Genomic DNA, 72,089 nt, shown 5'->3' on the forward strand with positions numbered 1-72,089 from the left:
ACGAATAGAAATCTATACTCATGTATGTTTAAAAATAAAAAAGCATTTCCAGTACGTCAAGTCACGTCTTATTGTTGCAGTTAGTTTGTTTGGCGAGTCTGCAAAGGAAAAATACAAAAGGCCAGCAGGTGTTGTTTACACGCTCGCTGGTATGCACGCGTGTCACTCCACATGTTCTTGTCAGCGTGCCAAGCCAGAACAAGACAGGTGAGAATTTATGAATGCGTCGGTTGTTATTACGAGCTCGCCACTGACTACTGTCAGTGTAACCGTCATTACCCGGAGGCTGTGTGCTAAAATAGAGAAGGTCGGAGTGATGCCGGTGAGTTGGGCAAACTAAGCAGGCGCCAGGTCACAAAGGGCTCGGATGGGAGCGGCGCGCAGAAGGGGGGTTAAAGCGAGGCCCACACGCACTTTGTTTTGGTCAAGAAGCCAAATGATGGACGCTGGATTGGAAGCACTTTGATAATTGCAAACTGGTTTAGAAGAGAAACCAGCACTCAATATGCTCCATAGCAGATGGCATTGATTTCATTTCTTAATAGGATGCTCAAATCAAGATGTTCATCTCTGGCTCTGGGCACTGAAATGTTTTTCTTTTAAGACTCCTGTTGTGTTGCCATTATTTCTTTATTTATTTACAATTTTCTGCTGAGCTACATTTTCTTCTGCCTGTAATGTTTTTGTATTTTTTTTATTATATTTTTGAATTTTCATTTTAGTTTTTTTTTCCAGTTTTTATGATTCCCGTACCGTCTTGCTGCGCTGTATTAGGAAAAAAAAAGTATTACAAAGCAAAAAGGGTGGGCGGGCTGTGCGACTCTGGGAATGTTTATGGCCGCCTTCATTCGCAGCCAATCAAAGCGGCTCCTCTCATTCCCTTTAAATGTGGCACACGTGTAGTCTCACATGGAGACATCTCTGCGGAAGAGGACAATGAGTAATCACAGCAATGTGAGGGTGTATACAGAATAAGCTAGTGTAAACCGCTGGTGATTGAAATATATCAGGGGGAGCTCGGCACAGTATCTGTCTGCCTTTGCCCCAATCAAATTCACCAAAATCGATTTAGACCAGCAGTCTAGCTCGGTTCAGTATTTAGATGTAGTCTGAGCAGGCGTACATTTATATCAAGTTTCTGTCACCACATTGTCAATCTGCCGGGCGCACGTCCAAGGAGACTCCCGTCTTCTGCACCGGAACGCCCAGCTCGGGGTGGACTGGTCTGCAAATTGGCACAGCGAGCCTTGTGCTGGCATGAAAATTAGGAGACGATGACATTTGCACCCCGCCACAGATTTTCAAATGTGTCAGGTTTAAATGTGAACTGGTGTACATTTAATCCGGGGAAAAAAAGACCTAACAATGCAACCTTTATTTAAAAGAAAAAATCTCCAGCGGAATACATTAACTCCTTATTTTGTAGATTTAAAAAAAAAAAAACTAGATTTTTCAAATGGGTCAAAAAAAACCAAACATTTTCTATATTATTAAACGGGTCCATGGAAAACTGACCTGCTGTAGGCCTTGTAATCATAAAATATAATTGCACAATACAAATTCAATTAAATCTTTTTAAAATAAATTGAATTAAAATGGATGTAAAAAAAATAAATGCAGGAAATTAAGTATATTCCTAATAAAAAAAAAAAAAAAAAAACAATTTCTCCCAGATTTTTTATCCAGTCACTTTAATGGAACCGGCTGTATGTTTAATCATTAAAAAAATGTATAATAACACAATGGAGATCTGTTCTTTTTAAATTACATTAAGTAAAAAAAATAAGTAATAAATAATAAAATAAATCCATTAAAATAAATGTAATCCTCATTTTTTACACAAATGTATTTTTCTACATTTTTTAACAGGTCTAACAGACTAATAAGGGTCAAAGATGACTGACTTTTGACGCACATTCATCATTGTTGCTTTAGGCATATTGTACTAAGTGGCTCGGGAAGAGACATTTCCTGTTCTATGGTTATCATCAAACTGTGTAGTGTTTGCCATCATTGCAATTATTCTGTGGTAACATCACACACACAAAATAAAATAAAAAAAATAACCTTATCGTACATGTGGGCTTGATTCATTACAGTAGATACTCACTGAACTGTAGTCTCACGAGATTGATCAGTTTCCAAATCCTATCACCTTCAATGGTATATGTACAGAGAGTGACATTTACTTTTTTAACCCTGTCATAGAAAAGAAGGCACATATCATATCATAACTTTGAAACTAATAACGCTGAACAAGACAGGGCCTTGGTCTGAACCCTGTGGAACTCCATAAACTCCAATCTGTGGACCCCGGGCGAAAAAACACAATAAAGTCTTGTTTTTAATTAAAACCCGAGGCAGCTTAGTGTGTCGCCGTGACATCGGCTGGACATGAAACAAACCAGAGAAGATAATAGAGAGCAGGCAATAAGTTGGAATATGTCTTGACACACTGTGGGGGAACAGCCGGAGAGGTTACACAGTACACGGGGGGGAGCAGGAATTGATGGACACTGAAGAAAGCTGGCCATGGATTCAACTCTATAAGAAGGACACGAACGAGCAGTATGTGCAGACGAGGCTCTCGCAAAGTGAATGGAGGGAGCGAGGTCAATGGAGAAACACTGAAACTATACGATCGACCAACCTGCTGTCGCCTTCAGTACGTAGCTTTCACCTACCTATCAACAAATTGCCGATCTACTTACATTTGGACTTACAACCTACCTACCACCTACCTGCAGTACCTACCTGTGTACATAACACCTACCTACCTACCTCCTTACTTATCACCAATCTACCCCCAAACAAAATGATATATTTTTTCATATCCAAGCCAGTGGCCTGATCCCAACCAAACAGAGTATTTTTTTTTTTTGTACTTCAAAGCACACCAGTACAAGACTCATAGGTTGCAGGTACTATTATCACTTACAAATACAGATACAGATTATCACAAACAGATTGAATATTTCAGATCAGGCCACTGTCTTGCACAGCAATGCTGAAGTCAGTGGCCTGATTTCAACCCAATAGAGTATGTTTTCCATCTCAAAACACAAGAGTACAAGACACGCAGGCTGCAGTGCTGCATGTGTGAGTCCCAACCATCAGAGGAAACAGCTGCACGGGTCCGCGTGCGTCGGAAGAGGCGGGACTGGCAAAATAACCCAAGTCCTCTCAGGCAGGAAGCTTGACGAGGAGCCTCAGGAAGCGGAGCTCGGGGCCCTGATGTGCAAATGTGTACGTATAAAAATAAACAGAGCTAAGGTGTACAAACACAACGTCATTGCTGCCTTCCTATTTTGTATTTTGTATTTTTTTTTACGAGCGAGTTGAGGTGTTTTGGCTTCAAGTCTGTGCAATAAGAACAGGATGATAGCATGATAGCGTGCAGCGTTTTAACGTGGCATTCATCAATCAGTCAGCAGTGGCTCTGCAATGCTCCGCAAAACTCGGGAGTGACTCGCTATAAAAACGCCACCCGAGGCTGGAGGAGGAAAAACTGGCAGCGTGCCTCCTTTTAGCCACAGACGAGTACGCAGCCCGAGTGTTTTTATGGTTACTCCATCCAGCTTGGCTTGAATATGAGTCCATTCGCACAAGTGCCAAGGCACAGACGACAAAAGCTGCAAAAAAAATGACTGTAATGCGCATGTCAGGCCAGTAGTTGGCGATGTAACTTTTTTAAAAAACACAATGGCACAATTTGCTTGTTCCCCCTGATCCAAAACCGTTGGTCCACCTACCGCCAACTTACCCACTTATCATTCACCTATTGTCAATCTAACTAACTAGCTACCATCTACAAACCTACCTATTTACCACATACCCACCTTCTTCCCTACCTCCTTATGGCCAATCTACATACCTACCACAATCAACCTACCTACCTACCAACAACTTAGGTACCCACTAGAGCTCATACTCGCCGTCTAAATCCACATTTGCTACTTGCATTGACATGAGCAAATGATGAGAGAATTACAATCGATTTGTTACTCCTTGTACTATACCGAAACAAAAACAGGACATTGTCCAACAAATGAAAAATCCAATTTGATGAATTGAAAACTATCTAAAGCCCCCCAGTTCCATCCTGGGCGCATTTTATTTTTTATTTTTTTTTTGGGGTTGCAGATTTTGTCACAACAAAAGAACAAGTACCTACCTAGCTACCTATCTACAACACAACTTTTCATCTGTTTTCAACAGAGTCCACTGGCATGGCGCACATGTCCAACCCAAATGTCGGCACGCCGACAAGAGTGTTTCCCAAATGTGGCGTGCGGCCGCCAAATACCGCCGCGACAGTCTATTGTCAAAACAGGTCAGCCTCCAGGGTAGCAGCGCATTCCTGACGCCTTTGCAACATCTCAATGTTGAGTCCATAAATTGTGATTTAGGGATGCGTGTCACTCGGCTTGTCGACGCAAGTATTTGTTGCAGCTACAAATCAATGGAAACAAGCAGCTCGCACAGACATGAAAGACCAAAAACCTAGACCAAACCGTCTCTGAAGCTTATGTGCTGGCGCTAAACCGCATACACACATCAGATAATGTCAAAACAAAAAAAGGAAATTCCCTTAAGAAAAAAAAAATGCATTATTATAAATACTGAACCACTACTCCTGAAAATGAAATAACTGCGCAGAGGCCTCCGCTGCCCCACCAAGCAGAGAAAGAGCAGGGAGAAATGCCCAGTACAGGAAAGAAAAAAACTAAGGACTAGTAAATAGCACTATAAGGATAAAAAAAAAAACTGTATTATATATATAATTTTCTTTTTTTCGTTGACAACATGGGGCTGAGGGCTCCACTGCCCCATGAAGCAAAAAAAGGACAAGGAGAAAATGCTCAGAAAGAGAAAAGAACTGAGGAAATGGCTAAGAAACAGTACAAGGAAAAGATCATATACCGTACATGAATTTGGGAATTGAATCACTACCTTGTATTCAATATAGGACACCAACGGGTAAAGTAGCAATCATTTCCTACCACAGCCCTGTAGTGCGCCTCATGCAAAATGGCCACAGGTACCACTAATAATAAATAAGCAGCCTTTTACTTGCAATATAATCAGTGCGAGGCCCGGGGTGAACGAGGCCCAGCTGTGTTATCGTTGGTGTCCGAAACCGGGCCGTCAAAAACTGGCAAAGTGACACACGTATATGCACAATGGCTAATTACTGCCAGTTAGCCCGCTCATTTATGGCTATTACTCCCAAAACGACTTCCTCCGCTGCCCGGTGGGATACGCGTCAAGCTGGAAATTCTCTTTTGAGTTTTCGAGCACAATTTAGCATTTAAAGTAAGCGTCCAAATAGCCGGGCATTATTGGCAACACCTGCGGCATCTGACAGTTGAGGCGTTCATTACTGACGCGAGCGGGCACGCCCCGTGTATAAAAGGCGGCAAGTAAATACGATGAATAATTTACAGCCGGGCTGTCGTTGGCCTAAAGGCAATTCCAATTAATAGCAAAATGTCAAAATGTCAAAATGTGTGCTAAAAAGCAAAAGAAAAAGCCCACTAGAACATCTGAACTTTATATGGGGTTCATCAGAGGGACTTTAAATAGTGGCACATGTGTGCTTACTCCAATTTTCCATGAGTTCAAATGTGACTGGTTAATTCTGAACACAGCCACATCCCAGTTAAAAGAGGGTGTGTACACCTCTGCAACCACATTATCTAAAAAAAAAAAAATCAATTGTTGTGCAGGTTATAGGTCAAATGAATGCTTTTGAAATGATTTATCTTGGTCTACTTTTTTATATGACAAAAACTTGGCATCACTGATGGTGTAGTGCTACACTCGCCTGACTTTGGTGCGGGCAGCGTGGGTTCAGTTCTCACTCAGGGAGTGCGGATGGTTGTCCGACTGACTGGCGACCAGTTCAGGGTGTTGTCCACCTTTTGCCCGAAGTCAGCTGGGATAGGCTCCAGCGCCCCGCAACCCTAACCAGGATAAGCGGTGTTGAAAATGGATGGATGGCTGGAAAAACTTGGCATTTGAATGGGGTGTGTATACTTTTTATAGCCATTGTATTATAGACGAGTGTATTATAGTATTACAAACTAGTGGTTAGCATGTCTGCCTCACAGTTCTGAGGATATTTTCAAATAATTTTGTTATTTTTATTTTTTTTACAATCATCAATATGCTCTATTGCAGTGATATATCATAATACATAATTTTTAAAATTATTATAAAACATTAAATATTTTTTTGCCAATTATTCACATCTATATTTTTGATTGTCTATTTTACATTTGTTAAAATTAGCATTTTTTCCCCCACATGTACCCCCTGCCTCACAATTTAGTACATTTTGAACATTCACTCAAGTACCCTGCCCAGTTACATTTATAAGCGTACACTTATATGGTAATACATATTCAGTGAAGTAAATAAAACATACGAAAGAAATATGTTTTCAGAAAAAAAATGTAGAACATCTCATTTGGAGTATATTTCATTTTTACTTAAGATTTTTTGTAATTAGAATTGCAAAGATATATAATATTTAATTTCTTTAATTATTATATACTATATTATTTATTAGCTTTTTCCATTTATGGGTTTTTTTCCATATGGTTTTACTGACAACTTACTCCAGTACCGAGTTAAAGTCCACAGTATATTTATACGGTAATATATTTTGGATGAAAATAACAATAATAAATAATAATAAAGTCATAAAACATGAAACAAAAATCTGTACCAATGTAAACCCCGGCAAACTACACAAAAACATTTACGGTGATACTTAATTTCCCTGAAAAATGAAGGAAGAATGAGGAAAAAATAGATTGTGTAATGAAAGTAAAACTAAATTATTGGAGTGGCTCCAAAATAGAATCAAGGTCGGTCCTTGTCAAATTCTCCACCCAAACGTTTATGAGCACCGCAAATTGATGGGTTCACCGTAATCATGTTAACAAACGACAATGAAAAACCTCCCCCACCTTGGAGGAGGTAACTGTGACTGTGCACAACTGGCTGACGCGACCTAGATTCAAAGAAGAAGAAACAAGAAGACAGAAAACAGAGACTTGCGTTCATTATTAAAGAGATGAAATGGAGAAGAAGAAAGAAAAGAAGCAGCATGTTAACCTTGAGTAACACTAACACTGGTATTGCCACATACGGTACACACAGCTATACACTAAATTGACAAAGTGTAATTTGTCAGTTTGGTGATGATGTGCTGCTTCCATGAGTGAAAATTCTGGGGAAAATCAGCCGGCCCGCTTTCGTCTTGGATTATATCCTACTGCGAGTCTCCAGAAGTCTCCAGTAACACAAGAAAAAGTTGCTACATTTGTCGCCAAATTGGCAACAAGGGTTGAACTACTTAAGATTTTCCAAAAAGGTCGATCATTGTTTTTCAAAGTAAAAGCAGATGTTTGCAAATGTCTTATTTTGATTATCAGTCTGCTTTCATGGAGGACTACAGACATCTCAGAATATTTACTCTTGAGAGTCTCAAATTCCAAATATTTTGACAATTTTAATTTAAACAATGGCTCAAAACGATTAATCGGTTAACAAAATAGTGGTCGATTAATTTGATAATCGATTGGTTGTCGATTAATCGATGAATTGTTGCGCCTCTGATACAGTGCTATTTTTCTTCATGGAAAAACACGTAACAAAAATGTGGGATTTTTTTGTAGGGCGCCGGAACAGATTAAAAGCCTTTCAGTTCATACCAATGGGGAATATTGTTTTGAAATGCAAGAAAATGGAGTTACATAAATCAGCGTGTAAGACTGTTGTTGTGTGGAGGTGTTATAATTTCACCAGCTTCGCCTCCAGCTGCTCGCGATCCGCTCAGACACAGGCGAGGCGTCAAGGACGCATCTCATATCCGGTCCGGATGTAATGCCGGCTACAGGGTGGGCCGCCTCGTCACGTTGTTTTGGTCTCGGCCGAGCGTCCCGCTGGGAAGTGCGCATACACACAGCACGCTTGCGTACAAACATGTCTGGACCTTCTATGGCCGAGCTGCCAAAACACACACGGCCATCTCACGAGCTGCTCTGGGTTTTGTCAAACACACACACACACACATACACACATATGCGCACGGGGGGGTTATCCAAATACACACACATGCACACAAGCAAGCAGCAAATGCATGTGCACACACGAGGCTGTGATAAGAGCCCTTAACCTTAACCAGCGCGCTCAATCACTCGCTGTGTGTTTGCATGCGAACCGTGCGTGTGCGTGCGTGTGTGTGTGAGTGTGAGTTTCGACTGAGAGTTTTTCTTTTTCCTCTCTGACAAACCAGTCCGACCGCACAAATATCGACAGACACGAGAAGTGAAGCGATTTGTGGGAATAACTTCTCAGGGCCGCAGCGCCCACAGCAAATTCTGATGAATGATTGGTCCAGATGGCGAAAGAAGCACATTCTACCAAGCGAGCTAGACTGTGACCCTGACTGGATGGATACCCTACTTTGGAACCCTAAACCTGACCTTGAAACCCCTACTTACTTACTTCCTTCAAATGCCTAACTTGAAACTCTAACCGTGACTTTGAAAACAAATTCTGACCCTGACTTGAAACCCTACTTTGAAACCCTTAATCTGACTTGAAACCCTAAACCTTCGACTTTAAGCGTGCCTAACTTGAAACCCTAACACTTATTTGAAAACAACATTTGAAACTTTGACTTTGACTTGAAACCCTACTTTTAAACCCCCGACCTAACTTTAAACTTTGAATTTGAAAACATAGTTTGAGACCCTGACTCTGACTTGAAACCAACGTGAGACCCTAAAAAATGACTTGAAAACTGCATTTGAAACCTTGACCCTGACTTGAAACACTACTTTGAAAAACTAAACCGGACTTAAAAACACAATTTGAAACTATGACTGTGACATGAAACAAAACTTTGAAACACTAAACCTAACTTGAAAGCATAACCCTGACTTGAAAACATCATTTGAAACCCTGACCCTGACTCCAAACCCTACTTTGAAACCCTAACCCTGATTTAAAACCTGACCTTTTAAAGCCAAACTTGAAACCTTAACCCTGATTGAAAACCATAATTTCAAGAGCTGACCCTGACTTGGAACTCTTCATCCGGACTTGAAAAATAACTTGAAACACGATTTAGAAGCCAAACCAGTCAATGAATATCGTTTGGTATATTGTCCTGAATGTATCCTCGTTTAAAGGCTGCGCGGTGGACAACTGTTCAGCACATCCTCCTCACAGTTCTGAGGTCGTGGGTTCAAATCGCTAAGCGCTACAGAGAATGGATGAATGAATGTTGTTGACAGTTTATTCTGCTCTTAATTGCCGTGTTCCCCCCCTGCCACCGTGGCTCAACAAATGAGTGCGGGGAGAAGGCCGTGATTTGGATTTAGTGCGGACACCAAGCAGAGATTGTTGTGGAGATTTGACAGATTAACGCCGCAAAGTGTCTGAGGTTAACTCTCTCGGTCGCGGCTGTGTGTGCACGCGGTGTTGTTAACATGAAGCTGCATCAGTCCACTGTGAGATGGGCCACAGTCCAAACATCTTTCGTAACAGTACAGCACAAGCCTACTTTGAAAATCCCAACTTGCAACCAAATCCATGACTTAAAACCGGCCTTTTAAACCCTAACTGGAAACACTAACCCTTACTAGTCTAACCCTACTTTGAAAAGCGTCCCGCCCCTACTTTATACCAGAGGCTCTAAAAAGAGTGTAGAGTAAACCCTGCATTGGATAGATACACTTCCGAGCGCAGATAAAAGTGTAAATAAAACAAACCGTGACACTTCAAGTTCATTTAATAGCAGAGGACAAAGAGCGCATTTGTCCCGAGGAGATGAGAGACACTGAAGGAGGGAGGAGAAAGAGATAGAGGGAGGGAGTGAGGGAGGAGGCGTGGATGAATGGAGGAGGACGAGGAGGAGGAGGATAGAAAAAAAAAAACTGACAGTGGAACTTTTCCAAAATAGCAGATGCTGGAATGTTGGCGTAAGGTGCCACATGAAGCTGGAAGCTATTTGTTAGTGGGTTGCCACGGCAACGGGACCATCTAAGCCTTTCTCGGGCTGGCCCAGAACAATACAAGCAGCTTTGGGATATGACAAGAATGTGGACCATTCAAAAAATACAAAAAATACAAAATAAAAACAAACAAAACGCATACATGTGCCCACGTGCACGGCCTAACTGGAAACCTTAGTCCTGACTTGAAATTCGACTTTAAAACACCTCATTGAAACCTTAACTTAAAACCCTTAAAACTTAAACTTAAAACAAAATTTGAAACTATAACCCTGACTTCAAACCCTAAACACTGACTTGAAACCCTACTTTGAATCTCTAAACCTCACGTGGAACACTACTTTGAAAGCGTGACTTGAAACCCTAACCCTGACTCAAAAACTACATTTGCAAATATAACCCTGACTTGACACCCTAACCCCATCTTGAATTACTTTGAAACCTTTCCACCTGATTGTTACTTTATCTTGAAACCCTAACCGTGACTTGAACCCCAAATATTAAACACTAACTCGAAACTCTAAACCTGATCGGAAACCCTACTTTGAAACACCTAATCCTGATCGAAAATTCTAATGTCAAACCCTAACCTTGACTTGAAACCCTACTTTGGAACCCGTAGCACTGACTTAGAACCCTAATTCCAATCCCTAACTTTGATTTAAAACCCTACTTAGAAACATTAAGTTGAAGATGCAGGATATCTTTGTCTGAAGTGTGTCCCTGGGAAAAGACAAGGTCAGGAGACGATGGCTAATGACGACCATCCAGACGCATCACAGCCTCTTGCCACACAAAAAAAAATACAAAATGAAAAAAAATAAAAAAATGGATTCGGGGTCACCTTCACCTGCTTTCACTTTGTCTGTCAATGTGACCGTCACAAGGACACAAAGACAGACGATAGCAGGAGCGCTTCGAAAGGACGCCGGCAAATTGTGAAATCCTGGAGAGAAAACACAATGATGGATGTCTGACATATTTTCCCGTCACTCACGGTGAAAAAAATACGGTAATTGTCAAGAATTTGTTTGATTATTTGCCGTGCAATTTCGCAACCCCGCCGAGCTCGCCTTCATTGTTGTGGTGACACGCAGGCGGCGGCGGTGTTAAGTAACCAAGTACAACCCCAATTCCAATGAAGGTGGGATGTTGTGTTAAACATCAATAAAAACAGAATACAATGATTTTCAAATCATGTTCAACCTAAATGTAATTGAATACACTACAAAGACGAGATATTTAATGTTCAAACTGATAAACTTGATTGTTTTTAGAAAATAACCATTAACTTAGAATTTATGGCTGCAACACGTTCCAAAAAAGCTGGGACAGGGTCACGTTTACCACTGTGTTACATCACCTTTTCTTTTAACAACATTCAATAAACATTTTGGAACTGAGGACACTCATTGTTGAAGCTTTGTAGGTGGAATTCTTTCCCATTCTTGCTTGATGTACAGCTTCAGCTACACAACAGTCCGGGGTCTCCGTTGTCATATTTTACGCTTCATAATGCGCCACACATTTTCAATGGGAGACAGGTCTGGACTGCAGGCAGGCCAGTCTAGTACCCGCACTCTTTTACTACGAAGCCACGCTGTTGTAACACGTGCAGAATGTGGTTTGGCATTGTCTTGCTGAAATAAGCATGAAAAAGACGTTGCTTGGATGGCAGCATATATTTCTCCAAAACCTGTATGTACATTTCAGCATTAATGGTGCCTTCACAGATGTGTAAGTTACCCATGCCATTGGCACTAACACAGCCCCATACCATCACAGATCCTGGCTTTTGAACTTTGCGTCCATAACAGTCCGGATGGTTCTTTCCCTCTTTGGCCCGGAGGACACGACCTCCACCATTTCCAAAAACTATTTGAAATGTGGACTTGTCGGACCACAGAACACTTTTCCACTTTGTATCAGTCCATCTTAGATGATTTTGGGCCCAGAGAAGCCGGCGGCATTTCTGGGTGTTGTTGATAAATGGCTTTTGCTTTGCATAGTAGAGTTTCAAGTTGCACTTATGGATGTAGCGCCGAACTGTATTTACTGACATTGGTTTTCTGAAGTGTTCCTGAGCCCATGTGGTGCTATCCTTTACACATTGATGTCGGTTTTTGATGCAGTGCCGCCTGAGGGATCAAAGGTCACGGGCATTCAATGTTGGTTTTCGGCCTTGCCGCTTACATGCAGTGATTTCTCCAGATTCTCTGAACCTTTTGATGATATTATGGACCGTAGAGGAGGAAATCCCTAAATTCCTTGCAATTGTACATTGAGGAACATTGTCCTTAAACTGTTCGACTATTTTCTCACGCACTCGTTCACAAAGAGGCGAACCTCGCCCCATCTTTGCTTGTGAATGAATGAGCAATTCAGGGAAGCTCCTTTTATACCCAATCATGGCACCCACCTGTTCCCAATTAGCCTGTTCACCTGTGGGATGTTCCAAGCAGGTGTTTGATGAGCATTCCTCCACTTTCTCAGTCTTTTTTTGCCACCTGTCCCAGCTTTTTTGCAACGTGTTGCAGCCATAAAATTCTACGTTAATGATTATTTGCTAAAAACAATCAAGTTTATCAGTTTGAACATTAAATATCTCGTCTTTGTAGCGTATTCAATTAAATATAGGTTGAACATGATTTGCAAATCATCGTATTCTGTTTTTATTTATGTTTAACACAATGTCCCAACTTCATTGCAATCGGGGTTGTACAAATAATTTGTTTCTGTACTTGTAATAATAATACTCATTTATTAAATTCCTTGCACATGCTAAAAACTCAAAACACTTGTATCTCAAATCACCCTTCCCCATTGAAATGAATGGAAATGCCATTCATTCGTTATAGCCTCCCCACCAAAAAAAAAACAAAACAACAATTTGTAGTTTTTTTAATGAGAAAAATATCCCTCTTTAATATTATACTTGATTAAAAGAAACATCGACAGTTAAATATCATTCTGGTGTGTGCGCCTTGGCCACATGGGTACAAGACTGACATACATACTGTACCGCCGTAATATTGGTCGTTCTTCCCAGAGGATAAAGAACATATGCCTGTGAGTATTGTTACGTATGTGGTATACGGTTGTGGGTCAGGGTTAACCTTGACACCCTAACTTAAAATCTTACTTTGAAACCTGAACCACAGAGCAAACTGTAACTCTAATTTGAAACTCCAACCCTGTCATGAAACCCTGCTTTGGAACCATAGCCGAGGCTTGATGACCTAATTTGAAACACTAACCCTAAGTGGAAACCCTCATTTCAAACCCCTACCCAGACTTGAAACCCTACTATAAAACCCTGACCCATTCTTAACCCTGATTTCAAACCTCAACCCTGACTTGACACCCTACTATGAAACCCTAACTCTTATTTGAAGCCACAACCATGTTTTAAAACCCTACTTTGGAACCCTAACTAAGGCTTGGAACCCTTACCCTAACATGAAAGGATACTTTGAAAGCCTAACTCAAAATAACAAGTCCCTATTACGTCTCACACATGGTTCCACTTGTAATATTATCCATTGTAGCAGTATCGTGATACTATCGGTATAGTTTTCAAATTATTATTATTTTTTTTTTCTTGGGTTGCAATATTATTTTATCAGGAGTTACTCTGTAATCCCTGCGTCTAGCAGAGACTCTCGGTGAGGTGAAATATAGTTATGGCAAATGAACGTATCCTGACACAGCTATCAACATATACAGTATCTGATTTTCTTGTGACTTATCAACTCTCACACCATTGCGGTATCAAGTGTTTGATAGTAAACACTATCCAAATATCATGTTGATACGGTATCAGCGATTACTCTGTCGTTCACACCCGCCTTGTGGAAGCTGTGGTGCACTCCGTCTTCGTTTAGTTACACGTCTGCTTTCATAGGCCGACCCCGCTAACCACTCAGTATTGATCCCGGATCAGCTTTCATGGACTTCTCAGAGGAGGACGGTAGGGTGCTGAGAATGATGGTGTGCTGTAAGAGAAAGCAGAGTCAGGAGCTGCTTGTCTTATGTTTCATTGGCCGCCATCCTATTTGTAATGCTCATAAATCCAATAAGGGCAGATCCTGATGTCATAAATTAAGCCTCGAAAAACTGATTCAAAATCATTTGGCTCCAGTAGCTGCTAAGACGCGTCGTAGTTCACCAGTCTTTTCTTTCAAACTTTAAGGAAGGGCTCCATTGTTTATTCCGTTTTATAAAAACATAAAACAGAATGTTAAGAAATAAACTGGGTTTATAAAGTGTAGTAATACATTGCGTACTGACCCGGAGGCAGGTCGGTCAGTTATTTCAGTGTGAGCGTCTGGGCGTGAGCTGCGGCCAGCAGCAGCTCATGGAGAGTGTTCTCATTTTGTATTTGTGTGTTTCACTGTTTGTCCCGTTCAATAAATGGCTGACAGTGCATCAGGGCTCTCCTTTCCCACATACGAGGGCATTACAGTACCTCAATTCCTTTTTTTATTATCATTTTTTTATCACTTCACTCAAGCATCGGCCTATCTAAAGCTTGCTCAAATTTTAGCTAGCAAAAAAAAAAAAAAAAAACATTTAAATAAAATAAATTTTTTAAAAATCAAACAAGAAATGGCTCGTAACTCGAAAACTTTTAAACAGTTTCATCTTTGTAATTTTGGACTTTTTTATGGAATATTCCCTTTTTCGGGTTGTCATATGAAATTGTATTGTCTCAGTTGTACACATTTGTCATTAGGTCAACATGGCATGGTATGGTGGCTTTCCACATGCTGTACACATACAGTACATACAACAAACTAATTTTTTTTGTATTCACAGTTCATCATGTTTTGTTATCAGTTTATTATTTTGTAAAGAACAAATACATGGTTAATTACAAATAATCTATGTTTAAATCAACAAATAATCTATGGTTTTAATCCACATTCTTCATCCACACTTGAAGGATTCCTTCACAATTAAGAAAAGTCATCAAAACTTAATTAAATGTAATTAGTTATATTACTTTGAGAAAGTAATTGAAATAGTTACACAACTGTTACAATTTCAAAAGGGTTTCTTGTAATTGCAACTACATTTCCAAAGTAGTCTTCCCAACACTGCGCATAAATCAAGATACCATAATAATTCTCACTGTGGCTTCAAGTCACACAAAAAATGAGCCTGAGTTACGCTTCGGCCTTTCTCGAAGAAAAATCTCTTACTCTTCCTCGCTTGGTTCTATGCTCCTCACCCTCCTCTTCCTCCTTCTCCACCCTGGCTTTGACTTCTTGATTGCCTCTGAAAGGCCCGGCTGGAATAACCAGCAAGTCCAAACACATGCTGACAAGCTGCCAGCTACACTTTTTTTTTTTTTTTTTTTTTTTGCACACACAAAACAACACAAACACACACCTATGCCCACCCTCTCCCACCCCGTGTGTGCTAAAAAAACAAAAAAAAACACACACACACACACACACACTGAGTGAGCGGAGTTGAGGGGGGGGGGGGGGGGGGGGGGGGGGTTCCCCCTAGTTTTGCAGAGGTAAATGGAGTGGAACAGGTTAGCACTGCTGCCATACAGTGTCCCACCTGTACAAACATGGAGCTTGCGCACACGCACACACACACACACACACACACAGAAAAAAGGCCTCCATCTGGAGTGAGGCACTGCTGGGTTTTAATAGCTATCGATCATTCTCCCTGGTGACACACTCACACTCACCGCCCTGTTACAGCCAGCTGAGGACTCACATGCACAATACTACACACACACACACGCGCGTGCGCGCTCACACGCGTGCGCGCTCACACACGTCTTATGTTCAGTGTAAAAAAAAAAAAAAAAAAAGCCATTTACTCTGACTATATGTGTGTGTTAGTGGTTGCGTGTGTGCGTGCGTGCGTGTGTGGCTCAGTGTCTTTGTTTTTTTGGTTTTTTTTATTTCATTTACATAATGAGGCCCAGACGCACTCTGACAGATTAAATGACAGTGGGACAACAAATAAATTAAAACCATCTTCTTCCATCCACGGTAAAAGCTGTCTTGCGTTACCTTCAACAAGCACGATAATAATCGTGAGCTGCGATGAATGGGAAATAGGGACGCACCGATACCACTTTTTTTTTCCAAGACGTAGTACAAGTACTTATATTAGAGAAGTCGCCGATACCGAGTACCAATATTTGATAATGCCATCATGTCTTGCAATTTTTGATAAAAATGTGTTTTATTTTAATCAAAACGTATCTCCACACAGCTGACGTGTCTTCTACTCCACCTGCCCGCAAGTTACCAATTATGTCAGGCTGGTAAAGTGGTATTAGTGTATAATTTGAAAGCAAAATTCTGTCTTGTAACCAAAACCCCAATTGAAACCCTAACGCTGACTTGAAACCCGAACCTCGAAACCCTACTTTGAATACCTGGGCAACTTTGAAACCTCAAATCATTCTTGTTTTAAAACCTTGCCCTGTCTTCAAACCCAAAACCTGTCCGTGAAACGCAAATTTGAAAGGAAAACTTCAAACCATAACCATACTCAATATCTAATTATTATTTTTTTTGCCTTAAGTATCAGTGGCTGGTATCGACACCCTTCCCAAGTACCCGATACCTTGAAATAAGGCCGGTATCTAAGGTTTTCGTTGAAAAACTAACCCAGGCTTGAAATCCTACTTTGAAGACTTTTTTTTTTAAACGGTACTGCTACTAAATTCGTATATTTGTGTCTTTCCATGCTGTGTGTAACAAAGTATATTTCATATTTGAATAGTTTTTTGTTTTTTTCCCCAGCTAAAAACAGAAGAAAAAAAGGCAGTCAAGCAGTGCCCACTGATGTCATGGCCCGAGTGAGTTATGGCGCACTGAGAGGCTCGGCGGCCAATCGATATTCCGACGTGATTTTCGCCAGTAAATCCCAGATTTTGATTAGTCTGGGTAGTTAGCGACGATTAATCGGCAATGCCAATAAAGTGGTCCTGGCTGCTGCTTTTTATGGAGCTAATTAATTAAAAAGAAGAAGGAAGGGACCTCGACGGGCACGGAATGCTTGTTGCTCTCTCACAGTGAAGGGCGGAACAATAAGACATCACTCCTCCTCATGTGCGTGTCTGTGTCTGTGTGCGTGTGTGTGCGTGAGACAATCAAACACAATGATTCCCGTCTTTCGGCATTCACAGTAAATCTGGGTGGCAACGTGTGACATTTGTCATGCAGCCCTGCCTTGGCTTTTTCATTATAAAATGGCTGACACCCTGTCTTATTAATGTTTGTGTCTGTGTGTGAGAGCGTGCGCGCGTGTGTGTTTGGTGTGTGTGTGTGTGTGTGTGTGTGTGTCTCATTTAAAATTCTTGTAAAGTCTGTAGGGCAGACACGATGTGATGAAAGATAGGGAACAAAGAGGATAAATGGCGAATGAAAGGCGTAAGTTGTAAGTGTCAAGGTAAGGTTTCAAAGTGGGGTTTTCAAGTCCGAGTCAGGGTTCCGAATGAATTAAGTGGTTTCGGATCACGTTTCTAGCCAAAGTATGGGTTTCCAAGTCATGGTTGGTTGGGGTCTCAAGGTAGAGTTTTCTAGTGAGGATTTTTAAGACAGTTTAAGGGTTTAAAAGTAGCGATTAAAGGTTGGGTTTCCAATTCGGCCCAGTCTGAGGTTCTGAGCACTCTGGAGAAGGTTTCCTTCCAGGATATCCCCACACATGCCACTTAGAATTAAAGCCAACAATTTCTATCTTGGTCTCATCTCTTATTTCTCACCATCTTGCAGTCCTTCAGGTGTTTTGTTTTCTTTAGCAAACTCCATGCGGCTTCCGTCGGGTCACTCTGTCCCGACCGGTGGATGGCTGCAGTGATGCTTGACTTTCTAGAACTTTCTCCCATCTCCATCTCTGAACTTAAATGATTTTAACAAATGGCTGCAATATAACAAAGAGTGAAAAATTGAAGGGGGTCTGAAAACTTTCCGTACCCACCGTACAATGCTACGCAAAGTGCTTTCCATGAATGAAAATCAACCCGCCACCACTTGCCCACAAGTGGTCTCATGTTAGGGTATCAAATTAAAAGTTTCAAGCCAGGGTTTGGGGATTTTTTTTTTCTTTCTAATAATACAGCGACTATTCCTTTGTTTTGTTTTATTACAGTTAGGCAAACATCATCACCTTTGTCATTCAAATTTAAATCTCTAAAGGAGACTGAAGATTTTCACCTTCTGCTTTTTCCCATTCATTTCTAAGATGGAGCTCCTTCCCACACACACATACTACACGACCACTTAGAGACGCACGCGCGCACACACACACACACACGTTTTCCAAATGCAGTGTTCCTGCTCAGCTGCATCCTGACCCGAGTTGATTCGCTTTGCAGCCTTTCCTCCCATCATGCCTCTCTCTCTGAACTCACTTTTTCATCTTGACCCTGCCTCGCTCGCTGGCCCCCCTTACCTGCACTCTGCTTGCCTCCCTCCATCCTGATGATGACTTTCCCCTCTGTATTGTCCTTCGCGTACACCACCCACTCTCCCAACACACACACACACACACCGACTCACACCCACACATGCACACACTTTGTCTTTCTCTTATCTCTCTCCTCCGTTTTTTTCTCTCTCGTTCCTCTCCCTCTCATCTTACTCCTATCAGTGGCTGTCAGGGCGGCCGGATTTCCCTCGTGATGGAAACAGGCTGTGGGCCGGCTCGTATTGTTTTTAAAAAGTTCTCGCTGCTGAAATCTCAGCCGCGCGTTGCTTTCTCTCACCGTGTGTGTATGTTTGTTGCTATGGTGACCGGGTGAACCGGTGGCCAAAGAAAGGAGTAGGGCTGGGTGATATGGCCTTCGAATAAAATCTCACAAAACGATTTCCGATGTTTTCCCCTTGTAGAAAAAGAAAATAACAATGACTTTCGGCGCTGCACTGTGGGAAACACTTTTATGTTAAAGCCAAAAGGTAAGCGGAGCTGCAATGAGTTTTGTTCAATGCAAACATTTGCATTGGCCAACATCTGCAGCTCCTGATAAGCAGCACTAGGTTTACAAAGGGGAGGAATATTTTGGGCAACATTTCCAGAAAGTTTCTTCTTCAGAAATGTTAATACAGAAAATACAGTGGTGCCTCGAGATGCGAGGACAATTCGTTCCGTGACAACGCTCATAACTCAAAACACACCCAATCAACTTTTCCCACTGAAATGAATGGAAATGCCATTAATCTGCACCGGCTTTCCCCGCAAAAAAAAAAACAACACAAATTGTTGCAATGTACATTTTAATGAGGAAAATAGCACGACATAATATTGTACTTTATAAAATATAGCTATAAATATATATAAATAGAATTAAAAAGGAACCGTTTTTGTCATATTGCATCCATTGAGACTAATATTAGTCATTATTCGCAGAGGATAAAGAATATGTGACAGTGAGTACTGTTATATTGATTAAAGCCCGACCGATTGCCAATTCATCGGGCAGATTGTAGCGTATCACCGATAAATCGACATCTGTTAACTTTTTTTGCTGTGCTGAGATTCTGTCGAGCTGCTTGTCTGTGCAGTACGCTGCCCGAGTTGCCTGGCCCCTGCCCCTCACACAAAAACACTCAGACAAGCAACATGCCATTTAAAGTTAGTTTCAAAGCAAAGTTAGCTACTGGTTAAAGTTCCTTATTCTTAATTGAGTAGCATTCTGCTTCTTTGTCTTGAATCATATTTTGGGTATTATAAGAATTTGTTTTCATGTAGGCGGCACGGTGTGCGACTGGTTAGAGTGTCTGCCTCACAGTTCTGAGGACCCCCGGGTTCAATCCCCGTCCCCGCCTGTGTGGAGTTTGCATGTTCTCCTCGTGCCTGGGTGGGTTTTCTCCGGGCACTCCGGTTTCCTCCCACATCCCAAAAGCATGCATGCTAGGTTAATTGAAGACTCGAAATTGCCCTTAGGTGTGAAAGTGAGTGTGAATGGTTGTTTGTTTATATGTGTGCCCTGCGATTGGCTGGCAACCAGTTCAGGGTGTACCCCGCCTCCTGGGATTGGCTTAAACACTACTTGACACAGCCAATGCACTGTACGCAAGAACTGACGAATGGCTGACGATTCCCATGCAAGTCGGATGCTGAAAAGAGGGTTCATTCAAATGAGATAATAGTATAATCAGCCTGAAATGACATCATCACTTGGAAACCCACCCAAGCTTGTTTGTGTATTTGGGGCACTGCATGACGCCATTCACTCATAACCATTTCATATGTGAAGAAGTCATGAATAGATGAATGAGGAGAAGCGGGGATTAATATTTAAGAATACGCCACGAGAACAAAGAGTGTAAAAGTCTTGTCCTCATTTCAGGGACGGGAGTAAATCACTTAAGTGCGTCTCAAGTCTCAACCTTCGAGTTTCAAAGCAAGTCCCGAGTTGCTGAGGCGAAAATCAAATCAACTAAGTCGGCAACTCCAGTGAAGTAATTTCTTCGGTTAAGCAAGTCATACAGTCTTTCTCAGTCACAACATATATACACACTTTAGCCACTTTGCACTCAATAGCTATACTTGCGTGACTTAGTTTTTACTTAGCCTAAGGCCAGCCATGCAACGAGCGACGCGGCCAATCGCGACTGAACCGGACAATCGAGAACAACTTACAGTCGGCGCCTCACACCTGTACACGGGTGAGTGAAACTTGCATACATACTGACTCGCTGCAATGGAAAAACTTCAACCCCTGGTGTTCTTATTGGGACACTTCAGGACCCTTTAAAATGGAAACGTGATAAACTGTGCAACATACAGCATATGTCGTTTGTTTGTTAACTCTACTAACCCAACCAACAAGCAGTCAAGACCATGGCAGTGGTGGTAATAATTCCCTTGCAATGACCATGAACCACATCGGTCAATCCAACCCATTAGATCAGACTATACCAGACTTTATTGATCGCCACCGTGTGACATTGTACAGCGGCGAGTAAAGACCACATTAACAGCCGTAAAAAAATAAATAAAACAATCAGACAGCGGTGCTGTTTTTTTACGATCCGGTTCATCCTTCTCTCGGTGCCTCCTTGAGCCAGCCAGCGCCAGGGGGCTGATTTACTCGTCAAGCGAGGTGGTGGGGGAGGACATATTTAGATGCGGCGCGCTGAAGATACCGACCGGTAAGATGACCCAGACAGATGGAGTGGACGAGTTAACCTCCCGCCATTAAACCAGTGCTGATTTCTGACAAAGGGCCAGGGGTACAATGGACTGCACTACACTAATTACACACTCTGACACGGATAATAGCAAATGTACTTGCACTTTACGGGCAGAAGCATATATCTCTGACTCTATTGCTCCCAAACTAAAATGTACATGGCTCCCTGCACTAGGCCAGGGACACAACACTCTTTTCCTATCGGAGGCAATACTACATTTACGAAGAAATATGATGCACACATCTCATAATGTTTTTATTATATCTTATGGACAGTTGTGGGCTTTTCATGGTTTTGCATGGTTGGCCTGATCAAATGCTCTCAAGTGGTGTTGGTTTTTCACTTTGAAGCTTTAAGACAACGCGTTTTAAAAGTATTTGCACACATATTTATATATACTTTTAAATCCAAACTACTGAAGCTGGGAATTTTATTTAACAAATGATGTGTGGCTGAAAACAAATGTGCTCATGCATACAGTTTATATGGGACGCAGTGATTATGTATCTTTGGACGCAAAATGTTTTCTGAATCCACAACTTTTATACAGTGCAGTGATGCCGTAACTTTCGAGTTAAATTGGTATCGTGACCACGGTGGTAACTCAAAATACTCATATCTCAAATCATCTTACCCCATTGAAATGAATGGAAATGCCATTAATCCATTTCAGGCCTACAAAAAATGCCAACAATTTTTGGAATGTGTTTTTTTTTTTTAATCAGAAAATGGCACTCTGCAGTATTGTACTTTATTTTATTTTTTTAAATACCGTAATACAATTATTCAATAGAACAAATAACTAAACAGTTTTTCCATCATGATTTAATGCTTCAATACTCATTGACATTGTGCTCCTCCATGTGTGCATGCCTTTACCACCAGGGACAGAATAATACAGTCATGCAGACACAAGCGAAAAAGAGTTTCACAACTACTGCAAGTAACTCAGTAAGCTGCAGTAATATTTGTCGTTTTTCGCTGAGGATGAATAATATATGCCTGTGAATATTGTAACTGTCTGCCAACATGCATTGCTGCAACGTTTATGTTCAAATATCTGTTGCTTGTAAAGTTCGCTGACACCATTTAGTGCTCGTCAATCCATTTTTTCAAAAGTTTTGACCTGAAAAAAAATCGGCCCGGCGATACCGCAAATTTTTGAAATACTGGTAAGTTGGCACACTTGTATAACAGGCACCACTGCATAGGCTATATACTATATATAATACAGTCTCATAAAACACAACATATCTTTTATGTTCAATGGGATGATGGTTTCCCACCCGTTGAATTTAAAACAATGACTTCTAATGCATTTCCTAGTATTTTTTTTTGTTTTCTTTTTATCCAAACTACTAATATTGGAATTGTTTGCTAGCATAAATTGTGTGTGTCGCTGAAAACAAATGCAACTTTGTGTGGACCGTTCAAATTATGTGACTGTCACCTTGTACTTAACATTTTCGCTCAAGCTACAATTTACATGAAAATATTGTCACGTAAAGCACGACATATTGTCGTGGTCAAGTCAAGCGCAACACGTCGTCGTAAAATCATGTCGAGGAAGAAGAAAAGAAATGTGTCCGAAAGTCAAATCAGTGGCGATAGAAGTCAACGGCACAGTACTTTTTAACAACTTTGGAAACACATTTTTGTGCATGTTTGGTAAGTGTTTAAAAGCATAAATGGAAGGTTTAACTCGCTACCGTCCGGAATGCCGGCCGTCCCGCCACTGACAGTCAAGAGCGGGTAACCAGAGATTCAAAACCAATACGTCATCCCACAATGCACCGCGCAGGCGCTCATCCACGGCATGACCTCATCCCACAATGCACCGCCACTTTTCAGAATCTTCTGGGGCGGGTGGGGTGTGGGTCGCCTCGGCAACGCGGTGTGGCCCCGCCCCGGGACACGCCCTCCAGCCAATGGGAGAGCCCTGTCGTGACATCATGGCTATTTTCGGAGAGGCAGCGGCGGCATAAGATTTGCCTCCACGCTTGTCCAAGTCAGAGTGTATACACGACAGCGCAGGGGGAAACACCGTCACACTGAGCAACGGGAAAAAGTTGGACAAACACACCCACCGGAATTTTCATAAAATAATTGGATATACTTCTTAGAACTTGACAGAAACAACAACACTGTGAGTAGAAAGTGTTGAACCGCGTGTCGAAAGTGCGTGTTGAAAACTTTGGCTGGGACTTTTTGGGACTTAAACTGGTAACCAGGACGTCACTTATTTGTCTTTTTTTTTTTTTTTCGGTTTCACTTCTATGTATACGAAGATGGAAACTACTTTCTACGACGACTCGCTCAACGGCGCCGGCTACGGATACAGCGGCTCCAAGGCGCTCAAGCACAACATGACGCTGAACCTGTCCGACCCTGCCGGTAGCCTGAAGCCTCACCTACGGGCGCGGGCCGGCGATCTGCTCACTTCCCCGGACGTGGGCTTACTGAAGCTGGCCTCCCCGGAGCTGGAGCGGCTCATCATCCAGTCCAGCAACGGACTGATCACCACCACGCCGACGCCGACGCAGTTCCTGTGCCCCAAGAACGTCACTGACGAGCAGGAGGGCTTCGCCGAGGGCTTCGTGCGCGCCCTGGCCGAGCTCCACCACCAGCACTTGCCCGGGGTGAGCGCCCCCTCGGGCCCGCCGCCGCCGGCGTCCGTAACCGGTTTGGCCGTGTACAGCGGGAGCATGCGCTCAGACTCGCCGGTTTACGAGGATTTAAACACGTTCCAGCCGGCTATCAGCACCGTGTCGTCCCCGAGTTACACCACCTCGGTCCCTAGTTACACCACCACGGCTCTGAGCTACACCACCACGGCCCCGAGCGCTTCCTTCCCGGTTTACGCACAGCCATCCTCCTCCTCTTCATCCACCTCCTCCTCCCATCTCCCGATGCTCACCGCGCTCAAGGAGGAGCCGCAAACGGTGCCCGAGATGCCGGGTGAAACGCCTCCGCTGTCCCCCATCGACATGGAGAGCCAGGAGCGCATCAAGGCCGAGCGCAAGCGCATGCGCAACCGCATCGCCGCCTCCAAGTGCCGCAAGAGGAAGCTGGAGCGGATCTCGCGGCTGGAGGACAAAGTGAAGACCCTCAAGTCGCAGAACTCGGACCTGGCGTCCACCGCCAACATGTTGCGGGAGCAGGTGGCGCAACTCAAGCAGAAGGTGATGAACCACGTCAACAGCGGCTGTCAGCTCATGTTGACGCAGCAGCTCCAGACCTTCTGAGCAGAAAGTAAGACTTTTAAGTTGAACCCCAAAAGAAAAAAAAAAATCCTGCAACTGGTTTGGGATGACGCGGCGCCACACTGGCAGGAAGGACCGAGGGGCTGTGCAAAAACAACAACAAAGAAAAGGGGAAAAAAACAACTGAAAAGTACCCCGGTGCCGTGAGGTCGGTCCCGGAGAGGGCTGCTGTGGACATGGCAGCATAACAGAAGTCCGTTCTGTTTGTGTTGTCAAACTGGACAAGACTTCTTTTTTCTTTCTTTCTTGCTTTTCATGGAGCAGTGGAGAATACATTCAGTATTAGAGCTGACTTGATATGAACCTGCAATGGACTTGTTTTCTTGCTGCTGCTGCTGCTGCTGCTCACCATCATTATTGGGCCAGCTCCTGAACATCTGGACACAAGTTCTTGGGAGGAGGGGGAGGGGATGGGCACGTTGTCTGACTTCTTGAGTTACAACACAACGTTTTCTTTATTGTAAGAAGTTAGAAAGACAATTCAAGATTGACTTTGTTTAATGGGGTTTCACTCATTGCTATATGTATATAAGATCAACTCTGAGTACTTAAGTTTACCATTTTGTAATAAGTATATCATTTATTTTTTATTTTTTTTGTTATGTTTGAAAGTCATCAATATTTAAGAAGATAATAAACTGCCTAAAATGAATCCACGGTTTCTCCCTGTGTCCTTGGTGTGGGCGTGCCATACGACGTGTTACAACATGTTGCAAGAGCTGCGAGGTGTAGTACTATAGCTAGTTAAATTCCATTTATGTAAGTATCGATCAGGACAATAAAGACGGCTCACTCCCTGAGTGGAGGACAGATGTCTAAATTGAACTTCACATGTTGAGAGTTTGGGGTGGTCGAACATTTTTGTCGGGCTGGGTTGTGACCCCTGTGGAATCTCATTTATTTGACAAAAGTGCAAAATATCCGGCTAGCCTTCGTGTTGTTGCACCACAGATTCCATGGTACTGTACTTCCTGCTCTGTTATGCAAATGCAGAAAACCCCATGGGTTACACGCGAAACCAAAGAAAAAGACATAATTTATCAACAAAAATTCATGTAGAAGACTTATCGGTGAAGACTGGATACAATTATCATATTAGACTTAGTCAATAAAATTATTAGACATTGTCAAAAAGAAAAATGTGTCAGTGTATTAAAGACACTAATCACTTTGAGGTGTGTTAGATATAATTTGTCTATACTTCATTTGTAAAAGTTATAAAACGTCAACAAATAAAAAGATAACTGACATTGCTATGATTAACACTAGATGTTGGAATTAATCTAAAGTGAATTAGACGCACATATATTAGAATAGTCAATATAGTGATGCAACATTTTCAACACAGAAAAAGGCACGAGACAATTGTATTTTTAACACTAAAAGTTGAATAGATTGATTTAGCTCCGCCCCTGTGTCAACAAGTTGTATTATTACACTCAGATTTGAATGAATTGTGTGAATTTGCCAATAAAGTTATATAACTCCGTCAAGAAGGAAACAGTGTAGTGACTGTATTATTAACCACTTTTGGGTGACATATTTGCAAACAAACTGCAACTCTTAACTCTTGTCTGCCACATCCTCTTTAATTATATACATATATATATATATATATATATATTCCCATTAGAGCTGTTACAATGAATAACCTACCACCCCTTAATTAGTCCAAATAATGTACAGTTTATTAGGGGGGAGGTGGCTGACGAGGGCATTTAGTTTAAATGTGGTGAGAATAAACCGTCTGTTCGCACAATTAAACACTAGGGGGCGGCACAGGCTCAACCACCATAGTGGCTAGCTTCCCACGTTCACATGATTCTATTCAACAATATTTTATTACGTTACTTTCCGTAGATTTAAACACAACTAACATTTCTTTCATCGATATAAATGCTTCCATTTTTTTAAACATTTTATCTATATGTTCATATAGCATAACCATGATTCCATTTCTTTAATCCAGCTCAGCAGTCATTTACTTTATCAGGAGTCCTGTAGTCTATAGATTTGTACATGTTTATATTATTTTGTATTTAAAATAAAATTGACATATTTACATATCCATTTGAACTTTTTTTTTTTTTTTTTTTTTTTTAAAACCTCATCTACGAATTACCTTGCTCATCGCGCCCTTCAGATTATCAAATGTGGCCCTTGGGTACAAACGTTGCCCACCCCTGAGCTAAAAAAAAAAAAAAAAAAGAAAAAGAAAAAAAAAGAAATTAGAAGGATTGAAACAAATACGATGGCTATAAACGGTACATTATACCAAATAAGAAAGGGGATGAATTTCGATTTACTATTAAATAAAATAAAATTCCACTACGCAGACAGTTTGCCCACATTTAAGGATCTTTTCTTAATCCTGCTGTCTAATTATTATCCTGATCCCAGTGCTGAAACGTGGGACCAGATGACATCATTCCGGAAAACGGTTTCCTTGGCTTACCATATAAGGAGAGGGGTCGCTCGGAAGATCGACGTCACGACAACGGGGCGTGTCTTACGGGAAATGACTCCGTTCTGGTAAGCTTCTCTGGATACGGTAAATCCCGAGACGTTTGTCAAAGGAGTAGATTCAAGACAAAACGAAAAGTTAAGGATCTTTATTCTCCCCCTAAAAGACACAATTAACTTTTTATTTTATTATTATTTTTTTTTTACTTAACACATTTTTATTTTTACTATTATTTTACTATATTGTTTGTTTGTTTATTCGTGGTTCTACTGAATTTGATGCATTCAATTACTTTACTTAATTAAATTTATTAAAATAAACTGCCCGGGTGGGCACAGCACGAAAGGGTAACGTGGCTCCCCCTTCCCATGGGCTCACCACCTGTGGGAGGGGCCATAGGGGTCGGGTACAGTGCGAGCTGGGCGGTGGCCGAAGGAGGGGACCTCGGCTACAGAAGCTGGCTCTAGGGACGTGGAATGTCACCTCTCTGGCAGGGAAGGAGCTCCAGCTGGTGTGTGAGGCCGAGAAGTTCCGACTACATATAGTCGGGCTCGCCTCCACACACGGCTTGGGCTCTAGTACCCACCCTTTTTGGAGTCCTTGGAGGGGGTGCTGGAGAGCGCTCCCGCTGGGGACTCCATCGTTCTGCTGGGGGACTTCAATGCTCACGTGGGCAATGACAGTGAGACCTGGAAGGGGGTGATTGGGAGGAACGGCCCCCCCGATCACAACCCGAGCGGTGTTCTGTTATTGGACTTCTGTGCTCATCACGGATTGTCCCCAATGAACACTATGTTCAAGCATAAGGGTGTCCACACGTGCACTTGGGACCAGGACACCCTAGGTCGCAGTTCGATGATCGACTTTGCGGTCGTGTCATCGGACTTGGGGCCGCATGTCTTGGACACTCGGGTGAAGAGAGGAGCGGAGCTGTCAACCGATCACCACCTGGTGGTGAGTTGGCTCCGATGGTGGGGTAAGATGCCGGTCCGACCTGGCAGGCCCAAACGTATTGTGAGGGTCTGCTGGGAACGTCTGGCAGAATCCCCTGTCAGAAGGACTTTCAACTCCAACCTCCGGCAGAACTTCACCCACGTCTCGGGGGAGGTGGGGGGCATTGAGTCCGAGTGGACCATGTTCCGCGACTCCATTGCTGAGGCGGATGACCGGAGCTGTGGCCGTAAGGTGGTCGGTGCCTGTCGTGGCAGCAATCCCCGAACCCGTTGGTGGACACCAACGGTGAGGGATGCCGTCAAGCTGAAGAAGGAGTGCTATCGGGCCTTTTTGGCCTGTGGGGCTCCTGAGGCATCTGATGGGTACCAGCTGGCCAAGCGGAATGCGGAATGCGGAATTAGCTTTGGTGGTCGCTGAAGCAAAAACCCAGGAGGAGCAGTGTGGTTTTCGTCCTGGCCGTGGAACAGTGGACCAGCTCCACAACGTCGGCAGGGTCCTCGAGGGTGCATGGGAGTTCACACAACCAGTCTGTTTTGTGGACTTGGAGAAGGCGTTCGACCGTGTCCCTCGGGGGGGTCCTGTGGGGGGTGCTTCGGAAGTATGGGGTACCGAACCCCCCGACACAGGCTGTTCCTACCTTCACCTAGGGTCACCAGCTGTGGGCCGTGACCGAAAGAACGAGATCCCGGATACAAGCGGCCGAAATGAGTTTCGAGATAGCGTGAGAAGCTCGGTCATCCGGGAGGGGCTGAGAGTAGAGCCGCTGCTCCTCCGCATCGAGAGGAGCCAGATGAGGTGGCTGGGGCATCTGATTCGGATGCCTCCCAGACGCCTTCCCGGTGAGGTGTTCCGGACACGTGCCACCGGGAGGAGACCCCGGGGATGACCCAGGACACCCTGGGGAGACTACGTCTTTCGGCTGGCCTGGAAACGCCTCAGGATCCCCCCGGAAGAGCTGGATGAAGTGGCTGGGCAGAGGGAAGTCTGGGCGTCCCTGCTAAAGCTACTGCCCCCGCGACCCGACCTCGGATAAGCGGTAGAAAATGGATGGATGGATGGAATAAACTGTAAATGGCCTCTTGTTAAAAAATGACTCATCCACTTGAAATACGTCAGAATTGGACACTCGATTTGTAGATCGGACGGTACTTGTAATAAAATTATATTAAATGTATATATGCATAGACACATGGGTCAAATGAATTAGTGATGCATTTTAAGCACGTAGACAATTTAAAAAATAAAAATGTATACTAACAACAACACGGTCAGGCTCTTCTCGCGATACTACCGCGAGAGGAGGAGGGCGTCACATGACTTCCGCATCACGTGACTTTGTTTACGTTGCTACTCGCCCGTGGCTATCGATAAAATGGCTCGAAATGAAGAGAAGCAACAAGGACGCTTAAACAGACTTTGGCTACAGAAAGAGAGAGAAGGTAACACAGCTAGTAGGGAAACAAAAAGTAAATATAACATGATTTAGCTGGCCTTTGGCGACCCGTCAGCTTCACGTGTTTAGCTTGCATAGCCACCTTCAATGAGAAAAATGGAGAAATTACCAATAATCACGATGTGACTGTCAATATCTCGTTATTTAGCTCTTTATATCAATTTGCACTTAAGCGCCACTATTTTCATTGCAGAGGGTCGACTAAAAGATGTCCAGGAGCGAAGACCCAAGCTGGTATAACGTTGTTTCGAAAGTTTGACTTAAACATGTTAACGCTAACTTTAAGTTAACTATAATGTCTCTCCCCAGTGTACACTTAACTCGTCTTCCTCTGTGAAAAAGTGGATCCCCAGCATCAAGAATGAAATCGAGTATTATTTGCAGGTAATGACTTACTTGTTGACATTTTCTGTGGAAGAATATCCGTCATTTTTCTGTTTTTGTTTTTGTTTTTGTTTTGCCCTCTCAGCAATCCCAACTTGCACATTACCCCGAGAGGAAGATCGCAGAGTTCCATCAGAAGTTGGAGGCCTTGGAACGGGAGTACAAAAGCTTCGTGACCAAGCTACGAGTGCTTGACCCCACCTGCAAGCACAAGCCCTGGACCCCCAGAGCTTATTGTAAAAGGAGAGCAGTGGCCCAAGAGTCTACCAGCGTTGGTCAGTGCCCGCAGTCCAAACAATGATGTTCGTACAGTGAACCCTCGCTATTCACGGGGTTTCGGAACTAAGCCCTGATACGCAAACCCCAAATTGTCTTCTATAATTGCCTCTATTAACAGGTTAAACCCAAAATAGACCCCAATCGATGCACCAAAATCACTTTAATATCATTTCAAACTCATTGTACAACATTGCTTATTCACATAAATGTCTTACAGATTTTTTGATATGGGAAAAAAAAAAGGCACCAAAAGTGTCAAGACTGCCAATCTGTAAAAATACTAATTACTGTAATCAATTTGTGGGGGAGTTGGGGGGGGGGGGTATAGGGCCAGAGCAATTCACAACAAAAAACTGATGTCGCTTCAAATAGTTATTTGGCAAGACAAGGCCTTTGGCGCCATCTTGTGGCAGCATATTTTTTTTTTTTTGCTATAAAGAAAGTGCTACAGTATCTTTAGTCACTGCTCATGAATTTATTCTAGTTTAGACTTTGCTCCCTGCGCCTTGGAATGTTCTACAACACAAGTGTTGTGTTTATGTTGTCAAAAATGACTTCAATCAACACTTCGACTCATTCACTGCCAGCTGCATTTTAAATGACCTTTCAAGACTCCGCTGAACATTGCGTACTGTCGCAATATAACCACCAAAACCTCGCAAAAGGAAAAAAAGCAGCCTCTCTTCTTTCAACCTCTGAAAACATCAGAACGATCTGTCCAATATTTTGGATTTTATGGACGATAAGGCGTTTTCGTCATTACAGTAGACTGTGCCGGTGTCTGTGCTCCGGGTGACTCACCGCGGAGCCTGGACGCCTGCGAAACTTTGGGACTTTCTTTCAGTGCAGTGCTATTATTTCTTTATCAAAAGCAGGTAACAGAAAATTGTGGGGGGTTTTGTTCCATTCGCAGTCAAGAAGTCAAAAACCTCAACGGCAGCGTTCAGCCATTTGGAGAGCAGTTTTCCACCTTCCATCGCTGCCACAGAGGTGGCCACCAGAGACCAGGACCAGCCGCTCGCCTTCGACCGCACGCGCTTGGCGGTGGCCGCCGCGGCTTTCAGAGGATCGTCAGATCACCAGGGCGTCTCTGAAACGCAGAGCCTAGCGAGGGTGCTTCACCGTTCCTTGCCCAACCTGGGTAACGTGGCGGCAGAGGGGAGTTGTGTCATCACACAGAAAGAAGCCACGGATGAGTCGGGGGCAGCTGGGAAATCCTCTTCGGCTCATGTGCTCGGGCTCGACTGTTACTCTTCTTCTGGGGAGGATTCAGACATGTGATCATACAGTTAATTACCTACGCCAAGGAAGTATGTTGTCCTTTTCATCTTTTTTTTTTTTTGTCAACAGAAGAACACGGAAATGACTATTATTACCCAACTCAAAGTTGAGGAACAGTTTGTTACATTTTGGACATTTGCCCGCTTTTGTCAATATTGCAGTGGTTGGGCATTCACATATTTGCCTATTCATGGCTGAACAGTGTTGGTCAAGGAACTGTTGAAGTGAGTTTCAGAACTTCATTTAGACAAAAGTAGTAATATGCTGTCATCTTTGTGGCATCTATCGGCAATTCCAGTACAGTATAAACCTTTTTGGTTGTGGCGTTTCTGACTTTTTCATGTCAGAGTGAACAGTACAATTCAGATTTATTTTTTTTCATAGCCGACCCAAGCCTCTGTCATATGTGGATGTAAATCGGATATGTATCCGATGCGAGTGTCGCATGGACGCACAAGTCTCGCTTGCTCTTGTACGTCATCAAAGGGCGACAAACGTCACAAATGTTCAATAAAACAGACACAAAAGCAATGTTGGCTCCAGTTGCACAAAATCTTTGATTTTGCCACGATTGCGTCACGACGAGAACTACGCAAGGGGCCGTATTTACTTCCGTGAACACGGCGCACGCGCAATGTGACGTCCTCTTTTGTGCGCGTGTGTGTGACGTCACAGACTCTTTCCGTCCACAGTAGAAGTCGCGTTTGGTTTTGTAACGTGTTCACGTAACGACGTTCACAGACAAAAACAAAATCTGAATTGGGCATCATGATCTGCAGTGTCAACGATGCCTTCGCTTCACTGTTCATGACACGACGCGGTCCCTATCTGCTGCGAATAGCGAGGGTTCTCTACATTTTTTTTTATATGAAAACATTTGGTAGAGAATTGTGACAATCTCACATCAGTGTGTGACCATGTACTAAACCAGTGGCCCCCCAAGCTTTTTTGCGCTGTTTTTTTTTTTTTCCATAAAGTCATATTTTGACAAACCAGCATAGAAACAAATGAAACAAATCAAAATCCAACTCACCATTATTCTGATTGTAGTTGTAATTAGTGGGAGCCCTGCACTTGTTTCTATTCAAGGAGCTGGTCCCATCTAAGTGAAGTGGGAGACAATGACACCTGAAGTGTTACTTGTGTCCAGTTTACATGGTCATTTTTTGGGGGGTCACCGCCATCGCAGAAAATCCCACTTCGGAGGGGTTAGATGTTGTTAATGGAAGCAAGGTATTCAAGTATGCAAAGCGGGCTTGCTGATGTTGTCTCTTAAATTCAGCCTTTCGTGGAAGTTTTAAAATCCTTTCTGTCTCATGATGTCTTTTTTCCAAACAATTTTTGTGTAGTTCTAGGCAATTTTGTTTTTTAACTGCCACATCACATGACAGAGACAAGGTCTGCGATCTATTGTGTCTCATTTGCATTATTTTCCATGCACTGCTTCTGTCAGCGTGGAAATTCTAAGTGTCAGATAGATTACCTTTCTATGTGAGCGTTGTCTTACTGATGCGCAAGCGTGACCGCAAGTCCCTCTGAAATCTGCAATGATTCATTGGCTCCCATCTACTCGCGAAGCCACCCGAGGCGCTCACACAGCACATCTCGGCGCTCGCAGGGGTTCGACCGGCTAACCATAGCCTCCCACTTGAATGCGGCCGTTATGCCGATGCAAAGAAGACTTTCGGTATTACACGTCAGAGAAACCAACATTGTTCTAAATGTATGCAGTGCGTACGGAAAGGTAAAAGCACTTTTTTGAGGATGTCCAAAAGAAAATAGAAAAGTTTGTGAGAAAACTGCAAGGTGTCCCAGGAAACGAGTTGACAGGGGGGGCTCAAAGACCACAAAGAATTGTAGAGGAAGTCTTGAGTTTTCCTGTAAGTGGTGCTTTGTCAGCGTTCTCACATTGCTTGCATGCGATGCTTGTCAACCTTTCAGAATGTCTACTTTTTTTTTTGCATTGAGATGACCTCAATATGATTTGTTTAAAAAAAAAAAAAAAAAAAATCCACATTTTGTAAATTTAATCACATTTTGTAAAATAAAATTGTAGCCTACTTTTTTCCACATTTAAAAAATTAATTTCACACTTTTAAATGTTAATATATAATATGTATTTTTAGTTGTTCTTTATCCCAATTTTGGTACAAAAACAATGTTTTTCCCCCCCCCACATTTTTGACTGTTCCCACATTTTATACATTGTTTTGACATTTTCAAAAGAAAGTCCCCATTTTGTGATTAAAAAAAAGACCACATTTTTGTTCAATTCATCACAGTTTAAAATTTGTTTCACATTTTTACAGGTGCGGCACGGTGGACGACTTGTTGGAGCGTCTGCCTCACAGTTCTGAGGACCAGGGTTCAATCCCTGGCCCCGCCTGTGTGGAGTTTGCATGTTCTCCCCGTGCCTGTGTGGGTTTTCTCCGGGCACTCCGGTTTCCTCCCACATCCCAAAATCATGCATGGTAGGTTGGTTGACAACTCTAAATTGCCCGTAGGTGTGAATGTGAGCGCGAATGGTTGTTTGTTTGTATGTGCCCTGCGATTGGCTGGCAGCCAGTTCAGGGTGTACCCCGCCTCCTGGGATTGGCTTAAACACTACTTGACACAGCCAATGCACTGTACGCAAGAACTGACGAATGGCTGACGATGACAGCTGGGATCGGCTCCAGCACGCCCGCGACCCTAGTGAGGAGAAGCGGCTCAGAAAATGAATGGATTTTTACAGGTTCCTATTTTTTAAAATGCATTTCACATTTCGTACGTATCAAGATTTTAACATTATTTTTCCATAATTTTTTTTCCATTTCCAAATATTCACTTTTTGTAGTCATGTATACTTTACATACACGTCGCTACCTCGAGGCTAAAATGCACTGCTTTTGTTTACACAGTGGACTTCTTCTCCCTTAACTCGTATGCTCCGTATGGGAACTTGGGATTTAATATTGTTTTCAATTCGGACCGGAGAAGTGCCTCTAGTGACTCAAAAAGTGACTCTAGTATTTTGGTGCGTTGCACACCAAGCGTCTGTCTCATTTCTGTTTCACAGGCCGCCTGTCCACAAAGACGAGACCTTTTCATGTGGCTTCCCTTGCAACATTCATAACTGGCATAACCTGAATCAGATTTTTACCAATATGATGCAGGATTTAAAAAAAATATATAATAAATGAAAGAAAAATATACAAAAGTATGGAAGTTCAGTTTTTTGTGTGCCTTTCACATATTTCACATTTTGTAATTGAGTTCTAAATTTGTAAAACTTTTGGGTAAAAAAATAGATTTTTTTTTTTTACATTTTATCACATTTTTTCTTTTCGCATTTTGTACTTTTTTTCCGCATGCTGTAAAAAAACATTTTGTCCAAAGTTTTTCACATTTTCATCCTATTTTTTACATTTTCTTACATATTTGTAAAATTGTGTCACATTTTGCAATTTGACACTTTTCTAAAAATTTTTTTGGTGAAAAAAGACTGCAAAATTGTTTACATTTTAAAATTTCTTTCACATTTTGTAAAATTGCTTCGTATTTTGCAATTCCTATGACGTTTTTTTAAAATTGTTTCACATTCTCTAATATTGTTTCACATTTTACCATTGATATGAAAAAGAAAATCCCATTTTTGAAATTTTTTCACAATTTATAAAATTTGTCATCTTTTTTAATTTTTCCACATTTCGTTCATTCCACATTTTAGAATTGTTTATTTTGCTAATTAGTTGGACCTTTTTTTAAAAATAGTTTCACATTTTGGAAAAGTGTTTCACATTTTTCAATTTATATAATGTAAAAAAGGGCCATTTAAAGGGCCCCCCCCCCCCACACACACACACACACACGTTCTTCCAAATTTTGAACTTTTCACATCATTCATTTGTTCACCCCACTTGGTGACCACGAAACTGGATAAAAAGAAGACCAAAAGCTTCCTTTTAAAGTAGGACAGGTGACTGTGACTCACGTCCTGACGCTTATTCAAAATACGTCGTAGTGTCAAGGCTGCAGTGACATGCAGGCCAGCTTATACGTGCAAGGGGGAGGAATATGTGGGTGGTGGTGTTGCATGTAACACCACATGAACATATTGTAGATAGTCACGCATTTGGAGCAGCACCATGAGCTGTGACCAGACCTATCCCTTCCAACAAGCTTTCTTCGTAGATGGAGGTCAGCAGCAGGAGCAGCATCACCACCTGGAACAGCTACCCAGCTGGTCCCAAAGGGGTCGAAGGGTGGGCGGCAGCTGCGCGGGTGTCATTCCTACACTCGCCACCGTTGTCCTGCTGCTGTTTCTCCTGGTGTTTGCGGCACTGGGCTTCGGTGGGTACCTGATGTACAACATGCAGTTAGAGTTGCGGGATGTGAGGAAGGTAAGGACCCCCATACTATTTGTTTATACACTAATTCCAAAAGGTTTGTGATATTGGGCTCTTGGGCGAAATTTCAGGGTAAACCTAAAAATACACTCATTTGACCTCCTCGATTTGCATTTTTTTCCCCTCTGAAAACAATCTTCAGCTATTTGTTGACAAAAGTCACCCGTTGACGGGATCGGTTCTTTTTATGAAATGTCCTCAGATGCTACAAGAGGGTGCCAAAGTTCTGGCTGATAGGAAGGAAGTAATTGGTGTCAGAGTAGTGCTGTGGTGTCTTGATATGCGAGTTTAATTTGTTGCGTGACCCCACTCATATCACAAAACACTTCCCCATTGCAATGAATGGAAATGCCATTAATCTGTTCCAGCTAATTGGGAACAGGTGGGTGCCGTGATTGGGTATAAAATGTTTATTTTATTTTTTGAAGAAAATACCCTTCTATAATATAGTACTATACAAACATACAGTAATGACATAAGTAAAGAATGACACAGTTTTGTCACATTTTTTGCTTCAATTCAATGGACATCGGACTGCTCCAAAAGTCTTCTGTGGGGTGGCCAAGGTTTTGTTGAGGGTGGTGTTGCTGATCGACCTTTTAGAACTTTTTTTTTTACCTTGAAAAACCATCGATAACTGGAATGGAGGGGGCGGGGGGGGCGAATGGAATTATTATTGATTATTATTCCTGAGTGTCTTTTTGCTCACAGAAACCCCCAAAAAAACCAGCCAAACGACAGCTCGTATCGCAAAGCACTCACAAGTCAGGTCACTCGTATCTCAAGGCGCCACTGTATGGTGACGCTACGCATCCCGACTGTGCTCAGGTCTTTGCCTGGGATGTTAGCGAAAGTTATGGGGAGTCGCATGTGTGGCCATTAAAAGGCTGGTCACTGATTACTTTCTCCGTTTTACTGATCCGCTCCGAAATGAAATGAATGTATTAGCTGCGCTGTGACATTTAAGTTATGAGTGTGTGGTCAGTGCTCCAGACAGACAGGATGTCCTGCCCGTTTAATTCGGAGAACGTGAGCGAGTGTGACTTTGTGGTATTCATCATTGTTTGTTTCTCTCAGATGTCACGTGAGCTCAAGCAAGCACAGGAGTTGAGCAGAGCCGAGAAGCAAATCAGTTAGTGGTGACGTCGAATCATTCACTGCAATCTTTCCACACCTGTGAACTGATGGTACAATGTGATGCTTTCAAGGTTTGGATGAAGCTGGAGGGAGCAAAGAGGACAAAATTGAGGGAGAAGAAAGGGCTGCAGCACATGTCATAGGTAACGCATTTATTCCAGTTTCACGCACAAAACAAATTGGATCGGCCTCTTAATTCATTGATTCAAAAGAGCTTTGTGTTTTACGTTTGTTTTTTTCGTATTTTGTGAAACATTTTAGCATTTTTAATAGTTGTCACTTTTTGTAACATTTTACCCAACATTTTGTATTTTTCCCACATTTTTGTTTTTATTTAGTACGTTTTCCATGTTGTTAAAAAAAATTGCAAAAAAAAAATGAAAATGTTTTGCTATTTTGAATTTATTTTTTTTTGCAAATTTTGTAATAGTTTTTTTTCACCTTGTAATTTTCAGATTTTTGTTTTTTTTCCCAATTTTTCAAAAGTGTTACCCGTTTTGGATTTTTTTTCATCAAATTGTATTTTTTCGGGCGGCACAGTGGCCATGTTCTTCCTGTGCCTGCGTGGGTTTTCTCCGGGTATGCCCGCGACCCAAGTGAGGATAAACGGTATGGAGAATGAATGAATGAATGAATGAATGAATGAATGTATTTTTTCACATTGTTTCACTTTTTTTTTTTTTGCTTACTTAGTTTAAAAAAAAAGACCTTTTGAAACATTTCTTTTTTGCACATTAAAAATGTTTACAAATATCTGTAAACAGTTAGTAGTTTTCTCTTTTTTGTCACATCTTCAAACTGTAAAATAAATAAATAAATGTACTGGCCTGCCAAATTGGCAAACATGCGAGCGAGCCTTGCGCTTGCGTGAAAATCAAGATGCACCATTTGATGTAAAATATTTCATGATTTGTCAATCATTACCATTTTAAATTGTATTTCTGTTTACATTTTTTATGCTTTCACAATTTTCCAAAAGATTCACATATTTAAAAAGAATTGTTGTGAGATAAATCACACTTGTTTACGAAAAATATATTTGTGTCACATTTTATGCTAGAATTTAACATTTTTTGAAATGCATTTACTTTTTGTAAAATTGTTTCACTTTGTCCAAAAAAATAACAATTGTTTAAAAAAAGTGCACTTTGAAAATGTTTTGTGTTTTTACATTTTTTACATTTTGCAATGTTTTCATCCATCCATCCATTTTCTGAGCCGCTTCTCCTCACTGGGGTCGCGGGCGTGCTGGAGCCGATCCCAGCTATCATCGGGCAGGAGGCGGGGCACACCCTGAACTGGTTGCCAGCCAATCGCAGGGCACATACAAACAAACAACCATTCGCGCTCACAATTTAGAGTCTCCAATTCATGCATGTTTTTGGGATGTGGGAGGAAACCGGAGTGCCCGGAGAAAACCCACGCAGGCACGGGGAGAACATGCAAACTCCACACAGGCGGGACCGGGAATTGAACCCCGCTCCTCAGAACTGTGAGGCTGACGCTCTAACCAGTCGTCCACCGTGCCGCCGCAATGTTTTCATATTTTTAAAAATGTTTTGCATTTCGTTAGAAAAAAAAACTGACGTGGTGTACAGTTGTTTCACATTTTTTCGAAGTAAAATCAAATTTTTTAAATTTAAGATTTTTACCCCCCCAAAATTTTTTGGGATGTGTCAAGCATAACACTTACGTCAGGCTATTTCTGTCACAGGGCGGATTGAAAAGCATGTCGTCCACAAAACGCTGCGCTGGGAGCCGCGTGTTGGCGCCGCGTTCACCAGCGACGCAGTGGCTTACCAGGTGAAGGACGGCGCCCTGCGGGTCAGCCAGAACGGACTCTACCATATCTACTCGCGGGTGGAGCTCATCTTCAAGCACTGCTCGCCCACGTCCTCCTTCATCCACACGGTGTTCGTGAGGTCGCCGTCGGCCCCCGACACCGCCCTGATGGAGGCCCACCGGGCCGGGTTCTGCTCCCAGCGGAACGAGCTGAAGGAGCGGCACGCCTGGACCGCCGACAGTTACCTGGGGTCGGCTCTCAGGCTCCGCCGGAACGACACGGTCCTTGTCAACGTGTCGCACCCCCAATTCCTCAGTCACGGGAATCAAGGCAACTTCTTCGGTCTCTTCAAGATCTGATTGGGACACTTTGAGGGCTCGGTACACAAGTGATGTCATAATGTGCCACGATGAAGAAAGATGCCTGCATTGATGCCCAAAGAGACCGTTAACACTAATGGGATGTGTGTAGCATTATATTTATTCAATGCATTCAGCCATTAACACAATTCTTTAATGACTGGGTGCTGTGATGAAGTATTTTCTCTATCTTAAAGCAGAGTTGGGGAATCCATTTTTCGTTTCCAGTTTTTACACATCTTATTGTTGCCATATTTAACTGAGAAGCGACGACAGAGACGCGTACCACATCGTTGTATGATCAAACTAAAATAAAGTAGTACCCCTCGCCCTTTGATCCCACCTGACATACACTGAGCCCCCAGTTCACATTTTGAAATACATATTTTAAACAACTTTTTTAATACAAAATTAAACCATTAAAAAAAATCTATTTTGTAAAAACATACAGCACAATATTTGTATTCTCATTTTGTAAAAAACTAAATTCACATTTTGTAGTTTCTTGTAATTTATATATATATATAAATTATATAGTTTTTTGTCCACATTTTGTGCATCTATTTCAAGTTTACTTTTGTCTTACATTTTGTGAATATTTCACATTTTGTATCATTGCAAATTTTGTAATTATTTACATATTGAAAATGTTTTTAATCGTGAATTTTTTGTATATTTATTTTTACCATTTTGGAAATCATTTGCACTTTTTTTCACATTTTGTGCATTTTTTTCAAATCTACTTTTTTCACCATCCATCCATCCATCCATTTTCTGAGCCGCTTGTCCTCACTAGGGTCGCGGGCGTGCTGGAGCCTATCCCAGCTGTCATCGGGCAGGAGGCGGGGTACACCCTGAAGTGGTTGCCAGCCAATCGCAGGGCACATCGAAACAAACAACCATTCGCACTCACAGTCATGCCTACGGGCAATTTAGAGTCTCCAATTCATGCATGTTTCTGGGATGTGGGAGGAAACCGGAGTGCCCGGAGAAAACCCACGCAGGCACGGGGAGAACATGCAAACTCCACACAGGCGGGGACGGGGATTGAACCCCGCACCTCAGAACTGTGAGGCTGACGCTCTAACCAGTCGGCCACCGTGCCGCCTACTTTTTTCACATTTTTTATTTTTCCCCCCAAAACTTTTTTTTTTTTTTTTTTTTTTTTTTTTTACATTTTGTACACTTTTTCACATTACGTAATTATTTACATTTTGTAGAAAACAAATTATATTGTGGCGTTTTATAGGTAGGCTTTTTGACTAAGCAACAAATCAACTGTACCACTGTGAAATTACAGTCAGGTGCCTCAAGCATGTGGAAATATTTGACTAAATATGAGACCGTTAGTATGGTCACTTGCAATATATGCAAGTGATGTGGTAATGCTGATACAATGACAGTTGTGCCTATGATGCAGTCCTCTAGTAATTTAGAGCAGTTTGAAATGAGTAATAGAGCAATAATCTGGAACAGTGGCAATTGTTCAAATGGTGCAGCGTCTTCAAGAAATGTAAACAGTTTAAAGTGACCATTAGTGGAAGAATCTGGAACAGTGTCAGTTGTGCAAATGGTGCAGATAGTTCACAAGCACATAAGTGGAAAGTCAACAACAGATAGAAGTGTCCCGACACAGATGTGACAACTATCTCAAGACAAAATTGGCAGCATGTTACAATGGAATTATAAATGAACTGTTTAGGAAGTTAATGGCAAGAGGGAAGAAGTTGTTGGACTATCTGCTTGTCTTAGTTGGCATTGTTCGATAGCACCTACCTGAGGGGAAGAGCTGGTGACCAGGATGGGGACACAAAGTCTGGGCCTCCCGCTTATCTTTTGTTGTTTGATGATACGTCTCACATACTGTTTGTGGATGGTGAACGCAGAAGGGGGAGTCAAGAGGTGTGATGGTGGTCGGTGGTGTGGCTGGGTGGGTGTGGGGTACGAAAGTGTCGTTTTCAAATCTGCAGTCGAAGGTGTTCAAGTCGTCAGCCAGTCCTTTTTTGTTCTTCGCTTGGGAGGGATGGTCGCTTGTAGTTGGTTAGTGATTGTAATCCTCGCCAGACTGACTAGAGTCGTTAGGAGTAAACTACTTTTCCATCTTTTCTGCATCCCAACTTCATTAGAATTGGTGTTGTATATATATACATATATATATATATATATATACAACACCAATTCTAATGAAGTTGTGATGTTGTGTTAAACATAAGTAAAAACAGAATACAATGATTTGCAAATCATGTTCGACCTATATTTAATTGAATACACTACAAAGACAAGATCTTTAATGTTCAAACTGATCTACTTGATTGTTTCTAGAAAATAATCATGAACTTAGAATTGTAAGGCTCCAACATGTTCCAAAAAAGCTGGGACAGGTGGCAAAAAAGACTGAGAAAGTTGAAGAATGCTCATCAAACACATGTTTGGAACATCCCACAGGTGAACAGGCTAATTGGGAACAGGTGGGTGCCTGTTCACAAGCAAAGATGGGGCGAGGTTCGCCTCTTTGTGAACAAGTGCGTGAGAAAATAGTCGAACAGTTTAAGGACAATGTTCCTCAATGTACAATTGCAAGGAATTTAAGGATTTCATCATCTACGGTCCATATTATCATCAAAAGGTTCATAGAATCTGGAGAAATCACCGCATGTAAGCGGCAAGGCCGAAAACCAACATTGAATGCCCGTGACCTTCGATCCCTCAGGCGGCACTGCATCAAAAACCGACATCAACGTGTAAAGGATATCACCACATGAGCTCAGGAACACTTCAGAAAACCAATGTCAGTAAATACAGTTCGGCGCTACATCCGTAAGTGCAACTTGAAACTGAACATTAGACATATTGTCTTTGTAGTGTATTCAATGAAATATAGGTTGAACATGATTTGCAAACCCTTGCGTTCCTGTTGTTATTTATGTTTAACACAACGTCCCAACTTCATTGGAATTGGGGTTGTGTGTATATATATATGTGTATATATATATATATATATATATATATATATATATATATATATACATAGCTGGCACAGACGTGGGAACTGGGTGTCTGCAACAGCTCTGGCGCGCACTTCCTTCCTGTGCTAATATCGTCATGAGGGTCTCGACTATGCGGTGGCAGCAGCAACAGTTTTGCACTCTGTCTACACGCGTAAAGGTTTGCAATCCCTTTTGACATCAGCATCAATAAAGCAAGTTCATCTGTTGCCATCATAAAACCTTTTTGAAAAATACCAAAAATGGCCTCGGTCTTTTTTAACTGGACAGCTAATTCAGTGACATTTGACCATTCCTAACTGGCAAACAAAGTTCCCCAAAAAGCTAAGCATTGCATAATAAAACGGAATAAAATTTGGGGCTGAACTACCACAGATTTTTTTTAAGTCGACTCTTACGCAATACAAGTGAGTCGAATCCCGTTAATCAATGACGTCATTGATATTTCATCAGCACTATACAACGGTCACTTACCGTTTTCACGTAAAGACGTATTACAACGAAAGGGCATAGAAACAAATAAAAAAAACACATGATTAAGATGCAGCTCACCATTACGTTGACTGTACGGTACGCTAGCTTTTCTCTTCGACGAGCCGGCAGGTCCCCTCTTGTGTTCCACAGCAGGTCATGTCGTAAGACGGGACATCATAGGCAGGCTCCAGATAACGTCTTCGTTTCACTCTTTCTTGTATTTTTATTGTGCTTTAGGAGAGACTCGCATACTTTGCAAGTGACTGTCTACCGGTCTCATTATTAGTCGAATATTTCCACACACTTGTAGCATAGTACGCATATATGCTGCCGGACAGTGTTACGACACTGTGTCGCGATGTTGGATGGTTTGTAGCGTGAATGTGATTTGAATAAAGTTTTTGTTAGCACACACTTGTGCCCTGTGCATTATTGGACATAACCTATTCGCAACAAAGATGAAACTTCACTTCACGCCGCTGCCCTTGTTCCTCGCCGCCAGTTGAGCGGTGCCGCCGGTGTGAATATTGCAAGATGAGTGGCGATCAGAATAGCCGAAGCTAACGAGGCTAACTGACCGCAATTTATTTCCCTACTGTCAGACCAGTGCAGATGTATGAAAACTGTCTGGCCTTGTTTACCGGATATTTCGCCGTCGGGCGAGTCGAAACTATTTTGTAAATTGTCTGATTGGAAGACGAGATGCGAAAAACGTGATTAGCAGTTAGTCAGTTTCAAGCTTTAAATGTCAATGCTGGGTACTGAAGTGGAAGCGCTGACTAGCTGACTCATCGGTTCAACCCATAAAATAAAGTAAAACTACTTACGCTTGGAAAATGCCTGACGTACACGTATGAGTGAACAGCACTAAAAAATGTTTCACTTTTTTTGGTACATTTTGTCCATCCATCCAGCTTTTTCACATTCTGTGAGAAGAAGTGAACATTTCTAATTCATTTCCACATGTATTTTTTTTGTATTATCTTTGAAAATTTAATAATTAAGTAAAAATAAAATTTTATGAAAAATAAACCCAAAATGATTAAATAATGTAAAACATTTCACAAAATGCTTTTATATGTTGGGAAATTGTTTCAAATTTTTTTCATTCAATTTAAATATTATTTACACTCACACAAATGTGAAAAGAAGCGAAGCACTGGATAAAGTCAAACTACACAGTACTCACATGGTTTTTGAGATGCCTGACACACATGAAAGTGTTTTCAGAACGATAACCTTTGGCCTTTCTTTAGAACAGCAAAAATGTTTCACGTAAAATTGTTTCACTATTTTATTAATTTTAGACTTAGGTTTTTTTTAAACATTTAGTAAACAAATACCTTTTGCATTTTTTACAATTTAATATTTTCACTTTTTTTTTAAATCACATTGTGTGAAGATTTTTTTTTCACAAAGTTGTATTTTTTTAAATTTCTAATTTGTTCACATTTTGAAATGTTCACTTTTTATGCATTTTTTCAAAATATTAGCTTCACATTTTCTTAAAGAAAATTGTAAACATTTGTTTCAAATTGTGTAATTCTTTTCACTTAGTTTTTTTTAAAGTACATTTTGTAAGACGTATTTAATTATTTTTTTTTTACATTTTATTTATCTCTTTAACATCCATCCATCCATTTTCGGAGCCGCTTCTCCTCACTAGGGTCGTGGGCGTACCGGAGCCTCTCCCAGCTGACTCTGGGCGAGTGACGGGGTACACCTTGAACTGGTCACCAGCCTATCACAGGGCACATATACGGAAACAAAGAACCATTTGCACCTATGGGGAATTTAGAGTTTTCAATCAGCATACCGTGATGGTCCCGGGAGAACATGCAAACTCCACACAGGCGAGGCCGGATTCGAACCCGGGCCCTCAGAACTGTAAGCCAGATGTGCTAAGCAGTCATCCACCGGGTCACCTCGCCCATAGCGAAATCTTCAACCAGTATAAAAAGAATATGAAAAATCCAATTGTATTTTTTTTCTGAATTGCAACACGTGGAATGTAACTACTCACTCTCAGGAGAGCAGACGAAATGGAGAAGGAACAGGAAGGTGTTTGTTGAGCAATAGCGTCCCCTAGTGGATTTACCCTCCTATTAGTTTTGTTTCTTTGGAACACCAAAAATGTTTCATATTTTCCATATTTCCACTTTCACTTTGTAAAACTGTGAAACGTTGAAAAAAAATTGTTTAAGACTTCGATTTTTTTTTTCACAATTAATTCTTTCCCCATATTTTGTACAAACAAAGTGTGACTGTGAGTGCGAATGATTCTTTGTTTGTATGTGCCCTGCGATTGGCTGACAACCAGTTCAGGGTGTACCCCGCCTCCTGCCCGATGACAGCTGGGATAGGCTCCAGCACGCCCGCGACCCAAGTGAGGAGAAGCGGCTCAGAAAATGGATGGATGGATGTATATCCGTAAGTCTGTCTTATACTGCCTCCAGGTGGCCAAGACACCCTCACAAGAATGAGCAGCACAATGTGCATTGAAGGAGAAAGTGTGACAAAAACTGTTCAATTCTTTTCAATTATATTTAATGCCATTTCAGTATGTTTTGTGCAGGTAATTTTTTATTTTGCGTGGCGAGTCTGTATCGGATTAATGGCATTTGCATTCATTTAAATGAGGAAAGATGATTTGAAAAGTGTTTTGAGTTACTGGCGCGGTCACGGAATTAATTGAACTCGACTCTCAAGGCACCACTGTATGTTCATAGATGTTTATATATATTTTTTACAACAATATGTTCTTGGGTGCTGCTGCTTTTCACTTTGCGACTGCAATACTAGACTAACAAAATAACGAGGCGTAAAAGTGTGAAAGTGTAGTGATTTATTTTCTTCAACGTACTTGCATTTACAGTTTAGAACCTTACTTAAAACATTGCCTGTACTGATTAATAATGAGGATATGAATTGATGATGATTCCAAGGTTTCCGCACATTGTGTTTGACTTAAATATACAAATTGAATCAGAAACATCCCAACTCCAAGGTTAGGGTTTGGGTTATGTGATTCAGGTTTGAATCAGGGTTTCGTAGTTACGGTTAGAGCTAGTGTTTTTAACTGCGAAAAACATATTTACAAAATACATTAAAACAGCTTGTTTTTGAACACTGTAATCACAATCAGCCTTTTTACAGCTAATGTTAATATTAGGAGGATAGAATGAATATAAAAGAAATATAGATTTTGAAACATTGACAAGCAGATTGGATTACGGTAAATGGACTGCGTTTGTGTAGCGTTTTATCGACACCATCACAGGGCCCGAAGCGCTTTACAAAGCCTCCCATTCACACACCAATGGGCGGCTGCCGCCATCCAAGGCGCTGCCAGGCCCACTGGGAGCAAATTCAGGTTCAGCGTCTTGCCTAAAGACTCTTCGACACGCGGACAGTCGACAATCCGTTTTTGTTTGCACTTTCATATAAAGTCCAAAGCATGGGTGGCTGTTAAAGTTCATAGATGTGGAAGGAGCTGTCGGCGTGCTGGCCGCTGAAGTGGACACTCAACGTGCTGTAGTCCGCCATCTTCACCTTCACAAAGAAGAAGACCTCGGACGTTCTGGGCTTCGTCTGAATGTTCATCTCGCTCCGGTTCAACGTCTGCTTGAGGACCACCATCCCGACCTTATCATCCTCCTGGAGCCCGCCGGTTCCAGCTGGCGAGAAGACCAGCCAGCCGTAGATCAAGTAGGCGGCCGCTCTGTCCACGGTGAAGATGTGGTGTCGCCCTTGTTCGTCATTCTCTTAAAAAAATAATAATAATCAATGTAAAAAAGGAGGAAGCCTCAACACACTGCTCAAAACGGAAAAGAAAGGCTTACTTTGAATCGAACATGTCACGTTAACTTTGACGCTGCTGCTTGGCGCTCCGGCTTCCTGCCGACAGACATTGGTGAAATAATGTTAGTTTGTTTCTATTAACTAAATTATAGTACAGTAATAGATTACGTACTGTATTATGTAATAGAATATATAGATGTCAAGCATCATAATTGCGCCCTTTACTTATAAACCTTAAACCTTAATGCGAAAATAGGGATGTTAGTGATTTGATTTTGGGGGGAAATCTTCCCTGTAGTGTGACCTATCAATTGACGTCAACCAATAGCCTCCCTTGCTCGTTGTTGTCAACATACTTACGTTGTCAGCATGTATTTACGCGCACAAAGAAATGTTTACAGACACTTTAGAGCATAGGTGTCAAACCCAAGGCCCAGGGGGCCAGATGCGGCCCGCCACATCATTTTATGTGCCCCGCGAAAGCAAATCATGCTTGTCAACTTCCATGATTTTTGCTCAAATCTGTACCCAAATTCCAAATTGTCATAATAACAAACTATAATGTTGAGATATTGCATTGTTTTTGTTACCAAACCCTTCTTCTACAGTAACTTAAACAATACTTGAACAAACTATTATCCTTGTCTTCTGATTTCGAAACTAGTTATCCGTCAATTTGTTGTGTAATGGTAATACTACGATTTGGTGATTCAACATTTCACTGTCCTAACGGCCTTCTGAGGGAAATCATAACTACAATGCGGCCCGAGGCAAAAATGAGTTTGACACCCCTGCTTTAGAGCATGATTCGACAGAACGCCGGCATGTTTACATACAAACGTTAATGCTAGCATTAGCTGGCTACATAAAGTTATGTTGCCTGCTTGCGAGCCGTATTGTATTAACAGTACAACCTCAAGCTCTCCTTGAATGGACAGCCCAAAACGTCATGTCTCGAGCACACGATAACAACGTCACACAATTTCCCCCCTCTTTTTGTTCAGTTTTTATTTATTTATTTATTTATTTTTACATATAAACAAACAACCATTCACACTCACATTCACACCTACGGGCAATTTAGAGTTTTCAATTAACCTTCCACTAACCATCCTTTTTGGGATGAGGGAGGAAACTGGAGTAAGCGGAGAAAATCAACGCGCAGGCACGGGGAGAACATGCAAACTCCACACAGGCGAGGCCGGATTCGAACCCGGGCCCTCAGAACTGTGAGGCAGATGTGCTAAGCAGTCATCCACCGGGTCACCTCGCCCATAGCGAAATCTTCAACCAGTATAAAAAGAATATGAAAAATCCAATTGTATTTTTTTTCTGAATTGCAACACGTGGAATGTAACTACTCACTCTCAGGAGAGCAGACGAAATGGAGAAGGAACAGGAAGGTGTTTGTTGAGCAATAGCGTCCCCTAGTGGATTTACCCTATTAGTTTAGTTTCTTTGGAACACCAAAAATGTTTCATATTTTCCATATTTCCACTTTCACTTTGTAAAACTGTGAAACGTTGAAAAAAAAATGTTTAAGACTTCGATTTTTTTTTTCCACAATTAATTTTTTCCCCATATTTTGTACAAACAAAGTGTGACTGTGAGTGCGAATGATTCTTTGTTTGTATGTGCCCTGCGATTGGCTGACAACCAGTTCAGGGTGTACCCCGCCTCCTGCCCGATGACAGCTGGGATGGGCTCCAGCGCGCCCGCGACCCAAGTGAGGAGAAGCGGCTCAGAAAATGGATGGATGGATGTATATCCGTAAGTCTGTCTTATACTGCCTCCAGGTGGCCAAGACACCCTCACAAGAATGAGCAGCACAATGTGCATTGAAGGAGAAAGTGTGACAAAAACTGTTCAATTCTTTTCAATTATATTTAATGCCATTTCAGTATGTTTTGTGCAGGTAATTTTTTATTTTGCGTGGGGAGTCTGTATCGGATTAATGGCATTTGCATTCATTTAAATGAGGAAAGATGATTTGAAAAGTGTTTTGAGTTACTGGCGCGGTCACGGAATTAATTGAACTCGACTCTCAAGGCACCACTGTATGTTCATAGATGTTTATATATATTTTTTACAACAATATGTTCTTGGGTGCTGCTGCTTTTCACTTTGCGACTGCAATACTAGACTAACAAAATAACGAGGCGTAAAAGTGTGAAAGTGTAGTGATTTATTTTCTTCAACGTACTTGCATTTACAGTTTAGAACCTTACTTAAAACATTGCCTGTACTGATTAATAATGAGGATATGAATTGATGATGATTCCAAGGTTTCCGCACATTGTGTTTGACTTAAATATACAAATTGAATCAGAAACATCCCAACTCCAAGGTTAGGGTTTGGGTTATGTGATTCAGGTTTGAATCAGGGTTTCGTAGTTACGGTTAGAGCTAGTGTTTTTAACTGCGAAAAACATATTTACAAAATACATTAAAACAGCTTGTTTTTGAACACTGTAATCACAATCAGCCTTTTTACAGCTAATGTTAATATTAGGAGGATAGAATGAATATAAAAGAAATATAGATTTTGAAACATTGACAAGCAGATTGGATTACGGTAAATGGACTGCGTTTGTGTAGCGTTTTATCGACACCATCACAGGGCCCGAAGCGCTTTACAAAGCCTCCCATTCACACACCAATGGGCGGCTGCCGCCATCCAAGGCGCTGCCAGGCCCACTGGGAGCAAATTCAGGTTCAGCGTCTTGCCTAAAGACTCTTCGACACGCGGACAGTCGACAATCCGTTTTTGTTTGCACTTTCATATAAAGTCCAAAGCATGGGTGGCTGTTAAAGTTCATAGATGTGGAAGGAGCTGTCGGCGTGCTGGCCGCTGAAGTGGACACTCAACGTGCTGTAGTCCGCCATCTTCACCTTCACAAAGAAGAAGACCTCGGACGTTCTGGGCTTCGTCTGAATGTTCATCTCGCTCCGGTTCAACGTCTGCTTGAGGACCACCATCCCGACCTTATCATCCTCCTGGAGCCCGCCGGTTCCAGCTGGCGAGAAGACCAGCCAGCCGTAGATCAAGTAGGCGGCCGCTCTGTCCACGGTGAAGATGTGGTGTCGCCCTTGTTCGTCATTCTCTTAAAAAAATAATAATAATCAATGTAAAAAAAGGAGGAAGCCTCAACACACTGCTCAAAACGGAAAAGAAAGGCTTACTTTGAATCGAACATGTCACGTTAACTTTGACGCTGCTGCTTGGCGCTCCGGCTTCCTGCCGACAGACATTGGTGAAATAATGTTAGTTTGTTTCTATTAACTAAATTAAAGTACAGTAATAGATTACGTACTGTATTATGTAATAGAATATATAGATGTCAAGCATCATAATTGCGCCCTTTACTTATAAACCTTAAACCTTAATGCGAAAATAGGGATGTTAGTGATTTGATTTTGGGGGGAAATCTTCCCTGTAGTGTGACCTATCAATTGACGTCAACCAATAGCCTCCCTTGCTCGTTGTTGTCAACATACTTACGTTGTCAGCATGTATTTACGCGCACAAAGAAATGTTTACAGACACTTTAGAGCATAGGCGTCAAACCCAAGGCCCAGGGGGCCAGATGCGGCCCGCCACATCATTTTATGTGCCCCGCGAAAGCAAATCATGCTTGTCAACTTCCATGATTTTTGCTCAAATCTGTACCCAAATTCCAAATTGTCATAATAACAAACTATAATGTTGAGATATTGCATTGTTTTTGTTACCAAAGCCTTCTTCTACAGTAACTTAAACAATACTTGAACAAACTATTATCCTTGTCTTCTGATTTCGAAACTAGTTATCCGTCAATTTGTTGTGTAATGGTAATACTACGATTTGGTGATTCAACATTTCACTGTCCTAACGGCCTTCTGAGGGAAATCATAACTACAATGCGGCCCGAGGCAAAAATGAGTTTGACACCCCTGCTTTAGAGCATGATTCGACAGAACGCCGGCATGTTTACATACAAACGTTAATGCTAGCATTAGCTGGCTACATAAAGTTATGTTGCCTGCTTGCGAGCCGTATTGTATTAACAGTACAACCTCAAGCTCTCCTTGAATGGACAGCCCAAAACGTCATGTCTCGAGCACACGATAACAACATCACACAATTTCCCCCCTCTTTTTGTTCAGTTTTTATTTATTTATTTTATTTTTTTTACATATAAACAAACAACCATTCACACTCACATTCACACCTACGGGCAATTTAGAGTTTTCAATTAACCTTCCACTAACCATCCTTTTGGGGATGAGGGAGGAAACTGGAGTAAGCGGAGAAAATCAACGCGCAGGCACGGGGAGAACATGCAAACTCCACACTGGTGAGGCCGGATTTGAACGCGGGTCCTCAGAACTGTGAGGCAGACGTGCTAACCAGTCACCCACTGTGCTGGCAGCCGCAATAATATCCATCCATCCATTTTCTGAGCCACCCTGAACTGGTTGCCAGCCAATCGCAGGGCACATACAAACAAACAAGCATTCACACCTACGGGCAATTTAGAGTCTCCAATTCATGCATGTTTTGGGGATGTGGGAGAAAACCCACGCAGGCACGGGGAGAACATGCAAACTCCACACAGGCGGGGCCGGGGATTGAACCCGGGTCCTCAGAACTGTGAGGCCGACGCTCTAACCAGTCGGCCACAAATTTTAAATAAAAACATCTGAAATTGAGGCCTTTTCCCAGCAATTTCAAGTGAGAGGAAGAGATTAATTACATCAGTTAATTAATATCATCATCATAATTCATTGAATTGGAATCAACCGAATTTACCCACGTCCATAACATTACCGCGCCTGCCTACCGATAGCTAGTTTACCCTACCTACCTCCCTGCGTACGTACCTTCATAACGAGTCGAGCGTGCACTAAATGCCTCACCTTGTTCCACGTGTGCGAGTGGATGAGGAGTACGGCAGCCGTCACTGCGGCCCCGAGCAGCAGCGCTCCCGTCAGAGCGGCTGCATGTCTGATCGGCACGCGGCGTCTGAGCGTGGCCGGCTTGATTTCTTCCAGCGCGCCCGGCGTGGTGCAGTCTTCCAGGGGCAGCTCTTCTTCTACCCGACGCACCTCCATCGGCACTTGTGGTGCCATTCATGCAGGAGTACGCGTTATAAAGGTGTGACGCCCACACATAAAACACAAACACACCCCTCGGGCTGAGCGTGATGAACTTCGCCGAGTTGTGCAATAGAAGGGAAGAATGATACCTGGCCGCCTATGCAAACGTGCCACATAAAAAGACAACAACTATATCATGTCTGTGCGCTAAAGGTTTTACTACTTAATTAGTGGCTTGATGACGGAAGGTTCCTCTTAAACGAGCCCAAGGCCAACTAGAAGTCACCTTTGTGTGGAAACAGCACACGCTCATTCTTTTCCATCTACACCACTGACACTTTAACTGCTTCCACTTGTTTACATGCTGCGACAGCTTGCCTAAGAGCTCACACAAAAGGAAGAACACCACATTCGTTTTTTTTACACCTGCCCCTTTCACACCTCTTTGCCAGTAAATTGCCAGCATTTATTCGCCAAAACTCGCTAAAGTGGGACATTGTCGCTTTTCGGCACCTTTTCAGCTAGCTGCAGGGCCTTGCAGGATGGTGTATCTGAATGCCTTTTTGCGCTGGAAGCGTTTTGCTGTGCAACAGGGGGAGTTTGAAATACTTCCTCTGCTTGTTTTATTGATTAATTGAATCATTCAGATGTTTATTGAAAATGCAGCCAGACAGGAAACAGGTTTTAGGGGATAGACCGAAGGACAGAACAGACAAGGGGAATAGGGGCGAGGGCCACAGCAGAACAATATTTTCGACAGTCTGGATTTTTGACTACAAGTGACGTCACCAAGTCGAATCGTGCTCTTATTTGTGGATCGGGGGAATACCCGGTGAGGACATGCAACGACAAACCAGTAGACCAAGATGAGAGAGGCCAGAAAAAGGCAGGCTAGGACAGGATGTTGCAAATGAGCAAGGCAGCGCTACAGATGAGTGGTGCGCTGGGATGCTTTTATAGTGTCTAAACACCTGTAAGAACCTGTGAGTTCTTACAGGTATCTTAATATAAGCTGTGTTATTGTGCAAAAGAAATTCAAGCCTATAGTGTGTCTATGGAACCTAGAAGTGAATGAACGCCATATCACATGCATGTTAGTACATCGAGGAAGGGTGGGCCCGGCGGGCCCGGCGGGCCCGGCCCCCTCCACCCACAAGGGGGACTCCTAACTCCACGCGGCCCAACAGCCTAATGTCTTCTTTGCCTTTTATGCATAAACTGGATTTGCTTTCATTAAGTTGCAATTTCTGATAGCACTCTGTAATATTATATTAATTCTGTTAGCCCTTGGCGGATTTGAATTTCTTGGGTACATCATTTTTTTTTTAAAACTATCCACCATTTATTTTTATTTGAAGATTCATTTTGTACTCCAAACTCTTTATATTGTTTGTTGAAAAGTAATGCAATCAAATATTTTCCTCTAACATGAGGAATAACCCTGATTACAATATTGACCCAAATAATGGGGATTTTCGTTTTCACCATAATCGTGCAGTCCTTTATTTATGTACTTATGGATTTGTTTGTTTATAATATGCATGGTGGCGGCACAGTGCAAGACTGGTTAGCACAACTGCCTCACAGTTCTGAGGACCCGGGTTCAAATCCGGCCTGGCCTGTGTGGAGTTTGCATGTTCTCCCCGTCCCTGCGTGGTTTCCCTCCCACATCCCAAAAACATGCATGCTCGGTTAATTGAAGACTAAATTGCCCGTAGGTGTGAATGTTATTGCTTGGATTCCCCCACCAGTGCATCGCCCTGGCGGGGCATCCACACGTGCCTTGTTGGGCATCAAAACGCTCTAACTCCACCCTGTTTTGAGGATTCCCCAATTAGTATTCAGGGTGCAACAATGCACCTTTTCACCTCAAGGCACTCCAGCACAGCCTGACTGAAAGCAACTCGTTAGCGTACTCTCACTCTCGGTGACATGTTTCAGTCTTTGTTTACTTAAGATAACTCTCAGGAGAAACCTCTTCCTCCTTTCTTTCTTTTTTCTTTTTATGACTGATGTTGGCCCGCCCACGCACATTTTCTCCAGCCATCCAATTCTCCATTGAAGCCTTCAAGGTGATGACGTATGCTGGGTTTTGCAATTTTTCAAATTGGGTTTACCAGCTCTTCAACCCAGGATTATAAAAGCAATATGTCTGGCTACTGTCTGTCTCCTCCAAGGTTGAACTATAAGCACAAGTTGGGGGAAAAGCAGAAAAAAACACCACATTGTAATTTGCAACATATTGCACATTGCAACGCTTCCATCACGCTATAGAAGAGGGCAGACCTCTTGCAAGGCTGAACTGTTAGCAAAAGGAGGGAATCCTTTGACTGTCCCTTTCTTTGTAACTCTTGCTAAGAAGGAATTCAGCTAAATAATATGCACCTCCTTAATATTATATTTAAAACACACTTAAATAACTCAAATACCAAATATTGCAAACTCAAACACGAACACACGCAAATAACGGCACGGGTCAATCAAAACTGTGCTTGTTTCGAAAACACTTGTAATGCTACCCGTGTGGCAACCTTTGACCTGGCCGCAAAGTTACGCAATCATTTCATGACAGAAGACTGTGTGTGTGTGTGTGTGTGTGTGTGTGTGTGTGTGTTTGTGTGTGTGTTCTGTCTGTCTGTTCTTTAATTTTGACTATCATATCTATGCTGATGACACACAGTTATATCTAGCAGTCTCTCCACGTAACTACAGTTCACTTGAGATGTTGTGTCGCTGTCTAAAACAGATAAATATCTGGATGAGCCAAAATTCTGTTCAATTAAACCATAACAAAACTGAGATCATTGCTTTTGGCAATAAAGAAAAGAGGATTGCTGTTTGTAAACACCTGCAGTCACTCTCTTTAAAAACCAAAGAGCAAGTCCAAAACCTTGGTGTACTGATTCCGACAGTCATATGAAATCAATTACTGAAACTGCCTTTGACCACCTGAAGAACATATCCAGAGTGAAGGCTTGCATGTGCCAAGCAGACCAGGAGAAGCTCATCCATGCTTTTATCTCAAGTAGACTTGACTTTTGTAATGGTCTTCTTACTGGACTCCCCAAAAAGAGCATTCAACAGCTGCAGCTCATTCAGAATGCTGCAGCTCGGGTTCTGACCAGAACAAAGAGGTCAGAGCATATTATTCCAATTCTAAAGTCTTTAGAATATATTTTAAAATTTTGCTAATGGTCTATAAATCACTAAAGGGTTTAGTTCCTGAATACATGAAAGAAATGCTGATGGCATATAAACCCAGTGGAGCTTAGAGAGCGACAGACTAGTGGAGCACAGAGTCCAAAGCAAACATGCTGAAGCAGCATTTAGTTATTATGCTCCACACAAATGGAATAAATTCACAAGTGACGTCAGCACCAAGTGGGAATTTGTTTAAGTCCAGGTTCAAAACTCTTCTTTTTTCTCATACTTTTTCAAGCACTTCCACATTTAAATGATATTTCTTGCACTGTATGCTGTTTTTATTGTACTTTTATTTTTTATTTGTTTTTAAATGCTTTTAATCATGTAAAGCACATTGAGTTACCTTGTGTATGAAATGCGCGATATAAATCATTTTGCTTTTCTTTGCCTATCTATGCATCTATCTATCTATCCATCCATCTACCTATCTGACAACAACGTAGCGCTACCTAGGGAAATTCTCAGTTTTCTGAAGAACCTGTTTATCTTGTTTACTCAAAAGCAAGCCCTTTTTTTGTGCCAAATGAAGTTACAGTATCGTTGCAATCGAAACTTTTTTTTTCCTTCAGTGTGTGGTGTGGTTCCCAAAAAGGAGCTGCAGTCGATTTTTTTTGTGCAACACGGATTCCCATCGGAAAGAAGGCTGTGTGGTATTATTGGCCTTGTGCCGAAAATGATCGGCAACAATGACAAACATGCAATAACACCTCCGCGAATGCCAGAAGTCTACAAAAAACATCTTTATTCGAGACTGTTTGTTTATTTTATAATGCGTATGTTTATGTTTGTGTATAGGTCAAGAATGGGCCATGGAGAAAAGCCATTATCGTGCAGGTACAAGCCTGTCCAGAAACAGACAAATGAATAGTTATATCTGAATGCAATCATGTTATAAGTTAGCTCAAAGCAGAAATTGTGGAGAGGTTGGGCATTGGGCAAAGAAAAAGCAGTTACATTGCAGGTCTGTGCCCCGGAAGCTGGAGACATTTTTGAGCAGAACTGCCCACAAACATGCAAGCTAATAATCATACATTAATGTAATTATGTTATAAGGTTGCACAAAAGCGAAATCACGGAGAGATTGTGTATTGGCTCAGGAAAAAGTGCAGGTCTGTGCTCGGGCACTGTTTTGGCAAATCATTTTCTGACAGAATAAGTAAGGAAGACAGAGAAGGAAAGCAAAACAATTATCTTTGTTCAGCTGCACTCAACTTATCTTTATCGAAAAACACCTAGTTGTCACAAAATGGCTGGGACAATTAGTACGCGCAGTATAGCCAGGAAAAAGCTAGTAGTCACAACCTAGCTAGGAGCAATTAGTACGCACACAGAGCTAGTAGTCACAATGTAACAATAAAGCAATGTTTGGTATGTATCAAACATAAACTTTCCAACTCAGCAGCTAAAGTATAGAGACAGACAAGGTAATAGTTTTACAATAATCTAATCATGTTACAAATGAACGCGAACGCTAAAACATTTGATTTTCACAAGACTATCTGTTGGTTTGAAAATGAGCCAAGGAAAAGGCTATTACTTTGCAGGGCTGCGCTTGGGCAGACAAATAAGTTTTTGCATGAATGTGTCTAGAAACAGACAAACTAATAATTATACATTATTATTTATCATGTTAGCACAAAGGCTAAATTGCTTAGAGGTTGGGCATGTGGCGTCACAGTGCAGGTCTGCGTTCGCGTCGCTGAAGTTTTTTTGTCTATTTTTGTTCAGAAACAGACGAGCTAATATTTACATATTATTGCAATGTAATCACGCAATGTAAGTAAGTGAAAATGGGACAACGATGGTATTCCGTGTTGTGCCACATTTTGATTTTCAAATGCTTATACTTCCTGGAGAGACTGGATGTGGGCCAAGGAAAATATGTGAAGGTCTGCGCTCGGGCAAACCGAGCAGTTTTTGCACAAACCTGTCGACGTCTACAAACAGACAAGCCAACAGTTGCATTTTAATGCATCGAGCGTGTCAGGCAGAAGTGAGCGTGATGCAAGCTTTCACTTTGGCTTATAGTATAATGTTTAACTTCGGCAGATGACGCAACCGCAAAGTGAGTCTCGGTAGTGACATTAATTACACAAAACTGAAACTTTGTTCCCAAGTTTCACGCAGGTACATGACAAAAACAGGTTGTGACGTCACCTTTTAATAAACGTGCCAAAAATAGCTACGTCACGAGGCTGAGATAGAAACACTTACCTAGCTTGATAGTGATGAGATATGCTAAGAAACATACAAATATAGATAATCAAACATCTATCCATCTGGCCATTTTCTGTACCGCCTGTCCTCACTAGGGTCGCGGGCGTGCTGGCGCCTAACACAGCTAAATCATTTAGCAGCATGGTTAGAGGTGCTCACCGGTGAGCTAAAATAGCTAAAGAACGTGCTAAAAGAAATAGCCCAACAAACAATAGTCCAATATGCCAACCAACTAGCTGAAATAAATAGATGAGCGATCATGGCAGAAAAGATAAATGTGCCAACTTGCTGGCTAGCCAGCTAAAGTAGTTAGCCTAGCTTACAATGACAGACAGATAGCTAACAAGCGATCTGAAATACATAGATAAGTGAACAATGATCTGTTATGCTAACTACCTAGCTTGAATAAATAGACGAGCGAATGTGGCAGCATAGAGAACTGCGCTTCTCCATGCTCAGGGCCAAGCCTAATTGTGTTTGCTTGGGATTTGGGTGCTTTCACTGTGAGAGTGTGATTGCCATGTGAACCTGGGTCTTTTTCAGTTCTTTTTGATTGGCGATGCTCAATCACCTCGGTAAGCCTCAGCCCTTGTTAGTTGTCATTTTACCTGAATAAACGGTATTCTTAGCAGTCATTACATACATATTGGTGGAATAAAGTCTGTCTTTTCGAACTGGAACCTCATCTCTTGTCAATGAGTAAACGTGTCTGTGTGCCTTAAAGTAATTTTACATCCAACTATTTCCCTGGGTGGAATTCCCAGGGTGGCGTTGCCGGGCAATTTCCTTGTAGAGCCAAACGTACAGTCCAGCGCTTTGGTTTGCCACACGAACATAGTGTGGCAAACTAGTTTGGTAACACAGCTAGATAAGTTAACCATAAGAAGTTAAACCCCTCTGCTTTTTGGAGAGCACTGGTCACTTGGTGAATCTTTTCCAGCTGATTTGGTCCTGGAAAATCTCCTCCACCTCCTTCCGAGATGTTCCCACTTCTTGACTAACCTTCTCCAGATGTTCAATATTTTTCCTGGCTTATCCAAGAGCCTGTCTGGTCATGTTCTTGGGTCTTGGGAAGTTTGCTCAGGGTTTGGGAAGTTTCCTCAGGGTTTGTCTGATCTGTTTAAATTAGTCATCGTTTGGCAATTTTCCACAGCTTTCACGATGCAAAGATATTTCAAAAGTTCTTCTTTGTGGTCCTCCATGTTTCTGTTGCGTATATCCTGACTAACTTGACGTATGGGTTAAAGACGGAGAGGTGAATGTGTGTTTTGAGCAGCCCATTTGCTTTAGTATTCGAAATGCTGACCTTACCTTCCCTAATCTTGTTACTATGTCTAAAAATCATTTGTTCCCCACCCTCCATTAATGTACACAAAGCAAAACTGAAATATCACACATCCATAAGTATTCAGACCCTTTGCTGTGACACTCATATTTAACTCTGGTGCTGTCCATTTCTTCTGATCATCCTTCAGATGGTTCTACACCTTCATTGGAGTCCAGCTGTGTTTGATTATACTGATTGGACTTGATTAAGAAAGCCACACACCTGTCTATATAAGACCTTACAGCTCACAGTGCATGTCAGAGCAAATGAGAATTGTGAGGTAAAAGGAACTGCCTGAAGAGCTCAGAGACAGAATTGTGGCAAGGCACAGATCTGGCCAAGGTTACAAAAAGAATCTGTTGCACTTAAGAGCACAGTGGCCTCCATAATCCTTCCATGGAAGACCTTTGGGACGACCAGAACTCTTCCTAGAGCTGGCCGTCCGGCCAAACTGAGCAATTGGGGGAGAAGAGCCTTGGTGAGAGAGGTAAAGAATAACCCAAAGATCACTGTGGCTGAGCAGTCAGGAGATGGGAGAAAGTTCTAGAAAGTGAACCATCACTGCCGCCCACCACCAGTCGGGGATTTATGGTAGAGTGGTCTGACGGAAGCCTCTCCTCAGTGCAAGAGACATGAAAGCCCACATGGAGTTTGCTAAAATAAAAAACACCTGAAGGACTCCAAGATGCTGAGAAATAAGAGTCTCTGGCCTGATGAGACCAAGGTAGAACTTTTTGGCCTGAATTCTAAGTGGTTTGTGTGGAGAAAACCAGGCACTGCTCATCAATCACCTGTCCAATACAGTCGCAACAGTGAAGCATGGTGGTGGCAGCATCATGCTGTGGGGGTGTTTCAGCTGCAGGGGCAGGACGACTGGTTGCAATCGAAGGAAAGCTGAATGCGGCCAAGTACGGGGACGAAAACCTTCTCCAGAGTGCTCAGAACCTCAGACTGGGTCGAAGAGTCACCTTCCAACAAGACAATGACCCTAAGCACACAGTTAAAATAACAAAGGAGTGGCTTCAGAACAACTCTGACTTTTCTTGAATGGCCCAGAGCCCTGACTTAAACCCAATTGAGCATCTCTGGAGAGACCTGAAAATGGCTGTCCACCAACGTTCACCATCCAACCTGACAGAACTGGAGAGGATCTGCAAATCCAGGTGTGAAATACGTGTTGCATCATTCCCAAAAAGACTCATGGCTGTTGTGTATCCGCAGCCCTAGTGAGGATAAGTGGGATAGAAAACGGTTGGATAGTTTACTTCAGTGGTGTTCATTACAGTAATTAAAGAGTCAATGTTTTGGCTAATAAGCAAAGTTAGCCTGGCCATCACATGACTGGCGCCTGCTCGCCGTGAGGCGGCGAAGGAACGACGGAGAGAGAGACACACAGCTGGTGCACCAATAAAAACGTCACAATGATCTTGCCTTACCGGTATCCTGACCACGTCATTCAATCATCAGTTCTCCTCCTTTGTGTGCTCTATGGTTCAGGCATTACATCAACAATTTCTTCGGATGTCATTTTGTAGTAGCGTAATGATAACGGGAAATCTTTTGGCGTCAAAGTATACAGTGGATATAAAAAGTTCACACGCCCGAGTTCAAATGCCAGATTTTTGTGGTATAAAAAAATGAGACCAAGATTCATGGTTTCAAAACCTTTTCCCCTTTAATGTGGCCTGTAACCTATAACTCAATTGAATTTTTGAGAGGGGACGTAAATATAAATGACTGAAATAATGTGGTTGCGCAAGTGTTCACACCCTCTCAAACTGGGATGTGGCGAATGTCGAATGGGATAAAGTTCCAAATAAAGTTCTGATGTTCTAGTAGGCCTTTCCTGACTGTGTTTGTTTTGGTTTCTAACAGACTGACTGCTATTTCAAACTGCTCATAATTTCTGGTTGCACATGTGTGCACACCCTATATAACTGGGATGTGACTGTGCCACCGTTTAAAGTGCCAAAAAGGCAAACACAACACTGATCATCCCTGAAAGAACACTATCCCTACAGTGAACCATGGTGGTGGTAGTAGCATCATGCTTTGCATGGCTCAGATGGAATGGGGCCTTAGAAAAGGTGAAGGAAGTTGTGAGCAGTTCAAAATGTAATCACGAAACTTTCAGGCTTTAGTTAGGAAACAAAAAAAAAAGAAGAAAAAAAAATCAGGAAAAGCCAAATAAAATGTATTTGTGGTGAATCAGATGCACTTCAAATGGTGGCCGGTGTGTGCTGGCTCCCATTTAACATGAGTTTGAATGTGATTGGTTTATTCTGAACACAACCACATGCCAGTTATAAGAGGTTGTGCACACTTGTGCAACCACATTATTTCAGTCGATCATTTTTACACTCTCTCATGAAAATATTTTTTTTTCCCAATTGAGAAAAATATTTTTTTTATCACAAGAAAACCTGACTTTTGAACATTAAACATATTATTTAGGAAATGTAGTGGAGTAAAAGTGAAAGTTGTCAGAAACATAAATAATATGAAGTACAGATTCGACAACAGTAACAAACAAAGTGTTTGTTACATTACAAGACTGGCTGCTGTTCTGGTTGGCAACATAGTTCAAATGGACTCAGCGGTTAATTGCACGAACAATAGCGTCTTCTGCTGTTTTGGTTCGCATCTGCTGCTGTTTTGGTTAGCAACAGAGTTCCAATGGGCTTTTAGCATAGCATCTATGAACTGAGGGCCATTACACTTTTCATTCCTGTTGGAAAAAGAGAGGGAGGTGTTGATCTTTAGTGGATGATGCATCCAGCCACTATTTGAGGAAATAGGGTGGGATGAACAAAAAGTCTCTAGTGGAGTGTCCATGGTCTTCAGAACTCACAGCGTCCCCCCAGCAGGTAGCTGAGGCCCACCGTCACGTTCTTAATCTTGAAGCGTCCCGTGGAGCGCAGGTCCAGCTCGGCCTTCTCGCCGGCCCGTAGGTAGACGACGGCGTGGAACCCCTCGCAGGCCTCGTGCCGGCCCGTCAGGTGGAAGGCGCACAGAGGGGCCGCCCTGCCCGCCGCCCGTAGCCTCAGGCTGCCGCCGGCGCCCAGCTCCAGGCTCCGGTAGCACACGTCCGCGTAGAGCACGTAGGGCCCGGCGCAGCACACCGCGATCTCGCTGCGTCGCTCGTCCGCCAGGCCCATCTGGTGGCTGCTGCGGACTCTGTCGAAGCGCAGCGTGGCGTTACCCCAAATGTCTGCCGAGGGCCGAGACACCGCAGTGAGTGAGACTTCCGTGCGTGTGTGATTAGAAGTACTTGTATTATGATTTTTATTGGCCTTTAATTATTATTTTGTATATTGGCGATTTATATGTGCGTTGAAAAAGACCCCCTTTGAGAATGAGATGATGCATCCCAAGGGGCTATCTGAGGTCCTTGGCTTTTTAGTGACAGAACATAAGAAAAGAAAAGAACACAGGATGTTCTGTGACTTGGTTTGGTACATTTCCAAATTGTCCCGAAATTTTGCCGGGTAAGTAATTGTGCATCAGTGCATCTCACCGGAGCGCAGGTCAGTGAATATTCGATTTTCTATGACAGAACACGAGAAGAGAAGCGAAAGCTAGCACGGGACGTTGTGTCACTTAGCAGCAAGTCACTTTATCGAATTTTTCATTTGTATGACAGTTAAAAATGTTAAAATGTTACTTCGTTACCTACGTATTGAATAAATAAAGGTTTTATGCTTATTTCATTGTTTCCAATGGGGGGGGGGGTCGCAAGTTGTAAACCATAGTAACAACCATGGCAGCGCTACAGTTGCAACGCACTTTTCAAAAATCCTCAACTTGGTGGCAAATTAATCATTAAAATAGCCTCTGCCAACTTACCTGAGATGGCGTCAAACTGAATGTGCACGTTGTCTCGTGAGGCCTGCGGAGAAAGGAGAAAGGAGTTATTAATTTAGCACATGACATCGTAGCTGGAGGACAGTCACAGTTCAGTTCTGTCAAACGTTGTGCAATCCATCCTTTTTGACACCCTGCCAGGTCCAATGTCTTCAGTATAGAGCATATACGTACCGTAAGCTTGTAACGATACAGTATCGAAATCAAAATCGGACATGACTCGGTATCACTTTTGAAATGGCAGAACCGCAACGCGCCCCCCCTGAGTTTGTGCCCCGAATCCAGATACAGCCATATGAGCACAGCGTTACCAAACTTAATATAATAAACCCATCCATCCATCCATCCATTCTCCAAGCCCCTGGAGAAAAGGCACGAAGAGAACATGCAAACTCCACACAGGTGAGGCCGGATTTGAACCCGGGTCCTCAGAACTGTGAGGCGGACGTGATAACCAGTTGCTCACCGTGCCACCATTGCTGTACCGTTTCTGTAAAACTAAACACACAACAAAAACCAGGACACGTGTTAATGCTGCCAATGTAAAACCCCACTGTGGGGATTCATGTATTTGTAAAAATGTTTCGCAGCTATCACCATCCCGCCTACATGTTCAAGGGAAGTAGCGCAGCTCTGAATCGGTTTCGTGGAAGCATCATGGGCTTTTTCTTCCTGTATGTGTCTTGTATGCAGGTGGTGTTATTTCAAAGGTCATGCCACCACCAAAATAAAAATAAAAAAGCGTCCGAGGGTCCTGGCGAGCTGATTCATAACTGAAGAGAGAGTGAGTGGGACACACAAACATTTTGAGTCATCCGTGTCAGCCATCCCTTCTTCTCTTTAGCGCTGGTGGCCACCCAATACACAGAGTCTCCCTGAAAGTGGAGTCAAAGTGTGGCTGTAAATCCAAAGCCCCTTTTCTGATAGCAGTTTTGTTTCCACTGTATGTTCATGGACACACTTTACAGTCTTGACTGCATTTGAAGAAGGCAGTTCTTGGTTTGTAAGTTAGGTTTCTGATGAGGCCTGGACTCTAATGTACTGTACAGGACGTTCATTTACTCAACTCCAGAGAGTATCAGATGTTTATTTGGGAGAGGCATCTAATTTTATTTTTTTTGTACTGTATGCACGTGGACATACTACCAACCCAACCGATCTGCTTTCAGACATGACTCTATGTAACGCATGTCCTCCGATAGTGGCTGGGGATTTTTCGTTACTCAATTGGAGAGAGTGCCTCATTGTTTTCTTATTTTTTAATTGTGTGTGTGTGTGTGCGGGTGCGCGCATGTTTGTATCTGTATGGATGAATGGTCGGAGGGGGATTGATGGGATTGGATTGGATTTCTTTGGAATGCACTTTGAGTTGTAGATTATTGTATGAAAAGTCCTCTATAAATAACGTTTGACTGATCGATCGTTATAAGAGGGTGTGCGCACTTGTGCAACCACATTCTCAGTTTATTTTTGCTTCCACTCTCGTAAATTGAGCTGTACTGTTATAGGTCACATCGGTGTCGGAAAAATAAATTATTATTATATATACTATAGAAATGATTCCTCTTGGTCTCATTAATATCACAAAAAAAATTGCCATTTGAAGAGGTGTGTAAACACTTCTTCTATCCACTTGAAGTACATTTTAATCTGTACTTGTTTGCCTGTGTTTAAGTACAAGTATCGAATCAGAATCTTCTTTAATTGCAAAGTATGTCCAAAACACACAATCCGTGCTTTAACCTTCTTTTTTTTGTTTGAACTCAAGTATTCTACCCAAGTCCAGAGTGTGAGTACTTTTGCCACCTCTGCTCACGGTCACAAATCAATAACAATACTGTACATTTATGAATTGGTGGTTTGTGTTACTCACCAGCTGCCGCAGATCCCTGTAGGCGCAGAGCGCGAGTGCCAAGCAGGCTGCCAACAGCATGCTCTGCACCACCACCGCCGCCAGCTTCATCAGACTCTTGGTGCGCGGCCCTCGCTGCTTGGCCAGACCACATTGTTCAGCGTGCATCCTTCTCCACTTCCTCCTTGTCGGCGTATGAGCTCAGAAGTGTGCTGACGGGGCTTTTAAGGCCAGTGGTAGGGGATGACAGGAAACAACTCTGTGTGGTGAACGATGTAGGATTCCTCCTCCACAGCGAGGACATTTGTGCACACACCAAGGCTTTTCTGAGTCAAATTTGACCTGTCAACTAAAATGGATTTTAGATTCGAGTGTGTGTTAATCAAGCAATATGGTGGTCATGTTTATGGGACAGTGGTACCAGTGTTCGGCAGGCAGCTTGGAACAGTCCCGAAAACTGTCGGCGTCTCCACCACATTTGCACAGGGTACCGCAGAAACATGCACTTGTTGGTCTTTGAAGGATCATGGGGGAATCCCAAAACATTTGAAAGCAGTCAAGTGTCACAAGTCGTACAATTCTTTTTGAATGTCTTGTGTCAAATTGGACATCACTTTGTTTGATAGCAGATGTTCTTATCCGAAAGTGAGTGGTGTAAAACATTTTTAAAAATACACAATTTTTCTCTGAAACATTGATTAAAGGGGAAGTAAACCCACATTTTTTTTTTTTTTTTTTGCAAGAAGACATTGTATGTGTATCAAAAAAACGATATTCTGGTTAATATTGCGTTCGCGGAATAGTAATTAAACAGAATAATTCATCGATCTCCAACGAACTCAGGGCGCCGCCATTTTAGACAATATCACACTCTGCTGGCAACCAAAATTAACATCACAATTAACCCCTCAAATGTTGCGTACGTCACTTGACCAAACCTGGAAAACAGCTTCGGAGAACCTGAACCTGCTAAAATGCTGTTCAAACTATCATGTCAGCAATCTGCAGCATACAAAGGGAGTCTGCTTTGCAGATTTCCCGCATATACGTCCGGGTTTGGTCACGTGATGTACGCAACCATCACGGGGAAATTGACCAAACCCAGAATCATACACAGGGCAGTCTGCAAACCTGCTCTCCAGGTTTGGTGACGTAACATACTGTTAAATATATTCTAGAAGTTATCATTTATTTGCTTAGCTTGCATTAGTATTATGGACGATTTTAGATGTCTCGCCTTCAAAAAGATGACTCAGCATCATCCGATGGAAGGGCGCCTGGACCAAGGACGTGATCGGAGAAGTGACAGGTGTTGGTCCAATGTTTTGTGTTGTGTCGTATTGTTTAGAACATTATGTCTGGGAAAACCCCTCCTATTTTCAAATCAATGCAGGAGCGACGGGAGAGATTGGTTTTTAGAGCGTGTTGAGAGGCTGTGATCTGAACAATCTCCCATACGCCCTCCTCATGAGAAAAAGAAACCAGTGTCTTCATTCCTTTTGTGTCTATTTTTTATAATGTTGGGTAAGATAAATCCAACACATCCATAACCATCGCAGACGCACGAACCGCAATAATGCGGCGGAACGCTATTGGGAGCAGGGATGGTGCAGTGTGCAGGTCCTGTTTTGTTACCGTATTGTGTCTGGACATGCAGTGGAATGACACCAGGGTTGTGGTTGCGGTGAGGACATGAGAGCGTGTGTGGTTTGAGTAAAACACCTGCTGAGTACAAACGAAACAGGTGTTCTATATGAACAGCTGAGTGTGGGAAAGAAGGGACCTGCCGCTGGCTTTTAAAACCAAGAACACCCCCCCCCAAAGAAGCTTTCACTGCATAAATGTCAACATAGAACATAAATGTGTCAACACCACCGCAACACTTTGGACCTCTAGAAACAAACAAGTGATTCTAATGATTTTCTAATGCATTTGGGAAGGAGATTATTAGTCACTTGACTTTTTTTTTTTTTTTTTTTTCTTTAACCACATTCGGTTTCAGCCGTATTCCAAAACAGAATAAATTCATCTTTCCCCTCCACATTCAACACAACACCTGTTGAGTGTGTCCCTATTTGAGGAAGATTGAATTGGGAGGCAGCGTCTATTAAAAGTGGAGGACATTGGTTCAAAAATGTTTAGATTTTTCTCCAGATATAATAATGCTTGATTAAAGTAGTGTGGTATGTTTGGTTTTATGGCTGCGAAGAGGCTTGGAACAATATGAAAGGAGTGCAGAAATATGTGGCAAGTGTCCTAAATGTGACAACAATCTGCCATGTTATTCACATTCTATTAGAGGCCATTATATAGGGAAGTGTTCCCCCCCCCCCAAAATGATACTTGATTAAAATCTATTTTATATGCAGTTTTGAGATGGGGAAAAAAATGGTCAGGGAGGCTGCCAAGAGGCCTATTGTAACATGAAAGGAACTGCAGAAACTTGTTGCAAGTGCTGACAGTGCCCTACGTGTGACAACAATCTCCATTTATATAAGTGGAGATTATTAGTGGAGGAAATATGATTCCACAAATGATGATACTATAAGAGAAGTGCAGGAAATTGTGGCCAGTTCAACAACGTACTCTCGTGTGTGGGCCCTAACGTTGCAAAAACGTCTCCCAAGAGCAAGTTTGGAAAATGCTCAGTTGAAAACCCTGGTTCCAGATCCCAGACTTACATCCAACTGAAAAAAAGGTATCACCAAACAAAAAGACAAGTGAAATTCATATGTTTAATATTGAAGATGAAGCCCCCCGTACATGACTCCTTCCCCTTCCCTTGTTCAAGTCTGTGATGTCAGTAGCTTAATGGCACAGTATGGCGACTTTCCTGTCACTCTCACGCACTCACGCACACACACACTTTATGCAATATTATTATAGTCAACACATTTAGTGTATCTATGGTACTTCATCTGAATATGTACACTTGGCTTTTTTTTTTTTTTTTGTCATCCCGTTGACAGTAATCACAATGGTGGCTGGTCAGTGCGCTTCCTCCTTCCTCGGAATTCTCCCCGATAAGTCCATGAGGAGGGAAAATGACCAACAAGAGGTAAATTCCACCCTGTAAAAAGTCTCCCGTTTTTATCACGGGTGTGGCAGGTTCATGCGGTCCTCCACCAGGGTATCGTCAGGGCCCCGGGCCTCTGTGCACTGCTTGACAGCGGCCACTATGCCGGCCAGGCGCCGGTCCAGGGCGGCCAAGTGCGGCTCGGCCAGGACGGGCCGGATGGGGTCGAACGCTAGCGCCTGGCGCATGGCCGCGCTCAGTGCGCCGCTCCGGAGCAGGTTGAGCCGGTTCCAGGTGGAAACGCGGATCCTGTCCAAAGACATGGCGGTAGACTTTTTGGGTCGGAAGATATGAAGAGCAATAGTTGAACTAGAAAGATGTACTCACATGCAGCACTGGTAGAGCGGCGCCAGGATGCTGCGCTCGTCAAGGGCGGCGTTCCCAAAGCTGAAAGGACAAAAAGGAGCAATATGACAATTTTGTGGATGTGTGCTTAAAAAAGCATGAAATGATTAATTTCTCTTTGGATTGAGGCCATAAATGTACGCAGTACATAAGCACTTTTTCACAGCAATCTATACATGATGTCCTTTAATGATAAATCACATCTCTTCGACTGTAATATTTTCATTGCCATGAAGTGATCATTTCAAAATTAAAAACAGATGTCTTTCTCAGATGTCAAAAGATCTTTGACACAGTTGCATTTTAAATATATGAGGTTCAAAGAGAGTTCAACTGAAATCAACAAACAAAACCTTTTCGTTTTAGTAAGTTTACCGTCAATAAATATATGTCCACAGTCACGCGAACACTGAAACGTACCCAAAACCTGCTCCTGTTATACACGGTAGATTTCGGAATATGCGTTAGATACTGCTCTCCATCTCCACTTGTTGCTGACAGTGAGAAGCAGACGATTTTGCTGTAAAAGCAATATCATGCTCGGGAGCTTTTGCAGCACCAACGTAATTCAGTAATCTGCCATTGTTGTTGGAAATGATGGCCGTGGCTGGGCCAACACGTCACTGTCCCAGGAGAGATGCTTATTGGATTGAACGGAGCTTTATCTAGTGGACAAACATCAGTCTGAGTGACACTGAACAGGATTTAGTGTTTCATGAGAAAGTAAGAAAAGACGATCATGATTATTTTGAAATGGGCTAATTGCGGCCGATGAACTCGGCCAACCGATTAATCGGTCGGGCCCTAATGATAAAGCAAAGAGAAAAATGGTGACAGCCATGGATGTTTCGCACTAATATTCCAGAGCAAAAGGTAATATTCCTATGTTGCTGTCCGAAGAGCCAAGAGTGAGTGCAAACCTCTTGGCGTTGTCCAGCAGTATAAGCATGCTGGCGCCGCCGTCGTCCTGGAAACTCTCGTAGTGATGGCGGTCGGCGTTCCCGATCAAATAATCGAAGATGGCCGTGTCGATGACGTCCAGCAGGCGCGGTCCAGCGTCGTATGGCGCCATCTTTTTCACCGCGGAGCAGTAGCTCTCGTCGTACTCCCACCTACAACAACAAATACATTACAAATATTAGGACAATGGCACGTAACAGTGTTCAAAAAGGCATCTAAACTGTCTTCCTCTTCTTAGAGAATAAACATTTCATAATATGAAAATAACTTTCTTTGATGGTAAATTCATACGTATGTTGAATTTTTTGTGTATTTTATTCTTTGTATTTTGATTTTTATTTTAATAGTTTTAATTTTGATTTTTTCCCCCTAAATTAATACAGTAATACTTTTTGATTTTAAGAAGTTACATTTCCAGGCATTTTTTTTTGCAATTATAATAATATAGAAATAGTTTGGATTAAAAAAAAAATAATACAAAAAATAAAAATTGCAAGTCAGTTTATTTGTGGTATAACAACAGGTGTGCAGACTCCCTGTCACTGATTGGCCCTGAATGAGATTCCCAGGTTTCGACTGCCTTAAATGTAGCGAGGAGTCCTTTATTTGTATTTTTTTTGCCTTCCGTCAAAGCGGTCAAACCCCCACCTGGCGAGCTTGCCCTCGCGGTACGTGCGTCCCCAGGGGTGTCGGTGCTTCTGCAACGGCCACACGTCGGGCAGCCACAGCGTCAAAGATCCCTCCATGATGTCGCCCTGGCCGCACGCAGGCTCGCTCTCCCGACAGTAGTAACATTTCCCGTAGAAGCATGTGTTGTTACCCTGAGCCAGGAAGGTGCTGAGCAGCTGCTCGCTGGCCACTGGCTTGATCTCCGTGCGCAAGTTCACGTGCCTCCCCGCCACCAGGGGCGCTCTCCTGAAGCCCAAGATTCTGCGGTGGAGTGACGGGACGTGAAGCCACGTGACCTCGCTAGTTGCCATGACAGTGAACTCGAGTGACGCACCTGTCCAGGTGAAAGGCGGCCACCTCGGCGTTGTGTCGGTCGTAACCGGCATACGGCTCCCCTTCGACCACATAGTCGCGACTGTATCTGCCAGAAATGAACAACAAAACAGCTTTGTGACGTACTAGCCCATGCGCACACACCCACATGACACTTCTTTAGGTACACCTTTGCATCGAGACAAGCAAACATGACAGTTGTGCATAAACTAAAACAACATGCATGTAAACTTGTTTATTTCCTCTTGGAAATTGTAATAAAAAAATGCACAATAACCTATCTTTTCATATGGAGTACAAAAATAAACAATGACACCTCTGTAGTGAAAAAGTGTATACTTGAAACAATATTTCTTTACTTCTTTAATTTCTTAACATACTGTATATTACCCACTATCAAAAAAGGCTTGCTTCTAATGCCCGAGCTGCCACTGTTGTTGCTAGCTGCCTAGGAAACAATGGCGGAAGTGTCGTGACGCAAGCGGCCTGCCTCGTTCATGGCAGCTGCTGAATATTGCCATCGAAAAGACTAACAGTTCCTCTGCACACAAAATTAAAAAAAAATCTCAAAGGCTATGCGGGGAGAATGATCATTCTGGCATTTTCTTTTTTTTTTTTTGGTACTGATATCAACATACTATGTATTGACCACGTGCAAAAACAAGCGGTCTGTAAAGACTTTCGATGCCATGGAACGAGAAACGCCATCGGGCAGCTGGTCGAATGGGGCCGAGGCATCCGTGATCGCTGCCTCGTTCGCGGAAGCTGCTGCGACACGCTTTGCGGAAGCGCAAGGATACAAGCGCAAGTGACGTAGGAGCTGCCTCGTTTGCGACAGCTACCGCGGAAGTGCCGCAACCTTGCGCCGCTGCCACAAAATGCGCTAGTTCTTTCTCTAAAAATGTCAGTGATAAGCCAAAGAGAAAAATTGTCCATAGAACAAAAAGTGTCAGTCCTAATACCAAAGAAGATACGGTTGACGATCAGAAGGTTAAACAAACGTGTCAGTGATAAGACAAAGAGAAAAATGGCAATCAGAACCACAGAGCCAAAAATGTGCCTGTCATAACATACCAAAGAAAAATGGTGCGAACAACCATGGCGCATGGCGCTGCCCAATCGCCATCGCTTGCAGCCTGGTCCATCCTGGAAAGGGGACCACCATCCCCATCCATTTTTTTTCCTTGCCCGATTGGGGGGGGGTTTAGATTAGGCGATGTCAATCATTAGCAACTGTGGGCCTGTGAAGCCCTTTGAGACTCTTTTATGATTAATTAAGGGCTATACAAATAAACTCGACTCGACTTGACTGACCTTTTGGGTTTGAAGACCACCTTCTGCCCCCCGTCCAGCACCAGCAGGGCCTTGAGCTGGGTGCCCTTGTAGCCCACGTCGGCACGCTCGATGCGGGCTTGGCCAAGGGCGGTGAGCACGGCGGCCAGCTCGGGCGCCTCCTCGGGGTACACCTCTCGGGGGCCCACCCACTGGCTGGCTATCTCCCACGGAGACTGCAGGGTGTGGGCCAGGCGGGCGCCCCGTGACAGCGAAAGGCCGGCCTCCATCTGGCGGACACGCACGCACGCACGTATGACGTTTGTGAACGAGCCACAAAGGGACGTGTCGCCGAGCGAGCGAGCGACTGACCTTGCGGAAGGCCCGGAGGTCTCGCCTGCTGGCCGCCGAGCCCTCGCCACCGTCCAGCAGGAAGATCTTGGCCAGGCCCAGCAGGAGGAGCACAGCGCACAGCAGAACCACACGCTGCTTCAGCTTCATCTCCGCTCCTCCTCCTCGTTCACTCCACCCGCGACCTCACCCTTGCCACATGCCCCCCCCGCCGCGCCCACCGGCCCTGCGTCGGCAAAATGGCGGCCGCCTACAGGAAGCGAGGGAAAAGTTCATGAGGGGCACGCTATTGATTTGATTGGGTGCCCCGGGACATCTGCTGACCCGCCGCTCTAACAGACCGAATTAAAACAATCATCACAACTCCTTCACCACTGACTGATGTGATAGCCTCATCTTTACCGTGGCATCTGTAAAGCTGATGTTTGTCAAACATTTCAAGAAAAGAACGGGGGATTTGAAAAAATATTTCACGTATAAAAGACTCAAGTCAATACCTGAATAATCGAAAGTACAGTAATAAAGTATTTGTACTTTATTATTTCCATCCATGGTTTGTTAGGCTGATTATTGTCCACATATTTACTGTACTAGAAACTTCTTTCCACTACTAGTGCCACTTTTCTTTCCCCAAGTACAGCAGTAAACCTTACTATTTAAGTACTGTGCTGCACTAGTAGCCTCCTGGACCCTGCTAGTAGTACCAAAATGCTCACTCATAGTTTTGCTTGCCAAATGGAAACATGTACAGTAGTTGTGCTACTAGTCAGGACAAAGACCGTACTAGTACATTGAATAAGCTCAAGGCCTTTGAGGATTTATTCGATATACAGCTTAAGGTCCGTGTAATATTCCGGTCTTTGTCCTCACTAGTAAAACAATTCAGTGCACTAGTAGATCAACTGTCTTACTGGTAACGTTTTTTTCCACAACTAGTGTCACTTTTATCCTACTATTATGCAACTTCACCATAATAGTAAACTCTTGTGCTGAACCAGTGACAGTGTCACGCACAAGTAGCCTCCTGGACCCAACTAGTAACAGCCCACTGGTAATGTCTAGGTGTCTTACTACTATGCCAAAGTTGTCTCACTACTGCGGAAAAAGAGCGTACTAGTACATGGACTTGGCTAAAGGCGTTTGAGCAATTATTCAAGAAACAAGTGATCAGCAGCATCATAAAATCTCTCTCTCCGCTATCTGTTATAATGGAAAATGTAAATAAATAGTTCCCGGAAGTTTACCCAGTTTTAAATTGAGCTCTTATCTGCAGTCCGGAGTAAATAAAAGTCAGTCAAAATGTC

The 72,089-nt window shown here is 42.6% G+C and overlaps 3 protein-coding genes and 1 long non-coding RNA gene across 4 annotated transcripts in view; 2 read left to right on the plus strand and 2 right to left on the minus strand.

Annotated features, from left to right (window-relative positions):
• The first annotated feature begins 23,197 nt into the window (after positions 1-23,197).
• Positions 23,198-25,126, plus strand: jun (Jun proto-oncogene, AP-1 transcription factor subunit). Its single transcript, XM_061780088.1, has 2 exons — positions 23,198-23,357; positions 23,500-25,126. Exon 2 carries the CDS (start codon positions 23,500-23,502, stop codon positions 24,454-24,456), a length of 957 nt encoding a protein of 318 aa, XP_061636072.1. The 5' UTR covers positions 23,198-23,357; the 3' UTR covers positions 24,457-25,126.
• A 3,993-nt stretch (positions 25,127-29,119) lies between these two features.
• Positions 29,120-39,293, plus strand: si:dkey-86e18.1 (uncharacterized protein LOC557342 homolog). Its single transcript, XM_061779938.1, has 9 exons — positions 29,120-29,331; positions 29,539-29,579; positions 29,655-29,729; positions 29,815-30,004; positions 33,599-33,760; positions 35,463-35,671; positions 36,755-36,809; positions 36,886-36,957; positions 38,529-39,293. Exons 1-9 carry the CDS (start codon positions 29,265-29,267, stop codon positions 38,954-38,956), a joined length of 1,299 nt encoding a protein of 432 aa, XP_061635922.1. The 5' UTR covers positions 29,120-29,264; the 3' UTR covers positions 38,957-39,293.
• A 5,972-nt stretch (positions 39,294-45,265) lies between these two features.
• LOC133480854 (uncharacterized) lies at positions 45,266-46,676 on the minus strand. Its single transcript, XR_009789382.1, has 2 exons — positions 46,278-46,676; positions 45,266-46,199 (listed from the first exon to the last, which is right to left on the minus strand). It is a non-coding gene; the product is annotated as an uncharacterized LOC133480854 (long non-coding RNA).
• Positions 46,677-66,500: 19,824 nt separating this feature from the next.
• fam20b (FAM20B glycosaminoglycan xylosylkinase) overlaps positions 66,501-72,089 on the minus strand; it is a 6,386-nt gene continuing 797 nt past the window's right edge. Inside the window, exons 2-8 of the mRNA XM_061780267.1 lie at positions 70,807-71,035; positions 70,477-70,724; positions 69,164-69,250; positions 68,809-69,090; positions 68,121-68,312; positions 67,183-67,242; positions 66,501-67,104 (exon numbers count right to left, since the gene is read on the minus strand). Coding sequence (XP_061636251.1) covers positions 66,873-67,104; positions 67,183-67,242; positions 68,121-68,312; positions 68,809-69,090; positions 69,164-69,250; positions 70,477-70,724; positions 70,807-70,935 — 1,230 coding nt within the window. The 5' untranslated portion in view covers positions 70,936-71,035 and the 3' untranslated portion in view covers positions 66,501-66,872. The remainder of the gene's footprint in view (positions 67,105-67,182; positions 67,243-68,120; positions 68,313-68,808; positions 69,091-69,163; positions 69,251-70,476; positions 70,725-70,806; positions 71,036-72,089) is intronic.

Source organism: Phyllopteryx taeniolatus, chromosome 7 (assembly GCF_024500385.1).
Source record: "Phyllopteryx taeniolatus isolate TA_2022b chromosome 7, UOR_Ptae_1.2, whole genome shotgun sequence".
NCBI lineage: Eukaryota > Metazoa > Chordata > Actinopteri > Syngnathiformes > Syngnathidae > Phyllopteryx > Phyllopteryx taeniolatus.

What these genes read in the sequence shown, in the direction of transcription:
- si:dkey-86e18.1 (XM_061779938.1), top strand. Translation starts at nt 29,265, where the DNA reads ATGGCTCGAAATGAAGAGAAGCAACAAGGACGCTTAAACAGACTTTGG. An exon ending in GCTACAGAAAGAGAGAGAAG is followed by an intron (nt 29,332 to 29,538) that starts GTAACACAGCTA and finishes TTTTCATTGCAG; the next exon opens with AGGGTCGACTAAAAGATGTC. An exon ending in CCAAGAGTCTACCAGCGTTG is followed by an intron (nt 30,005 to 33,598) that starts GTCAGTGCCCGC and finishes ACATTTTTACAG; the next exon opens with GTGCGGCACGGTGGACGACT.
- jun (XM_061780088.1), top strand. Translation starts at nt 23,500, where the DNA reads ATGGAAACTACTTTCTACGACGACTCGCTCAACGGCGCCGGCTACGGA.